The sequence below is a fragment of the Pseudorca crassidens genome, chromosome 8 (assembly GCF_039906515.1).
Source record: "Pseudorca crassidens isolate mPseCra1 chromosome 8, mPseCra1.hap1, whole genome shotgun sequence".
Lineage (NCBI taxonomy): Eukaryota > Metazoa > Chordata > Mammalia > Artiodactyla > Delphinidae > Pseudorca > Pseudorca crassidens.
In genome coordinates, this window is record NC_090303.1 from 101371740 (window position 1) to 101438175 (window position 66436).

Consider the following 66436-nt stretch of genomic DNA (forward strand, 5'->3'; position numbering starts at 1 on the left):
TGGTGGCACAGTGGTTAATAATCAGCCTGCCAATGAAGGGGACACGGGTTCAAGCCCTGGCCCAGGAAGATCCCACATGCCGCGGAGCAGCTAAGCCCGCGAGCCACAACCACTGAGCCTGCGCTCTAGAGCCCGCGAGCCACAACCACTGAGTACACGTGCCACAACTACTTAAGTCCACAAGCCTAGAGCCCGTGATCCACAACGAGAAGCCACAGCGATGAGAAGCCCGCGCACCGTGACGAAGAGCAGTCCCCGCTCGCCACAACTAGAGAAAGCCCACGCGCAGCAACGGAGACCCAACGCAGCCAAAAATAAATCAATCAATCAAAAAATAAAAGGCAGCGGCGTATTCTGCGTCCTCTGACTTACTGTTAACGAAGACTGCTACCATCTGAGTCCGAGGCGTCCGAGGCTGGCTGCACCAACAATGGTAAGGGCGCCCGGTAGGTGCGCTCCTTCCTTGTTAGGAGCCGATAAGGGGTGGACCCAAGATTAAAGGTCATCCCGGTGCACTGTGTGAATGGTGAGGATTTCCCCTTCCCTGCAGCAGACACAGGCCAAGTTCCACGGAAGCCGTCTAGGAAGCAGCCCATGGGAGGGCTCAGCTACTCATCCGTTCAACAGACAAACAGCTACTGCGGAGACCCTGGAGGGTTGCCATTGGGGAGAGCGCAGGAAGACCCTTCAAGAACGCGGTGAGAACACTGTCAAAAAAACTGTCCAAATATATCACTTTTTCATAGGTCTGGAGATTAAAGGCTTGCACCAGTCCAAGGGTGTTTAAGGAAACTGGCTGATTCTCAGCACAGCGAGATTTGTGGCACTGTCACTTGCCCTGTTGCCAGACCCCTTCTTAGCAGCTGCACGCAGGGTCAAGATGGGCTGGTGCTTTCTCAGCCCCCTGATCAGAAAACTGTCATCATCTGCAGTGTCTGGTAGTTCCCTGGAAAACCCCATCTGCAAGGCTTGTCTTTGACCTGACTGTCTTTTCCCTGGGGGTGTTCGTCAAAAACAATCAGTGGCAGTTTATTTGACACTGAGGCAAGAACAAACTAACAAAAAACCTCTTCTTTTTTTTTTAACAAGAAAGGCTGGAGAATGAGATGCCCTGGAGACCCTGAGCAGGCACAATTATTACTAAAGGATTTTAAGCAAAGGGGTAACACAGAACAATTTATGTTTTAAACAAGTTGACTTGGGGAATTCCCTGGTGGTCCAGGGGTTAAGACTTGGGCTTTCACTGCCGTGGACCCAGGTTTGACCCCTGGTCGGGGAACTAAGATCCCACAAGTGATGCGGTGTGGCAAAAAAAAAAAAAAAAAAAAGTTGACTTGGGCTGCAGTAAATGATTTGGAGGGTGTGGTGTTAGAGACTAGTATGCAGTGAAGATGGAGAAAAGTGGGCAAAATATAAGATTTTTGAAGGCAGGGCCCTTAGGATTTGTTGATGAACTGGCTGGGAGGGGACACAAGGGAAGAGGTAGAGGATGGCTCCCCAACTCCTAGCTTTAGTATCTAGTGGATGATGGTGCCATTTCCCGAAGCAGGGTCCAGGGCAGACCACGTTTTTAGGGAAAATCAAGAATTTGGGCATGATAAACTTCAGATGCCTATGAGACATCTAAGAGAAGACAAGCCTGGAGCCCAGAGGTCAGGGTGCGAGAAAGGAATTTTGGTCTTCAGGAAACACGGCAGTGAGAGCTATGTGACAGGATGAAATCAAGGAAGGGGAGAAGGAAAAATGGCCCATCGAGAGGTTAATGGAGGAGGCAACAGCCAAGGAGGCCAAGGCAGCAACAGTGAGCTGGGAGGAAGACCAGAAGGCGGAAAGAGACCTTCAGAGAGAAGTCACCAACTGCGTGCAATGCTGGAGGGTCAGGACAGAGGCCAGGAAATACCTACTGGACGTGGTGACAAGGAGGTGATGAGCAATTCAGGCGAGAGCACCGTCAGTGACACGGCGGGGAGACACGGCGCTCTAGAGGGCAGGGAGTGAACAATTTAGTTTTAGCAAAATTCCATCACATTAATCTGAATTTGTCCTGTGATTTTACACTTTGTATTATGAGCTGCAAGACAGCCTTGGATATGCGCCGAGTTTTGTATTCGCACCTACTGTGCTTCAGTGAATCCAAGGCTGCATTGTATGTCCCACTAAGAAAAATGCTAAAATGGCGGAGGCGACAAGACCTCTCCTGGCCCCAGTGACGATGGCAGCGTTTCATGAGGTGGAGATCAAGGACTTCCAATATGACGAGGTCTCGGAGATGTACTTCTACCCCTGCCCGTGTGGGGATAACTTCTGCGTCACCAAGGAACATACGGAGAATGGGGAAGATGTGGCAACGCGCCCCAGCTGCTCTCTCATTATAAAAGCGATCTATGACAAAGATCGGTTTACATGTGACGGGACAGTGCCAGCCCCTTCCCCCAACGAAGAACTAGTTAAATGCCGAAGACTCAGGACTCCAGAGCCTCAACTTTGGGGAAGGAGCCAAGCTGGGAAAATCAAACGCCACGTCACCGGCTTCTTCACGGGGACAATCCTTGTGCAGTTTGCTATTTGTTAGTGCGGATTCTTTCCGTCGGCTGCCAGGTTCACCTCCAGCTGAAGAAGCAAGTCCACCACATGACATACCTGAATTTTGTGCTTAGAACTTTGAATTGTTCTTTTTCATAGTTTTTTTTTAAGAAGGATATTTATTTATTTATTTATTTTTGGCTGCGTTGGGTCTTCGTTGCTGCGCACGGGCTTCTCATCGTGGTGGCTTCTCTTGTTGTGGAGCACGGGCTCTAGGCCCGCGGCCTTCAGTAGCTGTGGCACGTGTACTCAGTAGTTGTGGCGCACGGGCTTAGCTGCTCCGCAGCATGTGGGATCTTCCCGGACCAGGGATTGAACACGCCTGCCCTGCATTGGCTGGCGGATTCTTAACCACTGTGCCGCCAGGGAAGTTCCGGAAGTGTTCTTAATTTTCCATCCGAACTTAAAAGAAAAATTCAAATCAGAAAAAAAAGAAAAAAAAGAAAATGCTAAAATGTAATGAAAGGTCTTAGGAGTGATGAAATACACTATTAAATAACGACATTTAAGTCAAACCTGGCAGTTCTAAGAATTTCTTCAGAAGCCTCAGATAACACATCATTAGATTCGCTGACACAGTGAATGTGGCTAATGACTGTCGCTGACACCTCTAAGGCAGTTTCCTCACTGTAAATAGGGCAGCACCTGCTTCACAGAGTGGACGTGAAGCAAACCAGAAGAGGTACTGCTGACCGCCTTCCACCACCACCTCCAGGTCACGTGCTCCCCACCACTGGAGAGCACCCCTCAGCAACATCACTCTCGGAACACATCACAAGCTCAGCCCATCAGATAATCCAATCAACCATCTTGTGGATGGGTCACCGCACTGGGAAGCAGGACTGCCTGCCCTGTGCTATTCAAGGGGCAAGGTCAGACGTAAGTTCTACAGGGTGCAGAGTTCTGTTGTGTTCACGGCACTTAGAACGGTGTGTAGCACACAGCAGGTGCTCAGAAAACATCTGAACGAACAGCTGAGCCACACCATGTAAAGAGATCCACGTCACCTCCAAACAGGGCAGCTAGGCCTAGAGGACATTTCGTGAGAGTCAAACTGTAGTTGCAAGAACAGGCTGCCCCAAGATTCCATTTACACAGAAATAACTTATCGGATGTAAAATGTTGCCTGGATGAACTGAATCCAGATTTAATGTGGTTCCATCCAGTGAGTACTGACACATATTAGGCCTAAGAATAAACCCTGTTAGTAAGTAATGATACTACATTGCTAAAACTTATTTGTATTTAAAAAGTATTTGGTGGAGGTCTTTTTCATCCTGGCTCAAATTGCATCCTTGAATGATAAGACACAAACTATAAAGATTCAAAATAATGGTGCAGGGCTTCCCTGGTGGCGCGGTGGTTGGGAGTCCGCCTGCCGATGCAGGGGACGCGGGTTCGTGCCCCGGTCTGGGAGGATCCCGCGTGCCGCGGAGCGGCTGGGCCCGTGAGCCATGGCCGCTGAGCCTGCGCGACCGGAGCCTGTGCTCCGCGACGAGAGAGGCCGCGGCAGTGAGAGGCTCACGTACCGCAAAAAAAAAAAAAATAATAATAATGGTGCATTCTTTTTTAAAAAATTAATTAATTGTTGGTCATGTTGGGCCTTCGTTGCTGCACACAGGCTTTCTCTAGTTGCGGCAACCAGGGGCTACTCTTGGTTGCAGCGTGCTGGCTTCTCATTGCGGTGGCTTCTCTTGTTGCGGAGCACGGGCTCTAGGCGCACGGACTTCAGTAGTCGTGGGCACGCAGGCTCAGCAGTTGTGGCTTGCGGGCTCTAGAGCGCAGGCTCAGTATTGTGGCGCGCGGGCTTAGGTGCTCCGCGGCATGTGGGATCTTCCTGGACCAGAGCTCGAACCGGTGTCCCCTGCATTGGCAGGTGGATTCTCAAACCACCGTGCCACCAGGGAAGTCCATAATGGCATATTCTAAAAACATAATTTTTCATTAAAAAATCAGTTACAGGGCTTCCCTGGTGGCGCAGTGGTTGAGAATCTGCCTGCCGATGCAGGGGATGTGGGTTCGTGTCCCGGTCCGGGAAGATCCCACATGCCGCGGAGCGGCTGGGCCCTGTGAGCCATGGCCGCTGAGCCTGTGCGTCCGGAACCTGTGCTCCGCAACGGGAGAGGCCACAACAGTGAGAGGCCCGCGTACGGCAAAAAAAAAAAAAAAAAAAAAAAAAAAAATCAGTTACAAAGCAATATTCTATTTTATCCATAGACTCAGTAACATTTCCCTAAAGATTAGAAATGGCTGTGAAATTCTAACTGGGAAGGAACATCGTTTAAAAAATTTCACTCAACTTGAACTCTCAGAGTCGAGGTGATGGCCACCAGGCAATTGAAATCCTCGACTCTCCCTCAAAGCTGCTCTTGGCAGAACGGGAGGTAGGCAGTCTGGGTCTGAGGGAGGTTCATGAAGCCCTGACACAGAACACTTACCAGGCAATCTTCCCCATCCTTTAAACTCCTGGAGGTTTTGGGATAGTGACAGGCCAATCTATTTTCTAAGTCAGATCCTGTCTGCCGTGGACACCAAGCTAAGTAAAAGGAGAGACAGTAATGTATCTTTAGGTCCCCTTTTCTTCAAGTAGCTAAGAGACAAGCAAGAGGGTGGCCGGAAGGCTCTAAGTAAGCCTGCAGCCCTACCTGCATGAAACATTCCAACCAAGGTGGGGAGAACAGTTATTATTGGGGAACAACTCCCCTCACAGAGCCCCCCAAGGTCACTCGGCTTTAGTCAACAGGAATGCCCCCCCCCCCCAGTTCGGGCACTCTACCCCAAGTGCCCACAGCCGCCTGGTGGGCCACATGCTCCACTGGCTCCTGGAATCCAAGCTGGCGCCTCCTCGGAGGCAGGGAAGGAAGCCCTCAGGAGGACAGGTTTCCTTCTTTAGAAGCCACACTGAGGAGCACAACGATTAGGCTTTGCAGCTATTTTATTTACAAGTATACACTTAACACAACGAAATAAACACTGACATATTGAAGCCTAGTTAATAGTAGTGTAACAATATGTATCATTTGGATGATTACATTATTTTAAACAACAAACTACACTGAAAAATTAATGCAATAAAATTCTTGGTCATAATATTATTAAGAAATACAATATATAAATTGAAAATATGATTGCTCAAAATTTGAAAATGGAAGTGAACTCATTTGGACCGAGTCAGAGTTTAACATAATCTGAAAGGAAGGGTTGGGAGAGAAGCTCTGACCCAAATGAAATCTTTCAGGTTAACAGAAGAGAAATGAAGCAGAGTTTATCTTAAAGGAAAATGGGCAGGTTGCCTCCTCAGGCAGGCCAGGTTCCCAGTGCCCTCAGGTTCTGCAGTAGAATCACATCACCAAGCAGGAGGACTTTCCTTGTGAGGCGGCCCCGTCAATTTTCTCTGCCTCCAAAATTATCCTTCTAAAAACATCAACAGCAGTCTGAAACCAGAGAGAAAACCGATGACAATGTTAGCGTTAACAGCGGAGCCACGAGGAACACTGATGCTGCTGGCGGGACTGGAAAAGGCCCACGGCCTGCCCTGCACGTGGAGGTCCAGGTGTGGAGGCCAACGAGGCGGCCCCGGGCCGCAGGAGCCTGGGATTCCTCCCTCCCCTCCCCCCACGTGGTGACTGCGGACCACCAGAACTAACCTCAAATCACACTTCTGAGCCCTGCTTTCATCAGTCACAGGAAGCCCCGCCTGCTCCGCCTCCTGTGGCGCCTGTGGAGCTCCAGGATGGAGTATCCCCTGCTGGCTCACCCGCCTCGCCCGCCCCGCCGGGGCTCTGGGACTACAGCAGGGCAGGGGCTCTTTCGCCTGGCCTGGCACCCCACCCCCTGCCTGTCACACCCTTTCCCCTCCCACTTCCTAAAAACTCTCAGCTGTGGCTCATAGGCCGTGAGATGACACCTGTGCCCTCCGAGCCTGCTTCCTCTAGGCCACCTAGAGCCCCGAGTCACCCCCGGCCTCACCCCCCTCGGGGCAGCGGCTCCACCTCCGCCACCACTCGCGCCACACTGGCCTTGCACACCCCCCGGGGACCTCCTCTCCCTCCCGACTGCACCTCTCAGCCCCAGGGACCAGCCCTTCACAAGGAGGAGCCACTATCATTTAGGGCAGGAAATCCTCACTTAGGCCGAACGTCAGTCCCTGTCCTTTAAATGCGGTCATTGTGATCATCCAAAAATGCTCCTGTTTTCAAAAACCTCGCAGGGCAGCACCCAGATCTTGTCATCACCAAGCAGCCGCCCCCCCTCCAGCCCCCATCTTCCTTCTCTCGCCTCCCGGGCCAGCGCAGACGTCCCCAGGGCAGTCACCGGCCTCCTACTCCCTTCCCTGCCACCTGTCTGCCTGCTCGCTGCCTGCGCCACACAGCGGACACAGCCCATGGACACACCTCCAGGACCCTAAACCCAAAGGGGACCCCTGCTGCCCCAGCAGCCCAGCCACATTTCTCTGGTCCAGCCAGCCCCCAGGATGAAGGGGTCATGCCTCTTCCTTCCACTGGGATCGCTAAACCTCTTCCCTGCTCTCACCCTCGGCTGATGACTGGGTTCTACGTTTCACTGGGAAAACAGAAGCAGCATTCATAAGCGAACTCTCCATACTCCATCCACCAATGACCATGCCCTTGAATCTGGGCTCATCTACTCTGGTTCCCTCTTTCCTGCTGGCACAAAGGAGGCACCCCTAAGTGAGCCCAAGCCAGCCCCAGGCCCACCTCTCCTGTCTAATCAAGGCCACTGACTTCAGCAAGCACCCTCCTTTCTGCATTACCAATTCCCCTCCTTTCCCACGACTATGCAGGCAAGTTGTTATTTATTTCATCTTAAAAAAAGCGCACAGGGCTTCCCTTGTGGCGCAGTGGTTTAGAATCCACCTGCCAATGCAGGGGACACGGGTTTGAGCCCTGGTCAGGGAGATCCCACATGCCACGGAGCAACTAAGCCCACGTGCCACAACTACTGAGCCTGCGCTCTAGAGCACGCGAGCCACAACTACTGAGCATGCATGCTGCAACTACTGAAGCCCGCATGCCTAGAGCCTGTGCTCTGCAACAAGAGAAGCCACCGCAATGAGAAGCCCGCGCACTGCAACCAAGAGTAGTCCCCGCTCATCACAACTAGAGAAAGCCTGTGCACAGCAACGAAGACCCAACGCAGCCAAAAAAAAAAAGTACAGAAAAATGTGTGGAAAGATGCATGCCAAGCTCTTACAAAAAAAATAGAGCGTGCCTGGAATCTGGCTTTCTAGATAAATCTTAGCATTCTCCTTGATTACCTGTGTGATCTGACTGACAAAATGCATTCTCTTCCATCAAATTGCTGAAATACAATTTGTGAAGGCCTCCACAGAAAATAAGCCAGAACTGCAAACACATCCCATAGTTCAGTAATAGTCAAAGTGCAGTATTCTCACTGACTTGATAATTTTTACCACTGTGCACTTTGTAATCAACAAATCTGACTGAACTCCACTGAGGACAGTTTATTTTAAAATACTGGATTTTTGCTAAGTAATACAAAGCTACATTTGAAAATTTATCAATAAAAAATTTGAGCGGTTCACAAAGATTGGTCTCTGATCACGTGACTATTGACGTGGATGTCTCTTTACTACACAAATTCTCTCTCTTCCTACTACATAGACCAAGAGTAGTAAGCACTCTAGTATATATGTGGATTAGAATCAATCACACCTCTTAACATAAGGGATTAGAATTACTTGGTTTCTCCCCACCCGATGGGGAGAAACTCCCTAGGCTTAGGATCCAACTGTCTTCAGCACACTCAACAACAAGGCGAGCAGTGTCACAAGAGCCACAACCGAGGGCTGAGAAGTGTCTAGACAACTGGTCAGGACTGCTGCTTTCCAAGGATATGCATATCATCACTGTATTTACCTAACTTGGGTACAAGAATCTTTCTGCCTTTAAGGATTATTTCACGTCGAGTAAGGTATTTGTTGATCTGATGGAGGTGCTAAAGTAACTGAGACAACAGTGAGTTGGGTCATCTGATCTTCTAGCTTGTCTGGGATGTTTGAGGTCACTGTACTGCACCCTCGCCTTCTTTTAGAGTTTTGGTTAATATCAGATAAATCGACTAAATTTATCAAAACTTTAAAAGAAGTACAGCAGTTGGAATTTTTTCATTTTAACTTTAAGCCTTGAGAACAATTTCATCTTTTATATGGGTACTGAAAAGGCAGTATCCTACCTTCTAAAGGAAACTAAAAGGTTAAAAAGTAAATCTATCCAGAACCATATTAAAAATCTTAAGCTACGGTGAAGTATAACATAAACTAGACAGAGAAAAGGCCTGCATCCTCTGACCAAAAAGTAGTTTAATAACATACCCTAAGCATACCATTATAGGTCACTCTCAAAAGATAAATTAACCTGAGGCAACACGCCTTACTAAGCAATCCCTCTTAATTACATTCGAGGTAGGGTCCATAAGGTGTCTACACCTTTGAGGATGCTGGAAGGAATAACAAAGCAACGGCCAGAAACGCACAGAACAGTAACACAATGCACAGGGGCTACGTGAACCTACATGAATAGTGAGACTGGTGATGATGCCTACATAATTATAAAGTCAAACAGAATAATTGTTTTAGGATCCTCAGATTTTCACCGAAGAGAAACACAACGGAGCGAAGTTAGCAAAAGCAGAACCAAAGATAGCTTAGGGCCATTCAACGGCACTCCTCCACGTCAAAAAAAATTTTAAATTGAGATAGTTGTCACATAGCATGTATTAGTTCTAGGTGTACAACATAATGACGATGTATGTATATACTGTGAAATGATCACCACGATAAGGCTGGTCACACATAGTTACAAACTTTTCTTTCTTATGATGAGAACTTTTAAGATCTACCCTTAGCGGTTTTCAAGTATACAATATTGTTAACCATAGTCGCCATGCTATACATCACATCCTCAGGACTTCTTTATTATGTAACTGGAAGTTTGTACCTTCTGACCACCTTCCAATTTTTATTATGCAAATTTTTAAGCATACAGAAAAATGGGGACAATTGTATAATAAGCACTGAGCCCTGCTATCTGAGTTCAACAAATGCTAACATCTTTGCTATATCTGCTTGCTCTCCTTCTGTCCATCCCCCGCATCTATCCCATCTGAAACTAAGCTGCAGACATTATGAAACTTGGCCCCTACATACTATGGTTTGCATTTTCCAAGAATAAGGATATTCTCTTCATAATCCCAACACCATCATTACACCTAAGACAATTAACACCATTTCCCTAATATATCTAAAACGTAATCAAATCTCCCCAATTGACCCAAAATGTCTTTTACACGAGGGATTTAGAACCAGATTCCATTTAAGGTTCACATACAGACTTTTTAATACAGAACGGTCTCTCTCTCTCCCTCAGGAACACTCTAATCTCTGTTACACTTTGGTTATGCCCTCTCTTCCCATCCATCAGAAAAGCATGGTGGAGAGGAGAGAGGACTAAATTTGGGTTAAATTTAAAATTTAGTCCAAGTTCTTATACCATATGAAATATAGACCTTAGAAAAGTTATTTACCTCTCTGGATCTTAAAACGCCTCACTTCTAAAATGAGACAGTTCAACTGGATGATCTTAAGGACAGATCAGACACCCAATAAATGTCTGATTTAATTCAATTAAGCAGTACAGGTATCTCTTACTATCTCAGCTCTTCTTATCTGAATTCTCACTCTCTGCACTAAATGGATGCAGATATATCTCTTGCTCTCTGGAACTCGGGAATCAATTGTACAGATTTAACTTCCCTCACCTGCGGACACAGGGACAAACAGATTTGCCTATCAAGGGATACCTGGGTTGACCGAGCACCTAGTAGATATAAAACCACTGTGCCGGACATTATGGAGAAAATGAAGGCCAGTGATACGGCCTTGAATCTCAGAATGAATTAAAGGGGATAAGACAGAAGAAGCTACTATTAATTTTAGCTGGACGTATCATGCAGGGGTCCAGGAGAAAGTGGAATTTAAGTAGAGCCCTGAGGACTGGAGTCTTAGTGGTGAAAGGTGGCGGAGCTGGGGAAGAACAGCTGACTGTCCTCAACCACATCAAGCCACCCACCCTCGCTGAACTATAGTTTCCTCACAGAAATGAAAGCCAATTAATCTTATTGGAAGATCAAACAAGAGCACATGTTGAAAATACTTTAAGTATGTAGTTAATTAGAGAAAGGATATTTCAAGTCAGAGAAGAATGAGAGTAAAGGGGAGGCATCTGGAAGTACCCCTTGTATTTAATTAAGTGGGAGGAATTTGGTGCGACTGAAAAGTACAGGGATACAGTGAAAGAAGGAACCGGAAAAGTTCGAATCACACACTGCACTCAACATCATGCTTAGGGCCTTGGGGTTTGCTCTACAGACGATGGGCAACCCATTGGCAGTTTTAGTTGAGGGTGACATCATCTGATTTGTAGCTTCAGAAGGTGAATGGCAGCAAACAGAAATACACTGGTGAGAACTCATGGAAGCAGGAGACAAGCTTGGACGTTCTTGGTCTAAATTAATGCCACGGAGGAAAAGGGAAAAGGAGATACGGGAAGCCTTCTGAAATAGAAGTGACATCCTTCCTCGGATATGCCTTTTAAAGGAACATCTGCAGGGCTGAAATTGGGAAAAATGTTTGTAAAATGGTTCTTAACAGTTTCTGTGTTAAAACAACACATGCATTTAACTCAGTTCCACCCAACAGAAAAAGGGGGGAGGTAAGGGTACAAAATTATTGCCAAAGTGATGTGAGATCATTCTTGTTTCTTTTCTATGCCTGGATTTATTTCTGTACCAGTCTTTAGTATGAAACAAAAATAAGACTATATGTTCTCAAAGGAAGTATTGCCTTTACTATTAATTTCTATTTATCCTACAAATATTCTAGGTCCCATTTTAAGTAGAATACTGACTGAATTAAAACATCAATAGTATCGTCCTAAAGCAACCCAAAGATGGGTATTAGAAATGGTGGAAGGATGAAGACTGAACAGGAGTGATGAAGATGGTGGTGAGATGCTGACTGAGAGGAACATACGCCCATGAATGATGGGATGCAGGGCAAAATGAAGTTTAAAAAACACGTACCTGATTTTCTTTAGCAGAAGATTCCAAAAAAGCTGCGTTCCAAGATTCTGCTAACGCTTTCCCTTCTTCATAACTGATCACCCTAATGGAAAAAGAAAATTCTAATTAAAGTACTTTGCTCTTTATTATACAAAACATCTATAATTGATTTATGAGACAGGCTCTACTTTAATCAGTTTTTTTCCTTATGAAGCAGAAGCATGCTCAGCTCAACATTCTCATCCAGTACGTAATGCAGAGAAGCATTTCTGTTACCCCTGAGCTGGGGAACAGAGCAGACATTGCCTTATGGGGTGGCTACCCCTGCTCCAGCAAGTTCTTACAGTTCGGAGAACAGGACGCCAACACTCCAGCATCTGCAACAATTGATTATTTTGAAGCGAGCTCGGCTATAAGCACCCAAAGATGGTGCAATCCTGAAAGGGCCCTCCGTGCAGTCCTGCAGGCGTTAATTCAGCCAGTGAGCCTCTTCCTCTAGGCGTCAGGCTCCTCCCCTGTTCACTGCTCTAATCCTAAGCCCGGTACTCAAAAAACTATTTGTTGAATAAATGACTGCTACCATTGTCTTTTTAGAGTCTGCTTTATGCAAAATCGTAAAAGAATCTAAAGATAATTTTCTACAGTGTTTGCGCTTTTTAAGAGGAAACATTTTCCAAGACAGGTTGAGATTTTTACTGCAGTTTTGCTTCTGTGATGCACAGTCACTACCACATTTCTGAACACAGAAACACAGATATGCTACAGCTAAAAATATTCTTGCTATAAGAATAATTAAAAATGAAACTTCAGTGACTAAATCGTCTTAGACTTGACTTTATAAATCAGTATTTAGAAGCTACATACCTTTCCATATGTAGGTCTTTCTTATTCCCAACCAACATAATAGGTATCCTATTAATACAAGGGAAAAAAAAGCCAAAGTACCCTAGTCAGTGCCCGATTTGATTGTTCAGAAGATACTATTATGAGTATCTAACAAAAGAGATAAACTATTACTACTTACTGTACTTTCCCCACCATATCCAACAGTTTGCCATGGATAACTTTGATCACTTCAAAGCTATAAAACAAAAAGCATAAAATCAGACATCCATTTTAGTGGTGATGTTTTAAAACGTTTGTTATGTAATATTTATAGTGGGAAAAATGGAAAATGTCATAGACTCACCATTTTAATATAAAGTAAACCGAACACAAGGAATTCCTTTATTTTTTCCTACCACTTTTTCACATGTGCGTGTACTCAACACTCAGCAGCCCTTACTGAGAATATTCAAAGTGGAATAGGTGAGATATTTAAATGGGAAAGTCTACAACTGGGCTGATTTAATCTCTGAATAAACATTTGCGGAATGTTGCTTAGCGAGAGGGCCCTAGCAATCAGTCCATGCTCCACACTAATACGGTGAAAACACACAAAAAGTAAATCAATTAATGCATTTCCCATTGCAATCAGCAGAAAAGCTCAGATCATGTTCAGTCACTATCTAGCTAGGCAGCCTGAGGTAAGAAATAAGAGTTTTTTTACTCCATCAGTGTAAGAGAACACCTAATGGGATAATTTTTTTGCCCTTAACAACCTGTTTGCTCCACAAGACAACCACTAAAAACCATTAAAGTCTAGTTGTTACTACTGCCAATTCCAGCATAATCTCTTAGAAGGATTAATGCCATCTAAGCACAGCAAATAAACTCAAGCAAGCAGAAGTGGGCCTTACCTTTTGATTGATGTAACAGAATACACAAGAATATAACCATTAATATCTATGGAGTATGTCTGAGGAAAGATGGAATATTCATCCTGTGAAAGAAAAAATAATTACATTTGAGTAGCGTAACAAGCAATCTCACATATCACATACATGGTCAAAGAAATCAAAGTGAACAAAAAATGGATTAATCCGTTATTCTAGAGACATAGCCTACACACTCAAGATTTACTTAGGACTGGTTTGGGGGCAATAATATGCTTTAAGCCAATATTGAAAAATGACCCAGGCTATTCTAAGACCTTTTCTTCTCCCTCCCTCCCTTTCTCTCTTTCTTTTTGCCATGCAGAATGCAGGATCCTAATTCCCCAACCAGGGATCGAACCCATGTCCCCTGCATTGGGAGCGCAGAGTCCTAACCACTGGACCACCAGGGAAGCCCCTACTCTAAGACTTCTGAGGGACAGCTAATGTCTGCTGCAGTTCCTGGGAGAAGAAGATGGAAGGAATGAAAAGACTGGTTCCGTGACCTTGTATCAAGGGAAAAGCACCACCACCTCTCCTTTATGGGCCTGAAAGTCCAGAGTCTCTTAGGCCTCTCAGTAAATTCACAAGTGCTACTAGTTTATTCCATAAATGTGTATTTTCACCTATTTTCTGCACGTGAGTCACAGTGGCCTGAGCCCAATGTGCCAGTCATTAGTGGGTTGCTACCAGCACTTGAAAAAGAGGAAGAGAGAAGAGAAACAAAACACTAGACTCAGGCAGTATATTCAGACTTGTTAGGATCAGATGAGCTGCATACTGAGCAACTTCAGGAATCAGAAAGAAAGGTACACGTTATGAAACAGCCTGTTACTACCAGCTTTACAATGCTTTAAGAAAAACCCTGCTGCTTTAGACACAGAATTATCAAAGACTACAAGAGTGTTTAATGTCAATGCAGCACTCAAGAGTGCCACTGTATGGTACAAACATTTCCTTCTCAGTTGAAATATAATTGTTAATATACCACACATCCCAGGCACTATTATAGAAAAATCACGCAAGCCACCCTTATATCAAGTAACTGTCTCTGTTAACTCTGCAATTCCATAGCGTGATTATGATGATGACCCTGAGTCACTGCCCTATGTTAAAGTGTCTTAAAAAAAAATAAAGTTTTACTATCAACTCTGATATTATAGTCATTAATCACAATAGCATTTCAACATCACAGAGCTTACTACATATGCAAAATAAAACCTTCTTTGATTTCATTAATAGTACAACTTTCATTAAGTTGAATTCACTTTAGTGTTGATGTTGAAAAACAAGTTGTTAATGGAATGAGAGATCTTTTGACCCAGATTAAAAACAAAATTTCAAATGATTTTAGTCACCAGCTCAGGTACAGCAGACCCAAAGTACAAATTACCTTTTTCCTGAAGTGAAGATGTGGGAAAAAAGAAAAGGATAATCATATTCAAGAAGTACAGTGTAAAAAATATAAAGTATAACAGAGGAAAAAGACCCTCAGCTTTAAAGCAACCAAAAAGGACAAAATTCCTAGTAATAAGCCTAAGAAAATAAAAGTATACGATCCATCTGAAGAAAATCTTAAAATACGCCCAAGAGATAAGAGTTAAATCAGCGGAAGAGTGTGCCATGGTCTTCAGCAAGAATATGTAGAATCAGAAGGGTATCCACTAATTAATCCTCAATTAATACACAAATGTAACATAATCCTGATAAAAAGTATACTTCCAGAGAAAGAAGAGCAACTGCAGAGGCAGGTGGGTGGAAACCATAAAGCTACGGTAATTAAAATAGTGCAATACTAGCTCATGAATGGAGCAGACAGGGAAATCTACAAAGACCCAAACAGTCATGGGAAGTAGGTATATGATAATACTGGCATTTCAAACCAGTAAGGATAAAAAGTAACCCTCAACAAAATGTACCGGGAACAAATGCAGAGCCATCTGGGGGGAAATGGCTAAGTTGGATCTCTACCTCAAACCTTAGCAAAAATGTATTCCAGAGGAATAAAAGATCTGAAGATGAAAACTGAAACTAGGTACATAGTGGATGGGAGAATTTTAAAAAACCAGTATTGGTTAAAAAGAGATTAATAAATTCAACCACATGAAAATGAAGACGTTCTTCATGGCTGAAAACCTCCCAAACAAAAAACATAAACAAAAGACGGACTGAAAATAAAACAGAACCCTGCAGCTAATTTTCTTTTTTTAAGGTATATCTATTTATTTTTTTAGCTGTGTCGGGTCTTAGTTGCGGCACATGGGATCTTTCGTCGTGGTGCGCAGGCTTCTCTCTAGTTGTGGCGTGTGGGTTTTCTCTCTCTAGTTGTGGTGCGCGGGCTCTGTAGTTTGCAGCATGCGGGCTCTCTAGTTGAGGCACGTGGGCTCAGTAGTTGCGGCGTGCAGGCTTAGCTGCCTCGCAGATGTGGGATCTTAGTTCCCCGACCAGGGATTGAACCCACGTCCCCTGCATTGGAAGGTGGATTCTTTACCACTGGAACGTCAGGGAAGTTCCGTAGCTAATTTTCTAGTGCTAATTTTCTTCACACATTAAGTGATCTTTCAACTCAACAAGCAAAGACCATCCTCCCAATAGACAAGGGCGAAGTACATGAATAGACAGGATAATGTGAAGAAAGGAAATACAATACAAATGCCCTCAAACACAGGAAAATATGATCAAATTCCTTCATAAGAAGAAAAACACGACACTGAGATACTATTTTTTCACCCAGCAGATTGGCAAATATCAAAAAATGTGGTAACCCGTCGTGTTGGCGAGGGTGTAGGGAAACAGGCACGCCTATTCACTGCTGCCAAGAATGTGACCCTATGGTCCAGCAATCCCACACCCAGGACATTTTCTTACATACATACCATCCTTCTAAAGTAACACAAGATACTGGCTGTGGCACTGCTGGTGGTGGCATGACTGGAAACAACCTAACTGCTGATCAATAGTTAAATTACGATGTATCCAAACAATGGGACATTATGCAGCCATGGGGGGAAGAAAAGAGCCCGTATACACTGATACGGAATAATTTCCAAGATGGAGATATAGAGACATGCTACTTTTTGTGTAGAAAAGAAAAAAATAGTTTAAAACTATATTTGCATGTTCACGTATAAAACAGCTTGGAAGCATTTACTAGAAACTGATAATGGGTTACTGTTGGCGGAGTGAAGCTAAGATAGCTACGGTGGAAAGATTTAATTTTGACTATTTACCTTTTTGTGTTATTTTATTTCTATAACATGTACATGTATTATTATTATTTTTTAAATGAATTTAAAACTTTTTTTAAAAGGGAATCTGACATTAAAATTGACTGTCTCTGAGCCACTTGTCACTGAGTTTACTTAAATTAGGTCAAAACAAAATATTTCAAGCAAACTAAAAATAATCCACTCACTCTGTTCATTATCATCCCTAGCTGGGCAATTAAATCAGCTGTATAAAATAAACTACTAAATGAACAGTACTTGCTATCATAATCATTTTTCCTTGCTACCAGCAGTCTCAACCCCATGATATGAATCCGATTTAAAAACAGTTCTTAGAGCAGTAAATATAAGTGTTATCTCATCCAATTTCTACAGAACGAGGGCAGGACTGTGGCATAAGGAAATACCACCCCTGTTGCACCATCGTGAATTGTAAATACCAGCATAACCTTTTACGGTCTCCCAACTGTGAATATAGCCTTTTGGAACTATTAGCTGCAATGAGAACAAACTATTCAAAGTAGCTAAATCTGAACATATTTTGTGCAGAAATTCTCTAAATATTCTTAGCCAGCGGTAACAAAGCCCAAAAGAGCAAGACAGCAGAGCCAGGAATTAACCTATGCTCTTCACATACTCACACTGTACACTCATTCCCTGACAGCTCTGATCCTTTTGGGGTCATTCTTTATATTACTCTATCATTAAAACAGTTAAAGGCGTGTGATGTCCAAGTGTATGTACATTTATGCTTTAGAGCAAAACAGAATTTCTGAGGAACACACATTCTATTTTCATAAGGAGAGTCAATATAAAGAATTTTCTCTCCAGAGAAATGTTTTCGAGGACACAGCTCTCCTCCAAGTATAAGAGATTCCTGCACGACTCCCACTCACACTGTGAACCTCAACTGAGTTTCCAGGCTAGGCCCCTGCTCTAGCCTCAGTGGCATCAAAGAACTACAAGTAAGGATCACGTTCTCTTAAAGCTCATAAATCACCTCTAAAACATAACAATCCTGTGAGGGCAGGCACCACAGTTATCACCATTATACAGATGAAACGTATGAGGCACAGAAAAGTTTGTTACTTTCCTCAAGGTCAATGAGTTAGTAAGAAAACCTAGGATTCAAATCCAGGCAGTGTGACTGCAGAGCCCATGCTCCGAACAACTACGAAATACTGATTCTCCTTCTGGCCTATTATAAAATGAATTGCTATAGTTACGTCACATGAAAGTGATTTATCAATCTGCATCCTTACCCTTACTTTCCACGAGCTTAATGAAAATTCAAAACTAAGATATAAAAGCAAACCGAAATCTTTTTTTTTTTGGCTGCGTTGGGTCTTCATTGCTGCATGCGGGTTTTCTCTAGTTGCGGCGAGTGGGGGCTATTCTTCATCGCAGTGCATGGGCTCTAGGCGCGCGGGCTCAGTAGTTGTGGCACACGGGCTTAGCTGCTCTGCGACATGTGGAATCTTCCTGGACCAGGGATCGAACCCGTGTCCCCTGCATTGGCAGGAGGATTCTTTTCTTTTAATGGATTTTTAAAAATTGTTACATACATACATACATACATTTATGGCTGTGTTGGGTCTTCGTTACTGCGCGTGGGCTTTCTCTAGTTGCGGCAAGCAGGGCTACTCTTCATTGCGGTGCGCAGGCTTCTCATTGCGGTGGCTTCTCTTTGTTGAGGAGCACGGGCTCTAGGCGTGTGGGTTTCAGTAGTTGCGGCACGCAGGCTCAGTAGTTGTGGCGCACAGGCTCAGTAGTTGTGGCGCACGGGCTTAGTTGCTCTGCGGTGTGTAGGATCTTCCCGGAACAGGGCTTGAACCCGTGTCCCCTGCACTGGCAGGAGGATTCCTAACCGCTGCGCCACCAGGGAAGTCCCAAACCGAAATCTTGATAGTGTCAGACTCCCATATTTCTTCACCCAGGACACTCTCAGCTTATACCTCTTGTCCCAGCCTGTTACCAGTGTCCCCCCTTCACTCTTAGAAGTGTTTTGTTTTAGGTAATAAATCACACAATTGCCTCAACTATTATAAAAAATACCAACACTAAGAATCCAGAACAAGGTCCTACCCCAGACACTCTTCGTACACTAACTTCTAAGATAAGCTGCGTCCTCTATGTCGTCAGTCGCTAATGGAGACTTCTGTTATTTCCCTTGTTCCAAGAGGCTCCCATTCTATCAATAGGCAGGTACCCCGTAGAGTAAAAGCCTAGGATGGCTCTGCTCCAAGAAAACCACCATGAGGTCTGAAGACGAAAGCCCAGCACATCCACCGCGGATGTTGAGTGAATGACTTATGTTATAGCTCTCTGACATACACATTTCTGACTTATTTTATTTGAAGCTTCCAGAATGGAAACTCCAGGGTTCCTCCAGTGCTAAAACGACCCAATACAGCTATTTTCTTGCTTCACTAGGGGGGCTTACACTTTCCTTCTATGTTCACTTCAAAATATAAAGCAGAGGGAGTTCACTCCAAACCTGCAAGACAGGCCACATCTTTCTAGGTCTATGCCAGTTTCCCCAGGTTCCAGAAAAAAGCCTCCATTTAACACGGCAGACCAGTCTACCCTACACTCACCCTCCTGCTAGTCTGATCCTTTGTCGGTTATAAGATGCAAGGGGACATCCCAGCTTCTTTACATGCCCCACCCTCCAGTCAACAGTAAGAAATTCAGCCGAACAAAATGATTTCCAGGAAAAGCAGGACTGGGTGACATGGAAGGGGAAGGTGCACTGTCACAAGGGTTCTCTTGGCTCCCTTCAAGTTCTCTTAATTTCTTTCACCCTTTGCTTCCAGTCGATTCCTCTGGCGATCCAGTCGCCACATCACTGCCACATTAACCTGTGCATACCTCTTTTGGGGGTTACTCACCTTTGCTAGTTACTGTCTAGCAAATCAGACCGACATTCTTTAATCTTGTAATCATATAATAGATCCAATACAACCAGCTCATTTCTGCCCTATGCCTTTCCCAGGCCCTTTCCCTAGAAAAGATCAACTTCTCTTCTTAACGTAGGAAGATACATACTACAAAGGGAGGAAAAGGGCTAATGTGATTCTCTGATACAGAATCAACCTTTAGAAAATAGAGAACTACTAACCTTTAATAAAAATAAACCTTCAGAATGTTATGATGAATATATTTAAAACAATTCTACAGTAGAAAAACAAGTTAATTATTTGAAAAACTTCTGTAAGTATCTTAGAAAAGACAAAGTAGACAGCCTGTTAATATCCAAACACACATAAATCACGAGGGGTTTTCTTGGCAGTGTCGTTGTGTTTAAGCATCAGTGGCAGGGCTAGGACTGTCGGGTGCACTATATGGGATTCTGGCACACTTACCTGCCCAGCTGTATCTACAAGTTGAAGATGATATTCTTGTCCATTTACTGTGATCAATTTTGTGAAAGCTACAGTGAAAAAGGAATTAAATATTAGCTAGAAAAACATGAACTTGGGATCACTGAAAGCTCAAACAATGACAACCAATTAAGCAGAGTCCTTAGTAATCTCATAAAAAGATCCCACAAAACAAAAAAGAATATCTGAGTTTATAGACTGTTCCCTACTTCCATTATTTTACTAAGCAACGCTGACTGCCTAAAACCAATGTTGGGTAAACCTTGAACCTTTTCCAAAGAAACAAAGTAGGCAACGCTTCGAATCTTGTAAAAGTGATCTGAATGCTCTAGCTGTGGACAGTCTTTTCCTCTTGTGAAAAAGTGAAATACATTACATAAAGTCTGAGTTCTAGAATGAACCAAAAGCACACAACTTGTCATTAATTTATAGCAAGTCTGGTGCCAGAGTACGAAGAGCTGATACTAACTGAAGTGCTAAGAACTTTCAGTACCTAGAAAATTAGCAATTTTATTGAGAGAGGACAGCAACAGAACATGTTCTGTGTGAAGCCATCATCTCCACTTAGCTGAAAGATGCAAGCAATTTGTCACAACAACCTTTCCCTATCTGGGGGGAAATCAGACTCAAATAACTTGGGGAAAATTCGCAATTCTAAGGAGACAGACTTCAAACAAATGGAGAGGAAAGAACTATTAATAGTAACAGGATATTAAAAAGTAACCATCTGGAACCCTGATAACGAAATGGAACAGATTTCTTCCGTACACCCCGTCCCAGCCATCTTGACTCACAATGAGTCTTCAAATCTCCTGACTGGAGCCAGGCAACAGAATCTATCCCTTGAACAGCTGAGAGAGGACCCACTTTTGCCCACTTTGTCCCACAGACAAAAGAGAAAGCAAAAAGAGACAGATGAAAATCAGGAGAGAAAACCGTTAACAAGGAGGAGAGAGCAATCTGGGGGCCGTGGTGAGCCCAGCAAGTTCTTGGAGAGCGAGGATCACAAGAAAGCAAGCTCAGAGAGAGCCAGAGGGGCACCTGTGATGCCGGGTCAGAAAAACAACGAAAATTCAGCCAAGGAGGCTGGGGGAGTACTGGCTAGTGAGGGAAGAGACATACAAGAAATAAGATATTAATAAACGTTTTAGTATTTCGTTGCCTTTAAAAAGGATGTAAATCCTCCTACACACGGCAGTGAAATGAAATTGAAGACCTTCCATCTGCCACAGGAAAACTGCCTCTTCTTGTTACTATAGAAAAAAGCGAAGTGTAATGAGAGGTACGTCTGTCAGTTCCATAAACCAGGAACAGATTCTCCTACGCCCTCCTTGTGTAGAAAGGCAAAGCTGGCTCTCTCCTGGTATCACTTTCCTCTCTCCCTCCCTTTTTCAATCACTGGAGAAATTAATCCAATTTCCAACCTAAAACCCTGAGACTGCCCTAAGCAGACTAATAGCCACTTACTAGTTAAACCTACTAATAAGCAAGGTAATAAGAGATTTCTAAAACTGGATATTCACAAAGTAAGATTTGTATTACTAAAGTGTATTGAGAACTCCTAATTCATATCCTACTGAGAAGTCTACCCACGATGCAATGCTTGATAATGCTGCAAAACTCCTAATGAGAATTCCCCAACTTTCTGAGAGCAGCTCTATTAATTCATCAACAGGGCTACCTTGAGATGGCAGAAACTGTGACCTACTATTTTTTCCTTTAAATTATAAACCATCATTAGTTAAATTTCATCATATCAATTTAGTTTGCATGAGTTGAGATTATTACTACAGTACATAAAAAAGCTACATCTGCATAGCAGTATTTGGTCTAGAAATTTCCCCAAACTAGAAAATATTATTATGGTTTCATTGATATTATTCTCCTATACCGCTATGTTAAAAGAAGATGACATAGTCGCAGCATTTTTGCTTTTGCAGTGATAGTCCACAGAGACGTGTTACTATTGAACGTTTGATAGAAACCACCTGTTCTATATTATAAAGTTAAGTGTAAAAAGAATCCCCAGATTTACAGAGTACTGTGTTTTTTAAAACCATAAAACTACCCATTCATTTATGTTGCTAGCAATGAGTTTATGATAACTATTCCCTTTCTCATTCCTTGTTATCTCTGAACAATGTTTTTCTACTAAATCATGGGGGAAAGGGTGGAGGAAGGATTTCTGCCCTGTGTTAGACGGTCAGAAGCCTGGTAAATGGAATGTGATGTCTGTATATGTCTCATGAACTTTTAAGGGATTCACATACCCTTGACAGTCATTTCTGCTCTTGCCTAAAGATTTAATAAATACTGTTAATTCATTCTTTACTATTTAACAGTAAGTGTTAGACAGGTAAACATTAAAATCATGATTCAAGTTGATGCTCACAGCCTTCAAAGTACGGTCATATCATTATGTTTTTGAGATACTATCAAGGTAAGAAAGTTGTACTTTCACTGGGCCAATTCCTTACATATAAAGAAAATGCATTTATATTCAACACCATGACTCTCCTTCCAACTCAATTTTAAATAGCACAAAGATACAATTGTAAGAACCACTTTTATGGGCAGAGCTTACCACGAAAACTATCTTCTACTGTTCTATGACTAGAATTCCCAAATGAACCTTATCTCTTTAAGGACACAAAATTAAAAATTGCTACATACAGCAAATATTAAGGGCAAGATCACGGCTTTCTTCTGTTCTTATCGCAGTGGCGGACAACCGAACCTGTTCAGGTAGCATTCAAATGAGTCTGCCCCGCACACCGGCAGACCACCACGTGCCAGCTAACGAATCAACACCGCATGAGGGCAGGACTCCTCCCCCCGAGAGCGGCAGGGCTTACTTCAAACTCTCTTCCCAGAGTTAGCTTAGCAACCAACAGCTTTCCTCCCCTGCCACCAGCACACCAGGACACGAAGGACAGCTGAATATTTTAAGCCAGAAGCTGGCAAACTCTTCCAGAAAAGGGCCAGACAGTAACTATTTTAAGGCTTTGTGGGCCATATGGTCTCTGCGGCAACTACTCAACAGCTCTGCTACGGTAGAGCAAAGACAGCCATAGACAGTATAGTGTAAGGGAACAAGCAGGGCCGTGTTCTGATAAAACTCTAGGGTGCCGAAATCTAAAATTCACAGAACACTCACATGTCACAAACATTATTCCTTTTCAAATATTAAAAATGTAAAAACCATTCTTTGCTCATGGGCTGTACAAAAAGGCAGTGGGGTCTTTGTGACCTGCAGGCCATAGTTTGTCCACCCCCCTGTTGTAAGCTTCTTCTTAAGTCTCTCTCTTGCAAGCTTTGGGCAGGTGAAGTCTGTGAATCTAGCTGTTAAAGTCCATGAACCTGGCTGTTAAGTCGGCTTCATGTCTAACATGCCAATCAGGGTTTGATGAATCCCACGTTTAAATCTATGTGCTCCTGGTGATAAATCCTAGGTAAGTCCTGGTGCCCAGAAACTAAGAAGACTGGTTCCAGGGCCTACCTAGGGTTCTAAGATAGCACAAAACAAGACCAGCTTCCCTGGATGGAAGTGTTTCAGGTTCTCTTCCATGATCCCTAGAATCAAGACTTGTGTCATAGTCCTAGAATCCTTCAGGAAGATTCTGAAACCATGGGCTGAAACTAGACAGGGTAAAGGCTGTGACTGGTTCTGGTCTTGGGTGCTTTCTTCTGCACATGGCCTGAAATGCCAGTAGGCTTTGGAGCCAACTTCTCAGAAAATGCTGCGAGGGTTCTCTCCAATCCCCGACAGCTCTTTTCTCCACAGCCTCCTCTCAAGTCTTTAGAACTAGAAGGGGTTGGGGGACTAGCACTTCTACAAGAGTAAGGTACAGAGGATCTGGAGTGTGTTCATCCTTTCTTTTTAAGCTTGGAATCCCTAAGAAGGGCTACTGTTGAGAAGGAAAAAAAAAAAAAAATTCTGCTCTCTACTTGTTTTCTTAAAGCAGCATCTCTAATATGAGGTTCCAATGTAAAAATGGATTCCTATGGAGATGAATAACAATTTCTAGATGGTGGGACCCAGACACTGAATAAAATTCATTCAGTGTAAAGTGGGTAAAGCTTTTGGAAGCTTTTTTGGGCCCCCAGTTGGAGATCTATAGGTTTAACTGAATACCCCCTGCAATCAAAGCCTCCAGGAATACACAGTGGTTGTTTGTAGGCAAAAAGCAGGCTTCTCAGTTTATAAATCCTTGAAAACAATACTTACTGTTTTCTATGGTTGGATCGTAGGAATCAACAAATTGGCCTTCAACAAACTGAATCGTCAATGAGGATTTCCCTATAAAAGAGAGCAATAGCTGAGTACGCACTGGCATATTAAGGTAAAAAAACTTTAATTCTACTATTTTACCAAGAAATACTCTAAATGGAAATAAATTCCATATATACTACAGGAATTTAAGCAATTACACTATTATGAATTACACATGTCTGTGACATTAACAAACAGTACTGACCAGTACGCATATCATAGTTTGTCAAAAGTAAACAAACTCTTAAATAAGGTTTAAGCTAATTTCCTCTGGTGTCCCTGAAATATGGCTATTAATTTTGAATTAAAAATTAATAAAGCATGATCAGTTTCTTCGGCTCTTCACGTATGGCTGTTATAAGTGTTACCAAGTAGTTTTTAAAGAGGATAAGCTGGAAGTATGTGATAAAGGTCGGTTTTTAAAAGTTCTTCAAGGTAGAAATTCTCTCTCAATCATTCAGTATTGAAGGCCTCACAATGTCTGGCACACAGAAGACAATAAAGAAATGCTCTGACTTCACAAAATCACCAGTAATAGCTGAGCCTGTATGTTAACAAATCAAGAATCAGAGCCCCAAGTTCTCACCCTCCTGTTGTCAGTAAATTTCTAGGGGAGGACTTTAGAAGAGGATACCCTGTGAAGAAACACTGCAAGAACACAGCCCACATTACGGCCATCCCGCCCCTCAGACACCAAAATCCGAGGATACTCAAGTCCCTTACATAAAACGGTGTAGTATTAATGAACTTATTTACAAAACAGAAACAGACTCACAGACACAGAAAACAAATTTATGGTTACCAAAGGGGGAAGGTGGGGGGAGGGATAAATTAGGAGCTTGGGATCAGCAGATATATACTGCTAAACAGATAAACAACAAGGTCCCACTGTATAGCACAGAGAACTACAATCAATATCCTGTAATAAACCATAATGGGAAAGAATATGAAAAATAATATATATGCATAACTGAATCACTCTGCTGTACACTTGAAACTAACACAAGGTTGTAAATCAACTATACCACACACAAAAAAAAGGCGTAGTATTTGCATACAACCGAGCACATTTTCCCACATACTCCTGAATCTCTAGATCACTTATAATACCCAACAGTACAATGTAAATGCCATGTAAACAGCTGCCCGCGTGCAATAAATTCAAGTTCTGCATTTTGGAGCTTTCTGCGCCCCGCCCACCATATTTTCCATCCGAGGTTGGTTGACCCCCGTTTGTGGGGCGAATACGAAGGGCAGACTGATTTTACCAGCAGGAAATAGGAAGTGGTCCCTCCCTAATTTCACCCCAAACCCTTCCTTCTCTCACGCGTCCTCAGATCATTATTAAGCACACACTCTACATGCTCGCCATATCTCACGGAACTTCCATCTCAAAGGAGGCGCAGGGAGAACCAAGGAGAGAGGTTTGGTAAAACCAGTTTTACGCTCCTGGGGTTTGGGTTGGGCCTGTCCTCCTCCAGACCACGGAGAGGTGCGGTCCACAGGGCGCACAGTGTTTTCACACCAAGGGCAGTCCCCATACACTCAAATTAACTAATACGCGAGCTTATAAGTAGGGGCTGCGGGGAGACAACGAGAAAAGCCCCAAGTTGGCAGGACTGCCCGCTCCTCGTGAGCAGCTAAGCACCGTTCAGAGCGTCTCCAGAATGACGAACAACTGAAATCCTTCTCTACAAAGCAGCCTACAAGAGCTTTTGAAAATTAAATGTTACTTCCCTGCTTAAAATCCTCACCGCCATCAGAATAACCCCCAGCTCCTAACCCTGCCCACAATCCCGGGCTCTCCCCGCGGGTGCCCTGCTCTGCCCCCTTCCCTACCTCATCTGCTGCCCTCCCTCCTCCTCCCGGGCCCTCCCAGGCTCCAGTCACATCCTTCTATCCCTGCCAAGTTCCTGCCCGCCTTTGTGCCTTTGTCCCGGCCACCCCCCATCTCTGAATGTACAGGCTCCCTTTTATCGTTATTCTGGCCTCCGCTCAAACGTCCCTTCTCCGAGACCGCCCAACCGAAGGTGGCGCCAGCTCCCTCACAGTCACTCTCTCACAGCCGCCTTGTTTTATTTCTTTTTAGTGCTTAAAGTTATCTGAAATTCTCTTTCACTAATTAGTCTACCAAGACCAGCGCAGCGCCCAACACACTGTAGACATGTGGGCTCAGACCTCCGGAGGGCACACTCAGATACTACAGAAGGTGTCAATTTATACACATGACTAGGAAACACAGTTCTAGTCTGTGCTGGTGTCCAAGCACGGGCCTGCCTGTGACATAGGGATACAGTGGTAGTCCAGGAACGCCACACACTTCAAACGGATTGTGCTCAAAAGGAACCATGTTATATAAGCTAGCCTATAAAGGAGCATTTAGCTCAAAATACAGCAAAGCTATTTTATGTAATGAAAGCAGCAAGGGAAAAAACCCTCTTTTGTAAGTTAGCAAAACTGAAAAATTTTAGAAAGAAAATAAACTTCTTTAGAGCCTTTGAAGAATTAAAAACAAAAGGAATTTAAAATGATTTTTAAAACTTTTAAAAAGCAGAACTGGATTAAAAATAGTGAAAAGAAAGAGGGTGTGATATACATACTAAGTTCCCCCAAAGAGGAGGGAAACCAGTAGGAAACACTGGATTAGACGGTAACAAACCATTATGTACTGGCACCAGCTAAGTCTCAACAGCCTTACTTGCAGGGGTGAGGGGAGGGGGAGAATAGCCTCAGGACTGATCAGGTGAAATTTCAGAAGCCACAACCAAAAGCAAGTTACACACAGTAAACAAGACAGCATGAGATAAAGTGCAAAGATGGAGTTATAGATAACGACTGGACCACACTTAAAAATACAATTATTGGCACATATCCCAAGAAGAGCTCCTCATTTGTACCTTTATAAAGGGCATAAATTATTTGACAGGCTAAATGGACATTTAACTTGAAAACACAAGTAATTATTCTGGCAAAAGCAGACAATGTAGTTCAACCCAAATCACAATGCAGGTTGACAGCAAACTATCACCTTCACAAGTAACTGGGACACAGATTTAAAACTGCAGTTCCTCAGGGGGCAAGCTGGACTTCCCAATCAGATTGGTCCTCGGAAAAAGGGATTATTCATCAGCAGAAGCAGGACTGAAGAAGAGCTAGGTCTCCCTTGGGTCTCCCATCCTTGGACTCCCCCCTAAGGGAGATCATTACTTACTTAAATTAAGAAGGGACAGGGAGGCTACATTTGCAGACTTGACACAGTGGTTCTCTACGGTTTCCATTAAAAAGTAGAATTATATAGAAGACAACTAGTGCTGAAATCTTTACAAGTCAGCACTAAATGATAATTACTCTTAGTAAATAAAGCCCACTGCTCATAATGTTCTCAGTCCTGGTTCTAGTAATTTCTGGCTTTCAGAGACGTCCTTACCATCCTCATCCTCCAAAGCAGCAATTCGGCTCTTTGATCAAGTTTCGCAAGCAGTTTGCTTGCAGCAGCTACAAAAGACTTTGTTGATCTACAGCAAATTATGTTCTTTACTTGAGCACCTTTAAAATTTTCCCCTCATAATAAGTTCATACATTTATTTGGCTTTTGTCCTTATCAAATTCAGATTCTGAAACACTAGTTATTTCCTGAAGATGTTTCAACAATGATCATGCTCTCGAAAGGTGCATTAATTTGTACAGTCTGAAGAGAATCCCAACTCCAGATCTACTCTGGAGAAATGTTATACGAAAGCAATATAGGAGTGATCTGAAATAAGTGGAAAAGCAGCACGTGCCCAGATGTGTGTTTATCAACACAGACATAAATCACTCGTTTTATGATATAACAGTACTATAAGAGGTTGGAAAATATATCTCAGTATCCCACAATTAACTTCCAAGTATTTTCCCTCCAAACTAAGAACCGCCTTAGTTTTAAAAGTCATAAAAATTATTTTTAAAAAGTTTCTTCTGAACTTTTACCAGCTGAAAACAGCATTACCATATATATATTTTTTGCAATGGTAATTTAGCACAGTAAGTTTTTTCACCCAGTATTTCCACAACAGAAGATATACCTTCAAGGTCGTTAACTGAATCTCTCACACTTCACAATTGTTATAAAATAGGCACTATTTATATAAACGTTCTAATACTTTTCAGATTAATTTTGAAAAACTTTTCATGTTTATTCTCCATAAAGAAAAAAAATTACTTATATATCACTCCCCACCCCTAAACCACCATCCTCTGGAACAGCAGACAGTCACTTGTTCACGGGGATAAAATGGGGAGGAGTAGGTTTCAATCTGCTAGGCTATCAAATCGTTGGGCAGAAGGGTCCATCAGGACCAACGTCATGCACCTAGCATACAACCCATCCCAAGAACTGCTTTCATTTTTACCTTGAGTCCTTAAGCTTGCCTTACAGGACTTCGATGTCCATGCAGACGAACTGACTAACAGTTCAGCTTCCAAGCTTATGGGGTCTTGCCACCAATAATAACCACCTCCACACACTTCAGCAACCACCTCCTGAGCACGACATTAAACACCCAGACGACTCCACCTCCAACCCTGCACCTCCCACGAACCAATCAATAAGCAGGTGGTGTGTCTTCCCAGTGCCCTCACCTTCTGAGTCCCATCACCTAATCCAGACCATCTCTGGAAGCAATGTTTTCAAACCAGGGGTTGTAAACCCACCAGATCATGAAATCAACATACTGAGCTAGGACCAGCACGTTTTTAAAGAAATAGGAACACCCGAGTGGACTGCAAATAATAAAGTCGTTCTGGAGCTTTCAGCTGTATAAACATTTATGACTGGGTCACAACGTACAATGTATTTCTTACTACAGACCGAAGCCCAAAAAGTTAGATATACCCTGCTCTACGAGTCTCCTGAATCTCCAATCTCTACCACGGTTCACTTCCTTCCCTATCAGTTTAAGTCCCAAGATAAATCACTGTGCACCATGCACTACTCTTTCATCAGAACCTGTCAATTTCCTTTCTCTGGGCTGATAATTCTATGATCTTAATCTAATCTTTGGCCTTTTGTGAGCCTGTTGAGCTTAGCTGCAGAAAAGCTCCCAACCCTGTGGCTTGGCAACCATTCTCAAGCTGTGCCCCCCGCCTCGCTCTGTCCTCTGTCTTTAGGAATCCTTTCTGAGTGTCCCTTTCCCAACAAAGCAGCCAAGTGTGGTTCCAGCAGCATCCCAGGGCAACTTACTGCAACTGCAAATTCCTAAGCCCCACCCAAACCTCCCAGGCAGGAGTATTAACAAACCCCCACTCATGTGCTGCACCCTAAAGTTTAATTACCACTCCCCCCCCAGGTGCCAAGTTCAAATGTGACCATTCTAAATCACCTACCTCCTCCTGTATGCAGGGTGTTCCCAAATCTTCCAGTTCCTCCCAGCAGCTCAGATCATAAGCATTTAAAGAACACACAACATGGGCCAGGAACTGGGACACAGCCATGACTACAAGCTGGGGCTGAACCTTAGAGGTAACTGCTGTGACACCGCTGTCTTCCACTCACCTTTGCCTTGGCTCTGTGCACGTCAGACAGCGTGAAGGGAGCCCCTGGGCTGTGCAACGCAGCCCGCCTGCCTGGCCCTCTTCAAATTATTACCACGGCGCAGAGGAAGCGGGCAGCACACCCTTCTTTCCACAGAAGCGATTCCTGGACCTGGGCTCTACAACCCATCCCAGCTCCTGGTCTCCTCCAAACCTTCCTCCTGAAACAGTTCTAAACACATTCTTCGTTTCTCTACTGGTTTAACTCCAATCCATATGGTTTGTTCACATGCCTCTGACATACTTATTAAATATGTTTAAAAATCCAGGGGAGCACACCCTGACTTACGTTCCCCTTCTGCTCTCAGTGCTATAGAAAGACTTGGCTGGGTGCTGCAGCCGTTGGGTGCTATATCCCTGACCACAGAGCTAAGCGCATCCTCCAGAAAATGATCTCAGTCACTTAAAGCTCCACCCCACTAACCCAGATCAAACGCAGCCATGGGGATGCACGTGACCTGTGTGTCCTGTAGTAATCTGACTACAGTACCTGACAAAAAGTGTGTAGCCTCTGGTTTGAGGAGCCTTGAAGTAAAAAGTCAGGAAAACAGAGGCTAAAGCTACGGAGGCAATTAAGCAAGAGCAGCAGCTCTTTCACTTAACAAAAGAAATCAAAGAACAGTGAAGCATGCAACGTATAACAACAATTCCAAGAAACTATTGGCCAGAGGCACGATGTGACTTTGGGATGTCTGCCTCCATAAGGACCAGATGCTGACACAGCCACCAAGCTGCAGGTGGTCTATTCTCCCCTCCAGCTCCCCAGAGCTAAATGGTTACACTACTCGCACTGAAACCTGGACTTGTAGCTTCATCAGTTACAGACAGAAGAGCTGCACTATTCACTCTGTAAAATAAGGAGGTGCACTCCCCAAGCTGTCCAAACACCTTTTTTCCTCCCAGTTCTGCCTCACAACGGCGGTTTTTTTTTTTTTTTTTTTTCCAGTATGCGGGCCTCTCACTGCCATGGCCTCTCCCGTTGCCGAGCACAGGCTCCAGACGCGCAGGCTCAGCGGCCATGGCTCACGGTCCCAGCCGCTCCACGGCACGTGGGATCTTCCCGGACCGGGGCACGAACCCGTGTCCCCTGCATCGGCAGGCGGACTCCCAACCACTGCGCCACCAGGGAAGCCCTGTATTTTTAATAGTGTCAAGCTTGGTAACATTTCATTCCATTCTGAATCCCGAGTTTTCAAGTCCCTGAGTATGGATTAATTCATTAATTTCTCAAATAGCTATTAAGCAGCTATTATGTTCCAGGCACGGTTCTAGGCGTCGGGATATATCAGCGAACAAACAGACAGAAATTGCTTGGTACATAAATTCTAATAGTGAGAAGTACAGTAAAATAAAAAAGCACAAGAAATGCAATAAATTGGAGAAAATATGTATCTATTCCTTGTAAACAAAAGAATATAACAAATAATTACCATGGTTTTTTAAACTAGTGAATGTAAGCAATGGTGAGGAGCAGCTGTTAATGCCGCGAAAGGAGAAATAACCAGATATCATGGGTCTCCTGAGACAAACACAGACCACTACCCTGGAAGCAATTTTAAGGAGGCTGGGGAAGGAAAAAGAGAAAGAAACCACCTAAATCTGACCAAACTGCTAGATTTAACTACCAATTTACAGGAAATAACGGGGGACAAATGAACGTCTTGAATACTATAGGATGCAATAGCAAAACCCAGATTCTAGGTAACACTTCAGGTAACCCCTATATATCAGAATTTCTAGGGTGGGGCCCATGCTTCACTCAGTATTTTTCAAACTCCTCCAGTGATTCCAGCGTGTCTGGAAGTTTGAAAACCAGTGTTCTAAAGCAGGGCTTCCCTAATGTTAAAGAATAAGCAGTTCTCCTAGGGACTACGTTAAAGTGTAGATTGCTGATCTATTTGATCTGGGGTGGGGTGTGGGATTTTCCATTTCTACCAAGCTCCCTGGTAATACTGATCTCCAGACCAAGTTCTAAAGTTTAGAACGCTGGTTCGCAAACTTACCTGCACTCCAGAAACACAGAGGGAATTCCAAAAACTACTGGCTGGACCTCACCCTCAAGTAATTCTGATTTAATTACTACAAGGGGCAGCCAGGGCACGGGGATTGTTAAAAAGATCCCTGAGTGATTCCAATGTGCCACAAGTTTGAGAACCCCTGGACCAAGATCAAGGGTGCCAGGAAAAACGAGATGGAAGAAACTGTTCTTGAGTTAACTGACTAGTCAACCACTAGTCTTCCATTTATGTGAATGAATAAACCTTATTCTTGAAGCCAGCACGAGACAAATTATTTCGCAGTCAAGAGCATACTAATTGATTGCAATATTATTGCAACAGAACTGAAAATTTTAGCATCTTATAAATATCACTCAAATCACTCCTCTTCTATTTGATAAATTTGTATTTTAGAGTGATAGGAGTCTTCTCTGCTTTAAGAAACATTACTTATCACTTGACTCTACACCCACTCTTAACTGACACAATCTGGAAGTAAAATTTCTCAAGGGGGACTTCCCTGGTGGTGCAGTGGTTAAGAGTCCCCCTGCCAATGCCGGGGACACGGGTTTGAGCCCTGGTCCGGGAAGATCCCACATGCTGCGGAGCAACTAAGCCCATGCGCCACAACTACTGAGACTGCGCTCTAGAGGCTGCGAGCCACAACTACTGAGCCCACATGCCACAACTACTGAAGCCTGCTCACCTAGAGCCCGTGCTCTGCAACAAGAGATGCCACTGCAATGAGAAGCCCGCGCACCACAATGAAGAGTAGACCCCGCCAGCTGCAACTAGAGAAAGCCCGCGCGCAGCAACGAAGACCCAACACAGCCATAAATAAATAAATAAAAATATATTAAACAATTATATATATAAAAAAAATTTCTCAAGGAACAAACATCAGTGATGCCTTCTAATAATTGACTTGAATGATCCTTGGAAGAGGCCAGAGCCAGAAACTGAAAGAAAGCTGCTGACCAAGCACTGAGGTCATATTTTTTTATGTGTCTGGGATGGGGGTGGCAAATGGGACAGGACGCAGTCCTACCAGGAACCAAGCAAGCTCCCCACAAGAGGACTGTGGACTGGGGCCAGATGATGGCCAATGAAAAAACCCAATAGAAAAGAGTGAGTAAAGATGGGAAGAGGGCAGAGGAAGTAAGAGGAAAACAACTCAAACACCAATCTGTAATCCCAAATTCCCAGCCACACAAAAACTCTATTACTAAGAAAAAGCAGCCATCAGAATAACTGGAATAGGCGAAATTAATCTTATAAAGGTCTGTGAAGACTGTAACTGAACATGCCCAGAGTTTCCAGAGATTATCCAAGGAATTGCTTCTATTTTAAAAAACAGATTAAACATGATCAAGTGAATATGAAAAAACTTTTTTTTCACAAATACTCTGTTTAAAAAAAATCTAGGTAACACCTTTTGAAATAAGTTCCTACTATTTCACATAAAATACATTTCAAGTAAATAATGGAATAACTGTGGTTATCGCCACAGGGCAAAAAGTATTCACCACGTAATAATCAACTTTTCCCATTTCCAGGATTCCATTTATTCTAAGAAACATCATCTGTTAATGGCAGCTTTGCGGGGCAGGGGTTGATGAGAGCACACTAGTAAATTAAAACCACAATACACCCTGGCATTGAGGAAATATAATTAATAGAAACAGGACTGTGGGTTAAGGTTCAGCATTTGAATTCAGGTTACGGTGTGAACCCCAGCTGTGTCTCTGGGGAAGTTAATGCCTTTGTGCCTTGGAACCCTCATGCATGTGATGACCAAACACACTACACCTTAAGTCCACACACATCAACTGATCCTATTCCATAATAGGATTCTATGAGCACCTGAATTCTGAAAAAGATGTCAGTATGATACACCTGACTGCCACCTACAAGGATCCTGTAATCTCAACAGAAAGGAAGGCACCTATGTGAAAAGTCAAGTACACCCCTCCCCCCAACAGGATTAGAAAGTGGTGGTGATGTTTTTTAAAAAAGAACAGCCAGGGAGTTTCCCAGCGGTCCAGTGGTTAAGACTCCATGATTCCACTGCAGGGGGCATGGGTTTGACCCCCGGCTGGGGAACTAAGATCCTGCATACCACGCGGTGCGGCCAGAAACACACACACAAAAAAGGAAGAACCACCACTGGAGAATTTCTACTGAGGCGAGGGACATGAGAGGATGAAACACTAGGGAGATCAGGATGAAATTCTGAAAAATGGACTAGAAATGAAAAATGGGCATTTTAACCTGCTTCAAAATAGGTATTTAATACAAACCAGAAAAGGAAAAAAATGGAAAAATTGATCTGTAAGGGAAACAAGAACCTCAGAAAATTTTAAAAAGAAACAAGTATGTACTTGATTTCAAGACTTACTAGGAGACTACAGTTATCAAGACGTGTGGTATCGGCATAAAAACAGACACATAGATTAACGGAACAAAATACAGGTTCCAGAAATAAATCCACACATATAAATGATCAGCTGATTGTGGATAAAGGTGCAAAGGCAATTCAAGGGAGAAGAAACAGTCTTTTTCAACAAGTGGTGCTGACACAACTGGATATCAATATTAAAGAGAAAGAACCTGACCATATCCCATATACAAGTATAGGATAAAAAATGGATCACAGACCAACTGCAAAACCTAAACTATGAAACTTCTGGAAGAAAACACAGGAGAAAATCTCTGTGACCTTGAGTTAAGAAAGATTTCAAAAGCACAATCCATAAAGAAAAAAAAGGATATACTGGACTTCATTGAAATTATAACTGGTCAGTAAAAGATTCTTGTTAAGGGGATGAAAAGACAAACCACAGACCTGGAGAAAACGTGCAAAGCACGTTATCCGACAAAGGGCATGAATCAGGATATATAACAAACTTTCAAACTTTAACAATAAGAAAACCACCCAATTAAGCATACGAGCAATAGATGTGAACACTTTAACAAAGAAAATATTCAAACGGCAAGTAAGGACTTCCCTGCTGGTGCACTGGTTAAGAATCCGCCTGCCAATGCAGGTGACACGGGTTCGAGCCCTGGTCCAGGAAGATCCCACATGCCGCGGAGCAACTAAGCCCCTGTGCCACAACTACTGAGCCCGTGCACCACAACTACTGAGGCCTGTCCACCTAGAGCCAGAGCTCTGCAACAAGAGAAGCCATCACGAGAAGCCCGCGCACCGCAACGAAGAGTAGCCCCAGCTCCGCTGCAACTAGAGAAAGCCTGTGTGCAGCAACAAAGACCCAACGCAGCCAAAAATAAATTTATTAAAAAAATAAAACTGCTGCTAATCAAATTATATATAAAAAAGGCAAGTAAGCCCGTGAAATGATGCTTATCATTATTCATTAGGAAAATGCAAATATAATTACAGTGAGATATAACACATCTAATTAATAATGTCTACAATAAAAAAACACTGACAATACCAGTACTGGAGAGGATGTAGAGCAACTGTTCTCTTTGGTGGGGATGCAAAATGGTACAGTCACTTTGGAAAAAGTTTTTTAAAAATAAAACACACATTTATCAGATGACCCAGTAGTCCCATTCTTAGGTATTTTTCCAATAGAAATGAAAACTATGGTCACACAAAACTTGTATGCATATATCTGTAACAGCTTTATTCATAATTGTCCCAAAGTGGAAACAAACCAAATGTCCTTCAACCTGTTACTGGATAAACAAATTATATTAAATCCATACAAAGGAACACTACTCAGCAATAAAAAGGAATGAACTACTGATAGACACAACAACACGGATAAATCTCAAATGTGATTCCATTTATATTACATTCTGGAAAAGACAAAACTATAGGGACAGAAAACAGAAGGGGGTAAGGGCTGACTACAGGGGCACAAGGGCATTGTGGGGGGTTGATGGAACTGTTCTGTGTCTTGTGGTTGTGGTTACATAACTATAGAGTGCTTGCTAAAACCGGGCCATACACAAAAAGGGATAAATTTTACTGTATGTAAATTGTACTTCAAGTTTAAAAAAGAATCTTAACCTTTACCTCAGACACAAAAATTACCTGGAAATGGATCACAGACCGAAACTTCAGAGCTAAAACAATTATACTTCTAGAAGTAAACATGAGAACATTTTTATGATCTTCAGATAGGCAAAGATTCCTTACATGATAAAAAATGAGTAAACCATAATCAAAAGAACTGATAAACTGGGCTTTAACAAAATTACAAATTTCTGTTCTTTGAAACATAAGAAAATGAAAAGGAAGCCATGAACTAGGAGAAAATATTATATATATATGAAAAAGAACTATTATTCAGAATACATAACTCAATAAAAAGAACCCAATAACAAAGGCAAAACACTTGGACACTTCACAAAAGAAGATATACGAATGGTCAAGAGGTATATGAAAAGACGCTCAGTGTCATTAGTCATCGGGAAAAGTCAAATTTCCATGGCCCACCACATCAGTACTGCTAAAGAGTTAGAAAACTGACAATATCAGATGTCAGTGAGGATGGGCCTCATTTGTTGCTGGCGAGAGTGTAAAACGGTACAAATGCTTTGGCAAACTGGTAGTTGCTCAGAAAACTAAAAACTTAATACATGTGACCCAGCAACTCCATTCCAAGGTGCTTACCAAAGAGAAATGACAGTGTCAACAAACATACAACAGATGCTCATCAAAGCTTTATTCTTAGCATGAAGCACTGGAAACAAGTGACTGGAGAAACAAATTATGGTATAAGCATACAACAGAATACTACTCAGCAATAAAAAGAAACTGCTTATATATGTGACAACATGGATGGATCTCAAAACATTATACTAAATGAAAGAAGTCACACAATAAGAGAATTTATTGTGTGATTCTATTTATGCGAAATTTTATAACAAGAAAAACTAATCGATAGTAATGGAAAGCAGGTCAGTGTTTGCTGGGGAGTGGGGTGGGGCATGAGGGAACTTCTGGGGATGATGAAAATGTTTTTTATTTTGATTGGAGTAATGGTTTTACATAGGTGAATAAATCTGTCAAAACCCATCTAACTTTACACTTAAAATGGGAACTTCATTAGACATAAATTATACCTCAATAAAACTTGATTTTTCTTTGTTTTATTGAAGTATAGTTGATGTACAATATTACCTAAGTTATAGATGTATAATATAGTGATTCACAATTTTTAAAAGTTATACTCCATTTATAGTTACTATAAAATATTGGCTATATTCCCTGTGTTGTACAATATATCCTTGTAGCTTATTTTATACATAATAGTTTGTACATCTTAATCCCCTACCTCTAGGTTGCCCCTCCACCCTCCTGTCTCCCCACTGGTAACCACTAGTTTGTTCTCTGTAACTGTGAATCTGCTTCTTTTTTGTTATATTCACTACTTTGTTGTATTTTTTAATTTTTAAAATATTTATCATTTTTAAATTTTGGCTGCGTCAGATTTTCATTGCAGCACGCAGGACCTTTGATGCGACAGCCGGGATCTTTTCGCTGAGGCACGTGGGCTTCTCTCCAGCTGTGGTGCACAGGCTCCAGGGGGCGTGGGCTCTGTAGTTTGTGGCACATGGGCTCTCTAGTTGAGGAGCACGGGCGTAGTTGCCCACAACATGTGGGATCTTAGTTCCCCAACCAGGGATCGAACCGTGTCCCCTACATTGGAGGGCTGATTTTTTACCACTGGACCACCCCGGAAGTCCCTGTTGCATTTTTTATTTTCCACATGTAAGTGATAGCATACAGTATTTGTCTTGGAGGGTATTATGCTAAGTGAAATAAGTCAGACAGAGAAAAACAAAACTTGATTTTAAAACAAGTATTAAAAAGGGAAGACATATATATATTTTTTTACGAAGCATAATAGGATAGTGATTAGCTAGCTATGTGACAGTAGGCAGTTTTCCTGGTCTGTTTCCTCATTTGTAGAATAGATATAATAACAGCACATACTTTATAGGTAGTTGTGAAGATTAAATGAAAATATCGATACATGCAGAATATCTGCTATGTAATAATAATGACATTTATTGAGGACTTATTACATAACCACATTCTAGACACTTTCATTTAATCCTAGTCTCACATTCTAATAATTATATCTAATATATTAACTTGAAATCTAAGAAAATGATATACAGTAACAACTACTGAAGCTAAATCCTCAAACTCACGTGAAAAAATATCAAGAAATATAAGAATACACACACATACCCCTAATGCAGAAAATTACTGTTTCAGTAATCACTGCGTAACAAACACCTCAAAACTTAGTGGCTGAAATCAACAACTATTTCATTTCTTCCTGATACTACAATCAAGGCTGGGCTCGGCTGGCTCCTCTGCTGGTCTTTTTTTTTTTTAACATCTTTATTGGAATATAATTGCCTTACAATGGTGTGTTAGTTTCTGCTTTATAACAAAGTGAATCAGTTATATACATACATATGTTCCCATATCTCTTCCCTCTTACGTCTCCCTCCCTCCCACCCTCCCTATCCCACCCCTCTAGGTGGTCACAAAGCACCAAGGTGATCTCGCTGTGCTATGCGGCTGCTTCCCACTAGCTATCTATTTTACGTTTGGTAGTGTATATATGTCCATGCCACTCTCTCGCTTTGTCACAGCTTACCTTTCCCCTTCCCCATATCCTCAAGTCCATTCTCTAGTAGGTCTGTGTCTTTATTCCTGTCTTACCCCTAGGTTCTTCATGACATTTTTTTCTTAAATTCCATATATATGTGTTAGCATATGGTATTCGTCTTTCTCTTTCTGACTTACTTCACTCTGTATGACAGACTCTAGGTCCATCCACCTCATTACAAATAGCTCAATTTCGTTTCCTTTTATGGCTGAGTAATATTCCATTGTATATATGTGCCACATCTTCTTTACCCATTCATCCGATGATGGACACTTAGGTTGTTTCCATCTCTGGGCTATTGTAAATAGAGCTGCAATGAACATTTTGGTACATGACTCTTTTTTTTTTTTTTTTTTTTTTGTGGTACGCGGGCCTCTCACTGTCGTGGCCTCCCCCGTTGCAGAGCACAGGCTCCGGACGCGCAGGCCCAGCGGCTATGGCTCATGGGCCCAGCCGCTCCGCGGCATGTGGGATCTTCCCAGACCGGGGCACGAACTCGTGTCCCCTGCATCGGCAGGCGGACTCTCAACCACTGCGCCACCAGGGAAGCCCCACATGACTCTTTTTGAATTATGGTTTTCTCAGGGTATATGCCCAGTAGTGGGATTGCTGGGTCATATGGTAGTTCTATTTGTAGTTTTTTAAGGAACCTCCATACTGTTCTCTATAGTGGCTGTACCAATTCACATTCCCACCAGCAGTGCAAGAGTGTTCCCTTTTCTCCACACCCTCTCTAGCATTTATTGTTTCTAGATTTTTTGATGATGGCCATTCTGACTGGTGTGAGATGATATCTCATTGTAGTTTTGATTTGCATTTCTTTAATGATTAATGATGTTGAGCATTCTTTCATGTTTGTTGGCAGTCCGTATATCTTCTTTGGAGAAATGTCTATTTAGGTCTTCTGCCCATTTTTAGATTGGGTTGTTTGTGCTGGTCTTAAAGTCACCCCTTGGCTGCCTCCGCTGGTGGGAGGCTGGGGGCCAGACTCAGCTGGGACGGCTGGACCTTCTCCCTTCCCACATGTCTTCTAAGGTCTCTCCCCCATGTTCCTTGAAGCTCCAGAGAACACAGAAGCTGCCGACTTCTTAAGGCTTGAGCCTGGCACTGGCCCATCATCATCTCTGCAGTGTCTTGCTGGTCAGGAGTGCCATAGGGCCAGGACATGAATAAGTACCAGGAAGGTGCTTCTCTGGGAGCCACTGATGGAAGGACATCAATAAAAGGGACCAGGTGGGCTTCCCTGGTGGCGCAGTGGTTGAGAGTCCGCCTGCTGATGCAGGGGACACGGGTTCGTGCCCCGGTCTGGGAAGATCCCACGTGCCGCGGAGCGGCTGAGCCCGTGAGCCATGGCCGCTGAGCCTGTGCGTCCGGAGCCTGTGCTCCGCAACAGGAGAGGCCACAGCAGTGAGAGGCCCGCATAACGCAAAAAAAAAAAAAAAAAAGTACCAGGTTTGCAAACAGCAGAGAAAGACTACAGAATCACCTGGGGTCGTAAACGGATGGCAACCTGAATATCATCATTAAAAGGCCGAGAATAACAACGAACCATATGAAGGTTTCTTTAACAATGTGTTCCTTACACAATACACGATACCAATTACATGCTGACTAAAAAAATGTGTAGTCCTGTCCCCGGTGGCGCAGTGGTTAAGAATCTGCCTACCAATGCAGGGCACATGGGTTTGAGCCCTGGCCCGGGAAGATCCCACATGCCACGGAGCAACTAAGCCCGTGCGCCACAACTACTGAGCCCGCACGCCTAGAGCCCGTGCCCCGCAATGAGAAGCCACCACCACGAGAAGTCCGCGCACCGCAACGAAGAGTAGCCCCCACTCGCCGCAACTAGAGAAAGCCCGTGTGCAGCAACGAAGACCCAATGCAGCCAAAAAAAAAAAAAGTGTAGCTCTGTCAATAGCAGCTTTTTTTTTTTGTTGCTTTTTTGAGGGGGCAGGGTGAGATGTATATATATCAGGGTCACCAAGGAATCTTTTGGAAAAAAAACACAAAACACCTCACCATTCTAATTTTAAAAAGGGTGCCTAAGGAGTTCCTGTGTGCTCTGCAGAAGTGCTCCCTGTGATTCTAATGTGCATCCCCATCCCCACATATCCACCACATACAGAGTCGGATGAGGGCATGTGATACAGATAATCCAAATTTTAATTGTTCACCAGAACCTACAAGTGAGACACTGTTTTAAGAGTTTACAACCCAATTCCTGGAAATCTCCACCTCTTCCCCAAAATAGTTGGAATAATTCTCCCACTGATTAGCCTATGAAATTACCCAACCTATAAAAACTAACCACCCCATATTTCGGGGCCTCTCAACTTCTAAGACGGCCCACACTCTGTCTATGGAGTGTGTATCTCCCTAAGTAAACCTTCTTTCACTTAAAAAAGTTTACAAAACATTTTCACATGAATTATCTCGCTTGTTCCTATGAATTAAGCACGGTTGACATCATCTTATTTTCTCTCACACTCCCTTACCAATTTTCAAAAAACAGATGCTAGGAGAGAAAAAGTTAAGGTGCAAGTATTATTTTGACAAAGAGAATAACCACATAAAACTGGTTCATAGAATTACTACTCATTCAAATATTTTTAATATATAAATTTATTTATTTTTGGCTGCGTTGGGTCTTCGTTGCTGCATGCAGGCTTTCTCTAGTTGCAGTGACCGGGGCTACTCTTCACTGCGGTGTGCGGGCTTCTCATTGTGGTGGCTTCTCTTGTTGTGGAGCACAGGCTCCAGGCTCATGGGCCTAAGTAGTTGTGGCACACGGGCTTAGCTGCTCCGCGGCATGTGGGATCTTCCCGGACCAGGGATCGAACCCGTGTCCCCTGCATTGGCAGGCGGATTCTTAACCACTACGCCACCAGGGAAGCCCTCAAATACTTATTAGGCGCTTACTATTGCCAAGCACTAGGCTGCCAGATACATTCCACTGAGGAAAATAAGAGCAATAAGTTTGTACCATAACACGAAGATCTGAGTTACATAAATTAAGAAGTTTGTTAACTGTCTGGGTTATTAAGCTAAAAGGAAAAAATGAAAGTGCTGACAAGAAAGGCCATGGACCTGCTTCCCTAAAGATTTTAAAAAACAGGATATTCATCTCTCTGGGATGATTTATAGGTAAAGCCAAGTTGGAAGGTAAGGGAATAGAACTGATAAACTGCAGTCAATTATATGTTTGGCAACAATGAAGAGTGAATTTTGCTAGATTTGTGGCCGAAATTGGGGAGAAGGCAGGGGGTCGGGTGGGTAAGAGCTAAAGAAAAGCAAACAAGAGATAAATTCCTAAATTATAAAACAATCTTTAATGAGAACATGGAGTTTAAGACTGACCAAAACTAGTAATAAAAAAAAGTTAGGAAAATGAATTGAGACATAAAGCATATTTATCAATCAGCATGAATGGTTATTAATAAATATTATTTCTTCAAAAGCTCTTTAAAACTGCACTGACCCCACATACTAACACCAATCCATCCCTCACCATACCTGTGCTACCTCATGGAGTTTAAAGATATCCCACACCAGTAAATGCTTTAAAAACACCAGCCAATCATTATTAATAGTAGTAACTGTATACTGTGGCTACCTCACTAGACTGAAGCTCCCTGGGGCACAGATCAGGACTGCCCTGTCCTTGGTGGTTAAGTACACAGTGCCTGGCACATAGTAGGGACTTAGGTTACTCAAACATGTAATGAACACCTATTTGAATAACATGGGATACACTTAACTCACACACTGCCCTCTTCAATCAGTCATTTCAGCAATTCAGTCCTTTGAGGGTCTGAAATCCTCTGGATAGCTGATAAAAGTCCTGGACTCTTTCCCTAGAAAATATGCACCCAGTCTCAGGCAAAGCTCATGAAGTCCAAGTTAAGAACCACTACTCGAAGTGGGCACCAGAACTGAAGACAGCGCTCTGCCTGGGGTTCAGAGTTCGGCCGAGCTAGTTTACGATGAGAACCTGTCAACTGAACTGCTCAGAAAATTAATCCAGGTCTCTCCACCTGCATCTCCTGCATACAGGAGATTCTTCTGAAATGTAAATGTAAGACTTCACATCTGTGGCCCTCCTTTCCTCCAGCAGCCGCCTCAGTGATGTTCTGTTCTGAACTTTTGCATGGCTCTCCTCTGTGGTCAGGCACTCCTGCCCCCTGGTGTACTCAAGACCATATTCACATCTAGTTTCTTCCCAGAAGGTGGGTTGGAAATCCCACTTCTACCCCCACCACGGAGCACCATATTTTAGTGTGGTGTGTCCAGTCCGCCAAGGTCATTTGGAACCCTCCTCCATCTTGATGTCAGCCACCATGGCTGAATTCTGCCAACTAGGTTTTTCATTCAGTCACTCATATAAATCATGAACAAGACTGAAGAGAAATTATATTTTTAAATACTCTCTTTAAAATAAATTCCGAAAGTGCTTTAGATTTGAAAACCAGCAAAATACTGGCCAGATGCGTTTATATCCAAGACATACAAGTCTAAGAAAAGCATTTTCATGTCTTAAAACTATATTAACTGTAAAAGTCACAGTTAATTTCTCTCCATGTCCACAAATTATTTACCGTGCCTTCATGTAGCTAACATTCAACTTTGAGTCCTGCAAAAAGCAGGACCATAACATAGCACGTTAAAGTGCCTATTTCTGTTTCAAAAGTCCCTGAGGCGTCTTTCTGCAAGTAAGAAAGCGCAACAAAAAGAGAAATGGGGGAGGGGGAGCAGGGGGGTAAGAGGGAACTCAATTATACCACGGTTAGGACGCCAACCAACCAAGGACCTGTACGAGTTAGTTTTATTAGGATCCTTAAATCACCCTGCTTTCACTTGCCCACAGAGTGCAATACAAGGTTTCCGGCACTTCTGTTCTAAATTAATACCAATTTAGACTTCAAATTCCAATGCCTCATGTGGCGCTCTCTTTTATCAGATGCCCAATATATATTTAAGATTATTAAAACACTAAAATAGTATCCCCGGACCTTTGTGTTTGAGATATTAAATTAAATTTCTAAATCAATCAACCATTCATGTCAAAGGTACCCAAGAGTTTACATTCTCACGGTTATCAGTTTAAGACAGACTGTGAGTACTCTACTGTTAAGACTTAATTTGGTCCTTCAAAATAAATGAGAATAAAGGTTCTCTCAAGTGTGAGCACTAGAGATTTCATAATGCTTTTAACTTGCACAATCAAGTCCATGTTCAGTTATGATTTATTCAAATAAACAAGTACAATCCACTCATGGACAGTATTAAAGTTATTAAGTCTCTCTTCCAGACCCTAAGCTAAGGAAACTGTTGTACGTTTTTGACTCCATAATCACAGGTAGGATGGCTATTTCTCATTTTGTGATAAAGTTGCTGATAATTGTACTTGAAAACCATGTTAATTAGCATACAGATCCTGCTGTGCTGCCACCTTGAAATTTTTGTTACTCTTTGGGAGCTTCACTAGTACCAGGTCAAAAACCAAGACCTCACCCCAAACTACACAACAATGAGAGGCCAAGTCAACCGGCATTTAGACATTCTAACTCTCCCCAGGCTTCAGTGATTCACCGCTTATTATACAGGAGGAAAGTTTCCCTACAGTCCCTGTACAGCCAGCTCCTGACCACCTTTTCCAACCCCACTTCTTCTTCCCACCTGGCAACGCTTGGCTGCCCCAATCCCTTCCGCTGTCAACATGTCAAGTTCTTTCCCGCCTCACCATCCTGGCCTCGTCCAGTGCTGCAGGGCCTCTCCTGGAGTCTCCTCTAAGACCGCGGTCACCGCACCCCCTTGAAAAGGAGTGAGCAGCAGTCCAGCAAGATCCCGCACACCATGCTTCGATGGCTCTCCAAGTACAGTCTGCACAACTCTGGGGGTCCCTTGAGACTTTTTCAGGGGGCTCACAAGTCAAAACTATTTCCATAATACCATATATTATTTGCCTTTTCCACTATGTTCATATATGCACAAATGGTGCTAAACCAGTGGTGGGTAAAACTGCTAGACTGGTGCCCCTTAGCACAAATCAGACAGTGGTCACAAACTGTAGCGGACAGTCATTGTATTCTTCACCATCGTGCACCCACAGCAAAAAAGGAAAAAAAAAGCCACGCCATTTTTACTTAACAAAGTCCTTGAGGAAGTGGTAAAAATTATTTATTTTATTAAATCTTGACCTTTAAATACATGTCTTTTTAATGTTCTGCAGACAAAATGGGATGTATGCATAAAGCATGGCTGCTACACACTGAAGTGTGACGCTGTCTGGGAGAAAAGCACTTGTGCAACGGTTTGGGAAGTGGTCTGAAACAGACACTTTTATCATGGAACACCATTTTTACTTGCAAGAATGACCAACAAACTATCATTGTTTCAGATGTGGGTATCTGGCAGACATTTTCTTGGAAATGAAAGAAATGAGACTGTCATTTTAAGTAAAACTGGTAGCATTTTGCCAACAATCAAATTTGAACTCTCAAGAGGAATTAGAATTCTGCATCACTCAGAGTGAACTTAACAGCTTCCCAATATTTAGATTTTTCTGAGATTGATGGTGATATTAAAAATGTCATTTAAAGAAATACCGGTATATTGAAATGCGTCAAAATGTGGAAGGATCTGCATTAACAGTGAACCAATATTTTCCGAATTACCAACGTACGATGTTCCCAAATCAGGTATGGGTAGCAGACCCATTCAAAGTGCAAACAAACCAACAGAGTTCAGTGTAACAGAGTAAAACAAACTTCATCCACGTGAGTTTAGATGCTACAACTAACTTCTAACAAACTACCACTTATGGAGTCTTGGTTCGATGGTGTCAAAGAATACCCACAATTACCTGAAAAAGTAGTATTAAAATGCTCCTTCCTTTCCCAGGTATGTATCTGTGCAGGCACATATACTTTAATTATTAAAGTAACATATTGCAATAGAATGAATTCAGAAGCACATATGAGAATTCAGCTGTTTTTTAAACCAGGTATTGAAGATACTTGCAAAACTGTAGACCACCATCAAAATCCCAGTTGCTTTTTTTTTTTTTTGGCAGAAATTTATAAGCCAGTCCTAAAATTCGTATGAAAATACAAGGGACTCAGAATAGTCAAACAATCTTAAAAAAGAATTAAGTTAGAGGGCTCACGCTTCCGTGTTTCGTCCTTCTCTGTTCAAAGGAACAGAGTCCAGGAATAAACCCGTACATTTATGGTCACGTGGTTTTTAACAAGGATGTCAAGACAATTCAGTGAGGAAAGAATAGTCTTTTAACAGAAGGTGCTGGGACAACTTGATATCTACATACAAAAGAATTAAGTTGTACTCCTATCTCCCAACACATACAAAATTTAACTGTGAATAGATCATAGACCCAAATATAAGAAATAAAAGTATAAAACATTTAGAAGAAAACATAGTGGTAAATCTACATAGCCTTGGATTGGGCAATGGTTTCTTAAATATGACACCAAAAGTACAAGTGACAAAAGAAAAAAAATAAATTGGACTTTGCCAAAATTTAAAATTTTTGCTTCAAAGGCCACCATCAAGGAAGTGAAAAGACAACCCAAAGAATGGAGGAAATTATTTGCAAATAGTATATGATACTTCATACCCATAAGGATGGCTGGTACAAGAAAGACAGATGAGCTAATTAATTATTAGAGAAATGCAAATCAAAACTACAATGAGGTACCACTTCACACAGGTCAGAATGGCCATTATTAAAAAGTCAACAAATAACAAATGTTGGAGAGAGTGGAGAAAAGGGAACCTTCCTACACTGTTGGTGGGAATGTAAGTTGGTGCAGCCACTATTGAGAACAGTATGGAGATTCCTTAAAAAACTAAAAATAGAACTACTGCATGACCCTGCATGCAGTATGTTCACAGCAGCACTATTTACAATAGCTGAGACATGGAAACAACCTAAACGTCCATCGACAGATGAATGGATAAAGAAGATGTGATACATATATACAATGGAATATTACTCAGCCATAAAAAAGAATGAAATAATGTCATTTGCAGCAACATGGATGGACCTAGAGATTATCAAACTAAGTGAATTTAAGCCAGACAGAAAGACAAATACTCTATATCACTTAAATGTGGAATCTAAAATATGACACAAATGAACTTATTTACAAAGCAGAAACAGACTCACGGACATACAAAACAAACTTATGGTCACCAAAGGGGAAAGGAGGTAGGGGGAGGGATAAATTAGGAGTTTGGGATTAGCAGATACAAACTATTATACATAAAATAAACAACAAGGTCCCACTGCATAGCACAGGGAACTATATTCAATACACTATAATAAACCATAATTGAAAAGAATATGAATATATATATTACAGAATCCCTTTCCCGTACACCAGAAACTAACACAACGCTGTAAGTCAACTGTATTATATGTCAATAAAAAAATAAATAAATAAAAAATAATAAAAATTCAACAAAAAGACAGATAACAAGTGTTGGCGAGGATGTGGAGAAATTGAAACCAATTTCAACGGTTGGCTGGAATGTAAAATGGTTGGAAAACAGTTTGACAGTTCTTCAAAATATTAAACATAAAATTACCATACAACCCAGCAATTACACTCCTAGGAGTATACCTAAAAGAAGCGAAACATGTCTACACAAAAATCACACACACAAAATGTGAAATACGAATGCTCAGAACAGCAGTACTTCTAATAGCTCAAGTGTAGAAACAGCCTGCATGTCCATCAATTGACAAATGTGTGAACAGAATATGGTATATTCAAATAATGCAATATTATTTGGCAACCAAAAGGAATGAATTACTGATACATGCTACAACATGGATGAACCTTGAAAATACTTATGTTAAACGACAAATGCCAGGCACAAAAGACCACGTATACGTGATTCTATTTATATGAAATGTCCAGAATAAGTAAATTCATAGAAACAGAAAGTAGATCAGTGGATGATAGGGGCTGAGGTGAGGAGAGGATGGGAAGTGACTGACTGCTAATGAGTAGAGTTTCTTTTCGGGGAGATGAAGGTAAGTAGGGATCGATATAACCCACATGGACATCAAAGTAACATCTGATATAACAAAGAAGAAGCAAACTCACAGATATACAAAACTAACGGTTAGCAGTGGGGAGAGGCAATACAGGGGTGGGGGATTAAGACGTACAAACTTTTATGTACAAAATAAGCTACAAGGATATATTGTACAACACGGGCAATACAGCCAGTGTTTTATAGTAACTATAAATGGAGTATAACCTTTAAAAATTGTGAATTACTTTGTTGTATACCTGTAACTTATATAAACATTGTACGTCAACTATACTTAAAAAAAAGTCTAAAAAATTACATTAAGCACGGGAAGTCATAACCGCAAATTCAAGCTCTGATTATTCTCTTGTACAAAACAATGTATGACATTGAAAAAAAAGTTAATTTCAAGCTTCAACACAAGGTGGTCACTATAGGACTATCCCCTCCCACAGGTACACAACTTTTTACCTTAAAAATTTTCAGGGGCTTCCCTGGTGGCGCAGTGGTTGGGAGTCCGCCTGCTGATGCAGGGGACGCGGGTTCGTGCCCCTGTCCGGGAAGATCCCACATGCCGCGGAGCGGCTGGGCCCGTGAGCCATGGCCGCTGAGCCTGCGCGTCCGGAGCCTGTGCTCCGCAGCGGGAGAGGCCACGGCAGTGAGAGGCCCGCGTACCGCAAAAAAAAAAAAAAAAAATTCAATGCAATGTGTTAGAAAAGGATAGGATAATTAAAAAATATACCGTAAATCAGAATACAATTGGACTATATTCTACCGGAAACAAATTTAATGACATCTTTCCCTCTGAAGTATCCAAATCAAAGGATGCATGTTCTTTACTACCTAAAAGATTTTGACAAGGTAGGTAATAATTTGAGTTACTTTTACTGAATTGCCTTTTACCAAACCACAGAATTGTTTCATTTTCTCTCTTAAGATCTTTCACATTCCTGTGATTCCCTCCTGCTTGTTAACCCCTAAGGCTTACGTATGACAGTCTTTTGATGATGGTCTAATGGTAAACTCCATTATCAAAGCTCTCTGTAGAACATTCCAGTGAAAAAGGTGCCAGATTTTATTTGAAGATAATTAAATGACACTATAACTTTAATTCGATTAAGTTTAGTTACCTCCTATCACGGGACTACTCGTTTGTGTTAGAAACAATAGATGTAAGGGAGCTGGTACATTTGGCCACCACTAAAACAATTACTACAAAGCACTCCCTGAAAGCCAGCCTGCGTTACAGGTGACGTGTCCTAAAAAGCTTAACATTGTAAATAACAGGAAAAGTACTTCAGGGGGGAAAAAAAGAGTTGTATAAATTACCTGAGAATTAATTATATTTTCCTCACTGGTAGGTTTATCAATGTTTTTAGAAAATACAAAATTTGAACGCCAAGTAGTAAAACAATCATTGCACTTGCTAGTTTTATCTGAAGGCAAACTTTTAAAATAAACTTACAAGTATTTTACTAGTCAAACTGGCATAAGATATTTAACCGAAAGAACATTCTAGGAAAGGTGTGGTTTCTAGCTTAGCCTTTTCCCACCCCCAGTAAATATGACACAACAGCTTAGTATCACAAAGTAACACAACCTAGAAAAGAAACACAGATACTCAAATTTCTCTAGCATAGCGCCATTCGCAAGCAAGCGTGTCAGTAAACTCAAGTCTGAATAGTGAATAATTCTCTGAAGAGTAGCTACTACATGGAATCAGGGAATTATCTCCTTTTTTGATGCTGGCAAAACAAAAGCGCCCACAACTACAAAATGTCCTGGTTCATAACAAAGGTAAACAATTGTAAAATCAAATGCAAAGACTGGGAATAATTTAACCTCTGCAAAATACATTTCACTTTAATCACCACATATGAAAATAAATACGGAGAAAATGACGTAGGATATAGCAATATGACATACTGAAGGCACAGAAAACAGGGACTGAACTTACTAGCCTTACACTGGAGGCTAATTTAGCACAGTATTTTATTAACGGCAGTTTAAAATAAATGTCAAGTGAAGGCAAAGGGGTGATGTGTCACATCTGGGTCTTTAGGAGCATGATGACTAGAAGGCAGATAAGACAGAATGGGTTTCGACTGGAAATAAGGAACTTCTTTAGCAAAACAGTGATAAAATGCTAGACTTGCTTACTGAAGACTGGAATCACCAGCTCCAGAATTTCAAGGGGTCAATAAGTCGGGATCTTTGGGGGCATTCTCCCAGTTTAGATCAGGTAGCCCAGGTACAGGTCACCTGTAACTTGATTATTCAGAGACTGCTACGTTTAATTAGTGGGCACTCTATCTGATTAGACAGAACTCACTCAAGAGCCTAGATATGTTATAGTCCCACACTTCAAAATGCAGAGAAGCAAAGGGCTCCGTGGTTCAGACTGCCAATAAAGGTGGGATGCCGGGAAGGTGGGATGCCGGGTTCCATACAGGCATTCGGGACGGTCAGGGACTTCAAAAGCCTCCAGCTGAGGCACGGTTCCTTCATGGCTGCAGCTGTTAACGCTGTCACCTGTTCTTCCCCCACACGATTTGGCATTGCACCCTACAGGAGTCACCCCTATCTCTACACAAGCGTCTCTCAGCCTCTGATCTTGACTCCCCCCTGCACCCCCCAGCCCTTTGACGGAGAGAGATGATAAAAGGATGAGTAAGCACGCTGTAGCTAGTCTTGGGCAAAGAGCACAGACCTTGGCACTGGCCGTGGAAAATGGGGGTGAAGAAGCAGAACAGAAAGCGAGCGAGCTCGGGGAGTCCGTCCAATGAGCAGCCGGCAGTTACAAGCCTTCCTCCTTCTGCAAACACCAGAGACTCCAAACCTGCTTTCACGCCCCCGCCTCACTGTGGTCAAGCGCACATTCTCCTGAGGCTCATTTACTTCTTAAAAACAACACGAAAAGATAAAGGTAATTTCTCCAGGCTGCCCGTTGTCAAAGACCATAAAGCCTCACCCTGAAGCATGGCTAAGTCCAACGGTTCTCTTTTCTCACTTGTCTTCTAGCACCCATTCCATCTCCACTCCACCCCAGACCACCTCCGTTCGGCAAAAAAGCGACTGCCACCAACAGTTGCAAATATATGTCAACCTTTTTCGGGGGTGGGGGGGAAACTTTTGAATTACTTCAACAGCCTGGTTACAAGTACCTGACCTTATTTTTTTCCCAAAGAAAAATAGGACACCGAGAGATCAAAAATTCCTTTCTGTGCCCTCCTACTTCGACCACTGGCAGCATCTAAGGGGCTTCCGAAGGGGACTTCCGAGTTTCTTCCGTAGGAAACTTGCCCTTACTAGCCAAACGTCCTTTAGGTCCCTGGTTTTCTTTAAAATGCTGAACTTCACAGACAGAAAAACCGCAAGGTGCTATTTCCTTTGTTAAAATCCCACGGACTTTAATTGGGGGTGGAAAGGCTAGCAACAATCACGACAGCTCGCCGCGGGGAGGTGCAAAGGGACAGGTGCGGCTCCTGCCTTTGCGGGCCCCGCGGCAGTCGGCCGAGCGGCAGACCCCGCACCGCCTCCCCGGCCCCAGACCAACCTGAGCTCCCCGTCCGCCCGCGGCCTCCCAGACACTTCCCGCCGCGCCCGGGCCGCCCGCCGCCGCCGCCCCGCGGGCCCGGCCGCGCCGCCGCCTCCGCTCAAGATGGAGGTGGCGGCGGCGGCGGCAGCAGTGCCGGCGGGCGGCTGGTTACGAAACGCGCGGCCGCCACATGGCCGCGCCGGCCCCAAACTTGGCCGGGCCCGCCGCACCCCAGCGCCCAGGCGAGGCCGGGCTCGGGCGCGAAGAGGCCGCACGGCGCCCGCCACTCACCCACAGACCGGTAGCCCAGGATCGCGATCTTCCGGGACTTGGACTGCGGCATCTTAGCGGCCTCCTCAGCCCCGGGCCAACCACATCAACCGTGGCGGCGGCGGCTCCTGTGCTGCGATCGGTGGCGGCCGCGCCGGGGCACAGCGGCATCCAGGGGCGGGGCAGGCGGGCGCGGCTGCCTCGGCTCCTCGCTCGCGCGCCCAACCGCCCGGAACCGCCGCGCGGCCCCGCCCCCAAACACGCCCACGTGACCGCGCGCCGCCGCAGGGCCCCCAGACAGAGGCTCACGTCAGCGCCGCACTCCCGCTGCGGCGGCCGCCCTCGCCCCCGAAACGCACGAGGTTGCGTCGGGCGGTGTTTTACTTTAAACGGAAAAAAAGAGGACGCCAAGATGCCCCTGGAAAAATCACGACTGAAACTCGCTGCGTCATGACCCTCCCACCGGCTTCCGCCGCTTTTTAATTACACCAGTTCTCTCCGAGCGCTGATTGGGCAGTTCTAACCCGCCCGCACGATGACGCGACGGAAACTCCTTCTCCCATTGGGGGCGGTGGAGAGGAGGAGCCAGAGGCGGGGCTGCTTGCCCGGGAGCTAAAAATAAATTCGGACTGGGACCGCGCGGTTGGGCACCAGTGAGGTTTGAAGGCTTCGAACTTCGTAAGGGTCGGTGGCGGACGGGAGGGGCGGAGAGAAGCTAGCTCCCCAGTGATTGGTTAGGTCGGGGTGAGGAGGCGGGTCAAGGTGTGAGAGATGCGGTGATTGGTGGAACGCTGAGAGGTTCGTGGACTCCCGCCCTCTGAGCCCTTAAAAGGCGCGAGGCGCGTGGCGGTTGCTCGCTGGGCTGTTGGTTGGTTAGTACTTTACTCGTGTTTTTTTTTTTTTAAACTCTTTGCTATATTAGCGTTAGTAAGTCTGGGTTTGATGATGCAGGTGATGACTGAGTAGCATCCATGGGTGAAGGACCGTGGGAAGAATGGAATATGCGTTAATTCAAAATGTTATGCATTTCATTGAAAAAGTGCGCACCCCCCAGTTCTGGTCTCAACCCTGGGATTTGCGGATCCCGCACACCTCACGGGAAATAAATAGCGCAAGTTGACACATCTTTAACTGTCAACACCTGCGTGGCTAATTAAGTAGGCAAACGTAACACCAGCCGTTGTTTGTTGAGAACTCTCCAGAACCGTCCTTCCGAGGTGGGGCGCGGGGGGGGAGGGGATTTAAGACCCATGCGCCTGCGCTCTGGTGTGGGTTGACCTCTTCGGTAAAGGGACGCTGTTGTATTTACCACAAAAGGCGCACTAACAACCCCTTTTTCCAGTGGTGCTGATGAAGGGCCCTGGGTGTGGCACCAATTTTGGGGTACAAGAAGGGACGCCAGCCCGGGAGGCCTGGTTCCTGCAAAAAGAAGGTGAAAGCCGGGCCCAAGAAATGAGGATGCGATCAGAGCTTTCCGTCATGGTAGGTATTCTTGTCCATGGCGGTTGCCAAAGAAGCAGATACCCACTAATCCTACCGATGTCCCCTGTTGTGCTCGGGCTGAGTGGCAGCGTTGACCAGCGTGGCTGAGTGGGACCACCGCTCTCTGGTCATGGCCTCTCCCAGTGAGCACAGAGGAGGAGCCCCCAGGAAGCTGAGCGGCAGGGTAGGATTCCTGGTATGAAGATTTAGAGGTGACAGCCTCATACAGACGCCTTGTTGAGTTAGAACACTGGCGTTACGGCAGAATCCTTACACCATCCCGCTGAAGTACTCAACAGGAGAGGGGGTGTGCACATATTCATGTCCTGGGGCGTCTACAGATTGAAGCACCAGGCCACCAGCTGGAATTGAGAAATGCCTTTAAAGTTGTATTTTATCTAAATGGATTTTTGCATTTCTACTCTGTAATTAGTTGAAATATTTTTTAAAATTCTGGTTAAATGTGGAATTTTTATCCTGTGAATTTGGATGCACCTACTGCAGTATTTTGAACTGATGGTACTAGACTGTCTAGTGTGTTGTGAAATCAGCTTAGTGGATTTTTTTTGTTTTTTTAAATAGAAGAACAGAATAAAAAAGTAGCTTGCATAGTAAGGGTGAGTATTGTTTCATGACACTTCTGTTGTATGTGTATGTATATTTATAGTTATGCTATATATGTGTATCGTATACTGAGTTCCATTGTAAAATGTATTTCTTACTGTGCATTTTGCATCAAAAAGTTTGAAAACACTGTCCTAGCCTGGGAGTTGTAGGAGTCCAGACTGGGAAATGCACTTGTAAAGGACAAATTCATTCAAGAAATGTTTCAGTTGTGTTAAAGCCCTTTAAGGCCAGACCCAGGAGTTCTGAAAATTCCTTTATTCCAGAATGGGGAGAATTTCTTTGGTTTAAGAAATGACTCAGATTACCTAAAATATTTGGGATTGATGTATGAATTCACATAGAAATAACTGACTGCAGCCAGACCATATAGAAAATGGACTTGCTTCTGAATTCAAAGTACAGTTGACCTTGAACAACACCGGTTTGAACTGCAGGATCCACTTACACCCGGATGTTTTCAATAGCAAATACTATAGTACAACACAGTCCAAGGTTGATTGGATCTGTGGATGCCGGGTGGCAGATACAGAGGAACCACAGATCCGGAGGGCCATTCTCGGATTTTCCACTCAGCAGAGGATCCGTGCCCCTAACCACTGTGATGTTTAAGGATCAATTGTAGTTCTTCTGATTGAGAACACTTGTTAACCTTTTGAGCAGCAGGGAGTTCTGCCACCAATCAATTTCTCCTGTGCAGGTTCTGCTCTGTCTTATCGGCTCTGCATACTGCCTTCTCTTTGTGTGTCCTTCTGTTGCCCTGGGAACCAAGAATCTGGTCTCTTCCATTTAAATTCCAGAGAGAAGACATGGTGAGGTCAGCTAATTAACATTATCTCTTGAGTGAGGAGCTCATGCTAAACCTATAGGTTGGCCAGGTTAGGCTCCCTTGGCCCAAACCTCCTGTGTAGCTGGTTGTGGCAGTTCATGGCAGTTACTTGAAGCTTCAGCTGTTCGTTATTTGGGATTATATTGTGGGATGTCATTTCTAAGGCCAGTGACATCTGACTTGTAGTCAGAACTAATTCCCGGAGATAATGTACAAAACGTCTTTTTTTCTACATTGGGTTAGACTAAGAAAGAGAGGAGTGAAAATCACTACTATGCTTATTTTTCCTAGAAAGACATCTGTGAAATTATTTTACCTTTTTGCACGTGAAAGGGTGACCCTAAATGAAAGTAGGCATGAAGGCGTTTTGCTGTTGTCTTGCGTTTTGAGTATTTGATGAAGGAAGACTAGAAAAAGAACTAGGCTCACCTTAACCTTGGTACAAGCCAAATCAGAGTGGTCTGTTATGCCTCACATAGGGTATTGTTAAAAATCAAACAGTCCAGATTTGAGCAGCATGCCAAGGTCATTTCATCGTGTGGTCTTGTGAATGAGAGAGCGGTTTCCTCGGCAGGGCCTTGGTAGGCCTGGCCTCAGTGTCCTAGCATGAGGCCATCATGCAGAAGCCATGCCCCCGACTTACCCGGGGCTGAAAGAAGATCCTCTTTTTTTTCAAAGCCAGGGGATCAGCCTGGCCCAAACCCTGAGGTGTGGGGTTTCATGAGGTGCTCCCAGAAGCGGGAAGTGGAGTGAGCCGGGGTGGCCCTCAGTCCATGGCGTGGGCTGAGTGTGAGAAAGGAAGTCAGCTCAGCAGGAGCGCTGAGGACAGGTCAGGCCTCTGCAGTAGCTGTAGATTATTCGCCATGTGAGGGGATGAATTGTTACCGACCAGGGTTCTTGGACTCTTTAATGAGTAGAAATTGATAGGAGGTCAGATGAGAAATTCAGACAAGGCTTTACTGGGACTTGTGCTGTAGCACAAGGGAGCTAGAACAAGTAACAGGTGCCTTTCCTCGCTCCCTGAGGGCGGGTGAGTTGGTCCCTTAAATGGGGAGAGGATGGGAGCCGATTGGTGGGTCCGGCTGGAGGTGGCTTAGGTAGTCTGCCCTCCCCCTTGGGGATGCTGTGTGCAGGGATCATGCTTTTGCTCCTGGTACCTCAGATGTGGCAGTTGGGTTTTGGCTTTTTTGTATCTTATTGTTCATAATTGGCCCCAACAATACATGCATGCAGCTATTTTTAGTCCCTTTTAGTTTCTTTGTATTCTGTTGCTCCAGGACTGGGGAGAGGAGATGTTTGTCCAGGTGCAAGCACTGCCGTGAAAGGTCCCAGGTCCCAGCCTATGTCAGAATGTGTCCCCCACAAAGATATGTTGAAGTCCTAACGCTCTCAGAATGTAATCCTATTTGGAAATAGAGCTGTTGATGATATAATTAGTTAAGGTGAGGTCATACTAGAGTAGGGTGGCCCCTAGTCCAATATGACTGGTTTCCTCATAAGAGAAGAGGAGATGCAGACACACACACAGAGGGAGGTAGAGACTGGAGTGTTGCTACCACAAGCCGAGGAGCACCTGGCGCTCCCAGGAGCCAGAAAAGGCAAGGAAGCGCCCTCCCCCAGAGACTTCAGAGGGAGCATGGCCCTGCTTCCCTCTGAAGGGAGGGTTTTAGACTTCCGGCCACCAGAACTATGAGAAAATAAATTTACTTTTTTTTTTCCCCATAGGTTGTGGGATCGTAGTTCCCCAATGAGGGATTGAACCCAGGCCCTTGGCAGTGAGAGCACAGAGTCCCAGCCACTGGACCGCCACGGAATTCCCTTTATGTTTTTTTAAGCCTCAGTTTGTAGTATTTTGTTAGCAGCAGCTCTAGAAAACGAACCCGTCAACTGTCCTCAAATTATCAGTAAAGTTTCATTTAAAGTTTGAATCTAGTTTCTGCTGGGCGGTGGGTGAAATTGGCCTTCTTCCCAGCATCCCAAGCCAGCTTGTGCCTAGGGGGAGCGTTCACTAGCAGAGTGCTAGCTGCCCGGCAGAGCAGGTCCTGAGGGTCCCTGTGTGGCCATCAGGCATGATGGCTGGAGGGGAGCAGCTGCTCCTAAGAGCCCGTGCAGCAGCAGCAGCATCTGGGGATGCTCGGGAGAAGCGGGGGGGCCAGGTCCTTGCAATAAAACCAGGCGATGGCTTGGCCACCGAGGCTTCGATTACACATGCTCTTCAAATGTGCCTTAGATGTGGAATTTAGTCACAGTGCTCATAAGCCACCGAAAGTTATAATTACCGTCTGAGAGACATATTCACCATTGGTTCCTCCTTCTATGTGAAGAGTTCTCAGTGTTGGGTTTTATCCAGCGTGTTGGGATCCAGGGTGTCTACCATTGGTGTGCAGGGGAAAAAAAAAAGAACTTCTTGTGTTTTTTTTAACATTTTTATTTTAAGAATAAAATAATTGAGCTTTGCTTATATGTAATACTGTGTATGGATTGACATGGCACCGTCATGGCAGACGGTGGCATGTGGTGCCTGGGATGAGAGGTGTCCTGTTGGGGCTTCCACAGCAGGGAGGGGCCGGCAGTGTTGTCCTCACTGTTTAGTGTTCAGAATATTATAATGTATTGCTTTTCACATGTCTGGTTCTGAGGAATTTCAGAATGTATTATATAAGTTCTGCTAAACTGAATCTCACAAAACGGTCATGGGTCTTAAAAGATTTCCTTCAAAGAAACCATGGGGCTTCCCTGGTGGTGCAGTGGTTGAGAGTCCGCCTGCCGATGCAGGGGACGCGGGTTCGTGCCCCGGTCCGGGAAGATCCCACATGCCGCGGAGCGGCTGGGCCCGTGAGCCACGGCCGCTGAGCCTGTGCGTCCAGAGCCTGTGCTCCGCAGTGGGAGAGGCCACAACAGTGAGAGGCCCGCGTACCTAAAAAAAAAAAAAAAAGAAACCATGAATTAATGATGAGAATAAAAATGCAATATAAGCACACACTAAGAAATATAGCAGGGCTGCCACCTCTTCCTTGTATGAGCTTTTTGCCAGCTACATTAAAGGTAAACATGATAATCTAATCATATCTTACAAGAAGATGACCAAAAAGTTTTACAAAAAGGTAAAAATTAAGAGCATTAAAAATATGGATTCACATCCACTATCATTAATGATGACTAAGTGTAATTACACCTTGATATTAGCTGATAATGTAGTGAATATCCCTTAACAAATAATGAGACGTTTAAAAACTAAGCATCCAAAACACTAAGGCAGATTTTACAAATTTTTCTGCGGCTTTTTTCTTTGGAAAATTTCAAGCATATATGAAAGTAGATTAGTACAGTGAACCCCAGACCCATCACTTGCTTCATTCAATATTTACCGAGTCATGGACCATCCTGTTTCATGCTACCCATTACCTACCCACACATGGATTGTTTTGAAGTAAATCCTAGACGTCATACCATTTCATTCATAAGTGTATAAGTATTTTCTCTGAAAGATGACTCTTTAAAAAAAAAATGTAACATGACATTTTTACTCTGAAAACAAAGAAAGCCAATTAAGGAATCGTTAATACCATCAAATAGCCAGACTATTCAAATGTCTCTTAATGTGTCATAATTTTCTTTGCAGTGTGTTCAAATCAGAATCTAATTAAAGTCCATATGGTGCAATTGGTTGCTATATCTCTCAAGTCTTTTTTTAAAAACAAACTTTTATTTTTTAGAACAGTTTTAGATGTACAGAAAAATTGGGAAGATAGTGTAGAGAATTCCCACATGCCTTGCACCCAGTTCCCCCGTTATTAACATCTCACACTAGTGTGGTACTGTTAGAATTAATTAACCAATATTGATTCATTATTATTAGCTAAAGCTCATACAGTATTCAGATTTCCTCAGTTTTTCCCTAACACCTTTTTCGGGTCCAGGGTCCCATCCAGGACACCCTGTTACATTTAGTTGTCATGGCTCCCTAGGCTCCCCTTGGATGTGACCATTTCTCAGACTCTTCTTGTTTTTGATGACCTTGAAAGTTTGAGGAATGCTGACCAGGTGTTTTATAGGTTGTTCCTCAATTGGGATTTGTCTGATGTTTTTCTCAGGTTTTGGGAGGAAGACCACAGAGGTAAAGTGCCATTTTCATCACATCAAAGGTGCATCGTATCCCTGTGACCGACCACTGTGGTTGTTGTCCTTGATCACCTGTCTGAGGTGGTGACTGTCAGCTTCCCCACAGGTAAGTTACTCTTCTTTCTCCCTTTCCATGCTGTCCTCTTTGGAAGGAGGTCACTGTGTGCAGCCCTCACAGACGGGGCTTTATGCTTACCCTGGTTTCCTCCTGCCTGAAGAATTTCCTTTAGCATCTCGTATAGTCTCTGGCAACAAATTCAACATTTATTTATCTGAAAATTGTCTTTATTTCATTTCTTTAACTTTTTATTTTGAGATAACTATTAACAGATAGTTTAAAAATAGTACAGAGAGGTCCTGTGTACCATTCTCCTGATGGTAACATCTTACATAAATGGGGCACAATCTCAAAACCAGGAAATTGGTACAATCCACAGAACTCATTCAGAATTCACCAATTTTACATGCACTCATTTGTGTGTGTGTGTTCTAGTCAGTTTTATTACATGTGTGGATTTGTGTAACCCAAACCACAATCATAATACAGAGCTGTCCTATCACCACAAATATCTCCCTCATGTTATTTTATTCCTCTACATTTTTGAAAGACTTTTTATTTTGCTGGATATAGAATTTTAAGTAGACAGCGTGTGTGTGTGTGTGTGTGTGTGTGTGTGTGTGTGTGTGTGTGTTTAGTATTAAAGATGTTCCCTTTTCTTCTGGCCTCCATTTTTTTTCTGTTGAGAAGTCAGCTATCATCTTGTTAATTCCTTTATGTAATATGTTCCCCACTACCCTTCTGCTTTTCAGATTTTGTCTTTATTTTTGGTGTTTAGAGTTTGACTGTGATGTGTCTGTGTGTAGTTTTCTTTGCTTTAATGCTGTTTGAGGTTTACTGAGCTTCTTAGATTTGTGAGTTACTGTTTTTGATCCAATTTGGAAAACTTCCCTGCCAACATTTCTTCAGGTGTTTTTTTCCTGCCCTCATACTCTCTCCTCTCTTATTCTGGGACTCCAATTTCACACATATTAGACAGTTTGATAGCTTTCTACCAGTCACTAAGCCTCTGTTTTTCTGATTTCTAGTTTAATAATTTAAAAAATTTTGGGCAACATATTCTTCAGTTCTAGGATTTCCATTTGGTTCCCTTTTATAGTTTCCACCTCTCTCCTGAAGTTCTCCCATCTCTCCCCAGCATACCCCTGTTTTCTGTAAGTTCTTTTTTTTTTTTTTTTTTTTGCAGTACGCGGGCCTCTCACTGTCGTGGCCTCGCCCGTTGCAGAGCACAGGCTCCGGACGCGCAGGCTCAGCAGCCATGGCTCATGGGCCTAGCTGCTCCACGGCATGTGGGATCTTCCCAGACCAGGGCACAAACCCGTGTCCCCTGCATCAGCAGGCAGACTCTCAACCACTGCGCCACCAGGGAAGCCCTGTAAGTTCTTTAACACGCTTATCATAGTTATTTTAAAATCTTTGTCTGCTAATTGTAATGTCTGGATCATTCATAGGTCTACTTTTATTGAATGACTTTTCTCTTGATTATAGGTCATTATTTGTTTCTTTTCACATCTAGTAATTTATATTTTATGGTGGCCATTTTAGATGAAATGTTATAAAAATTCTGGATTGTGTATCTTCTTTTGAAACCTGTTGAGTTTTGAGTTAATATTTGTATGTGGTGAAAAGTATGGCTCAAAGTTTCTTTTATTTTTTGCACATGAATATCCAGTTGTTCCAGCATCGTTCATTGAAAAGACTCTTCTTTCTCCACTGAATTGCTTTTGCATCTTTGTCAAAATTCAGTTGTCCATATATGTGTGGGTCTATTTCTGGACGCTCTTCTGTTCTGTTGATATATTTGTCTGTCATTACATCAACATTATATTGTTTTGATTATCATAGCTTTATAATAAATCTTGACATAAGGTAGTTTTATTCCTCTAATCTTGTTCTTTTTCAGAGTTGTGACTAATCTAAGACCTTTACATTTTCATATGCATTTTACAATCAGTTTGTCAGTTTCTACAAAAAAGCCTGCTGGAATTTTGATTGGCATTGTTTTGAATCTATAATCAATTTTGGGAGGACTTACATTTTAATGATACTGAGTCTTCTGACCCATGAACAAGGTATATCACTCCCTTTATTTAGGTCTTCATTAATTTCTCAGCAGTATTTAGTACTTTTCAGTGTATAGGCTGTATATATCTTTTATCAGATTTACTCTTAAGTATTTCATATTTTGATGCTGTTATAAATGGGATTTAAATTTTTTGATCTTTTGATTGCTTGTTGCTTGTATATAGAAATACAATTGATTTTTGACTATTGATTTCTTATTCTAAAACATTGCTAAACTCACTAGTTTTCGTAGATTTTTTGTAGAAGTCCATTCGCTTCTCTACGTAGATAATCATATAGTTTTTGTTGCTTCTCATTTTGGATGCTTTATATAATTTTCTGTCTTACTGCACTATGATTCTGAATAGAAGTGCTGAGAGCAGATACCCTTGTCTTGTCCTCTCCTTGATCTTAGGAAGTAAGCAGTATAAATTTCATCATTAAGTGTGGTGTTGCTTGAGGACAAGTTACAATTGGTTCAGACTCCCCTACCTTAGCAAGAGATGTTTATATCTTAAATCATTATGAAAAAAGAAGCATTGACTGGTATGCCAGTTTTATTCCAGAAATGGCCCATCAGCAAGGCAAGGACTTCAGTTTCGAGTACCCCTAGGTTTGAACTCCTGCTCTGTCTCCTAAAATCTGCACAGCCCTGGGCAAGCCACGTGACCTCCACGTGCCTCCTGGCCCCAGTGACGGGGCTGGGTGAGCCGACACTCAGGAAGGCTTAGCCTGTCATCTTGTCCCTTTACTTTGCGTTCCTTCTTTTCTCTTTTGAGATCAGATTAAATGCTTGATTCTGTCCTCAGTGTGACATACAGTATGTGATATGGCACTGAATATAAAGTTTCTTCTTAGCCTTGTTTTCAAATTATTCTATGATACCTACTTTTCTCTGAATTCTTTCATAATATCAGTTCATTTCTTGTTACTTAGTCTTTAATGTGGTTTTTGTTAAAGATTTCATTTCCAAGGAAAGGCCAACTTTCCTTTGATTTTGATAGAAGAAAGATTAGCTACATAAGTCTTTTGAAATTAAAGCAAGTCAACCAAAACACAAACATGCAAGGAGTATCAAATGCTTCCCTGAACTAAAAAGGTTCCCATCCCAGAGCTTCTAAAGTTGGGAGGGCTCTTTTGCTCGATCTTTAAGGAGGTAGCCCAGAAGAAAAGAAAACCAGCTACGGTAGTTAAGAGGAGAGAGGAACAGCCAGCTGGAGACAAACCAATGAAAAGCCTTAGAGGCAGCACTTGGCTGAAGGAAGAAAGAGATCTGACCTCAGTGTGCTATACAGAGGTCTTCCCTGAACTGGGCAGTGCCAGGCTTGGTTCAGAAGTCTCCTTTGTTAGTCGGATGTCAGCATGACCAAGGTCAAGGTCGAAGAGGAAACTTACAAAATGGGTTGGATGTTAAAAAGCAAAAAAACAACAAAACAGGTGATGTACCCAGATAAACTATAAGAAAGAAGCCAGCTTGAATTTATTGTGTGTAAGAAAATTTGGCTGTGAATTTTCCATAAGAATTATAATTTTTAAGATTAACGCAAGCATAAAATTAGCCAGCCGTGAAGAGTTCAAGAAAATTTGTCATTTAGTGTGTGCCGTACACTAAACAGTAAAAATATTCAAACAGGAGAATTTTGGGAATAAGCATTGTGGCCTGGTTGAACAGTAGATACCTTATAAAACCTCACTTAACAGTACATAAATTCTGAACTGAAATATCCCATCCTGATTTGGAGTATAGCTTTATCTCTGTGTTTGCTGAAATGTAGAAACTCATTAGTAACTTGAGCTAATATTAGATCAAAGTCATTACGTTAGTACATTGAGTCTGTATGGATAGTTTTATTTTCAACTCTAGTGAGCAGAACAGGCAGGGTGCTCGCTGGTTAATTATACAGCTGCTTTCTGGGGAGATCTTGGAAGGCTTTTCATGCCCATAGGGTGCTACGGGGGGGTTTCTTCCTGCACAGGTGGGCGTGGTCTGTGTGACGTGACTCTGCAGTTCTGGCCCAGCGCTGGCTGCATCAGGATGGGCACCTGACCCAGGGCTGGCCTGCTCAAAGCCTGGCTTGGAAGGGTGATCTCATCTGTGCGATTGGCTCAGCTTTCCCAGCCCCTCGGAGCTTGAGTGTAAGGTGCGTCAAGTCAGAAGCAGGGTAGAAGCTGAAAGACACACAGGGAAACAGGAGCTATAAGCCGCCGAAGACACACGGCAGAGAGGGGTGCAACAAGTAGAAACAGGGGACAACTGCTGCTCTTGGGGGCAGCGGAACCCAAGTGGGAGAGCAGTACTGCCCTCCAGAGCCCACGGTGCCTCACCTTTACGTGTAACCTGTCACTAAGGCAGTCAACCTATAGCTTTTCTCAGGAGCCAGGACGCAAGGCAAGGCCTTTGCTTGTTAACTGTCTGGTTCTCAGGAGCAGCTCTTGTGTCATTGCGTGAACTTGGTACAGAGTTGGCCATTGTCAGTATTTAGTCAGAATACTTACAGAGGGAGAGGTGGATGGGCCGGCCAGTGATGCAGTCAAGAAAAGTATCAGGGGGTAGAGCACTTAAATTCTATACAATTGGAGGGGGCGTATCTTAGGAATGACGGTAATTTGGTGCTTTTCAAATTTCAGATTGTGTAAGTAGATTTCTGTTAAACAAGAATTATTGATTATGACAGTTGTCAACATTTTGTAACTTTAGTTTTGCAGTTTTTATTCCACTCATGGCCCCCCTTCCCCATTGAAGTAATTGCTGCAAATTGGGTAAACGCGGAGGCAGCCAGGATTACTCACCATCACTGGATAGATCCATACAACCAAAGGCTTATTAGCTCAGAGTCAGGCTTTTTCTTAAGTAACCCTGTCTTAGCCCATTTGGGCTGCTGTAACAAAGTGTCACAGGCCGGGTGGCTTATAAACGACAGAGATTTATTTCTCCTGGAGGCTGGAAGTCTGAGATCAGGGTGCCAGCAGGGTTGGGTGAGGGCCCTCTTCTGGGTAGCAGATTTCCTATTGTATACTCACATGGTGGAAGAAATAATAATTTAAAAAAATTCTCTTGAAATTCCATTATCCAGAGGTAACTGCTGTTGGTACTTTGGTATAACGTATTTCTAGACTTTTTTTCTAATCACATATCTATACATTTGTAACCTACAAAAATGAAATGCTGTCCATGCCATTTTACACCATTTTTCTTTGGCAAATACGCATCCATCTACAGCGTAATTCTGACTGTCTATGTAGTATTCCACTGTATGACTCTATCATGATCTATGACAATAGCAGTTTATGGAGCTTTTACTTGATTCCAACTGCTTTGTATGCATTATCTCGGTTAATTCTCACACCAACTTTATGAGGATGGGTTTGATGCAGTATCTCCACTTAAAACGCAGAAAACTGAGCTTTAGGGCTGCCGACCTGCTCCAGATGGCACATCCGTCAAGCGGAGCCTAGAATGCCAGCACCCACACGTATTTTTATTTCAGCACCTACGCTTCTAACAGCTGTGCTTTTGTGCTTCCTATTGTGCATTTTGGTGGCTTCCAGAAAGCCACATGCCAATCATTATTTTGGTAAAAATATAATTTTTTATTAAGCTGAATGAACATTTAAATTTCATAGAACAAGTTTTTAAAGTGAAAGCAATAAGATTTTATACCTTTCCCACTGATATTTAATAAACTCAAATTACAATTTATGCTAATTCTCTTTTAATTTTTAAGATTTTAATTAATTTATTTATGGCTGCATCGGGTCTTCGTTGCTACGCGCGGGTTTTCTCTAGTTGCAGTGAGCGGGGGCTACTCTTCCTTGTGGTGCGTGGGCTTCTCATTGCAGTGGCTTCTCTGGTGGCGGAGCACGGGCTCTAGGCGCGCAGGCTTCAGTAGTTGTGGCACGTGGGCTCAGTAGTTGTGGCTCGCGGGCTCTAGAGCGCAGGCTCAGTAGTTGTGACGCACGGGCTTAGTTGCTTTGCAGCATGTGGGATCTTCCCAGACCAGGGCTTGAACCCGTGTCCCCTGCATTGGCAGGTGGATTCTTAACCACTGCGCCACCACGGAAGCCCAACTAATTCTATTGTTGATGAACTTGCTGTGTTAACTCCCTCCACACAGCTCCTGTTCGCAGACCTTCCCAGATTCAGGGCACCACGTGGTCCTGAGGCAGCTCTACTTCACTGAGGGCCCTTGTGGAGTTCCTCCCTGCTGGCAGTGTCTCCTCCTCCCCAGGCATAGCTGAGAGGGGAAGCGCTGCCTAGAAGACAAGAAGGACATGGGCTGCTCCTCTCCGGGGCCCTGTTCTAGGACCTCTGCCCCACCCCACCCCCTGCATCTTCCCCCCATGCCAAAAAGTCAGAGATTAAAGACCATCCCTACATACACTGCGCAAGACCCACTCTGTCCCCCCCTTTCCCCAGTAGGAAAGCAGTCATTTCCCACTTGCAGAAGAGCATAGTACCTTTCCACGCAAAGGTTATTTACAGCAACTGCCATCTGAGTGTAACTTGAACCCAGCGCAATACTTGTACAGAGTGAGTTTCATAAGCTGGTAAAGGGCTGACTTCCAGTACTGTTAAATTGTGATGCTAAATGAGGTTGGCATATACTTTCCAATTTGATTCAGATTATCTCTGAGAAATGGTCAATTTAATCCAGATTTCCTAGGATGATGCTCTGATGGCACTCATTTAGGTTTCTGAATGTGTTCTGTCAGCTGGTAGAAACCTAGGGAATGTACTTAAAAGGGGGTGAAATTGATTCTAGTCTCCTGTGGTATCAGTATACACTTAAAAATTGGAGGTCTTCAAATAAGAGCATGGGTAACCCGAGGAGGATGCAGAAGCTTTCCAAGAGACGCACAAGAACAGATAATTTAAAGAGAATCAACTTCTGGATTTTCAACTTAAATGTATACTATTTCCTAGATGGAGCTGTCTGGGACTATACCTGAGTTCATCGTAGCTTTTTCCTCACTTTACAAAAGAAGCTAGCCCCTTCACCAGCCCTAAATCTTACCAGGTTGCATTATTTCAGGTGTACAAAACACTGGGGTGCCAAGTAAAGGGAAAAACTCCTTGAGTGATTAATGGAAACATGGCAAACCCCTAGTGTTTCCTGTATTCTTCCTCCTTATGCACATTTATGTTAAGGTTGAAGCCTGGTGTTAGAACTGACGGTTTTGTTTTTTTTTTTGCCGTACGTGGGCCTCTCACTGTTGTGGCCTCTCCCGTTGCGGAGCACAGGCTCTGGACGCGCAGGCTCAGCGGCCATGGCTCACGGGCCCAGCCGCTCCGTGGCATGTGGGATCTTCCCGGACCGGGGCACGAACCCGCGTCCCCTGCATTGGCAGGCGGACTCTCAACCACTGCGCCACCAGGGAAGCCCAGAACTGAGGTGTTTTGACCTGAGTTGAGATATTCAAAAAGGGATGGAGAGAATGACAACTTTCCTTTATTTCCCTCTTCCATCCCTGGGCTGTTGTCAATATATATCCATCTTGGGGGAGAGTTTCATGAGAGCAAAGCAAAGAGAGCATAGATAAGAAACAATATGTGTAAAAACCAGCTTTGAAAAAAACTTATCAGGACATAAGTTTTTTTAAAAATAAATTTATTTATTTGGCTGCATTGGGTCTTCGTTGCTGCTCACGGGCTTTCTCTAGTTGTGGCGAGCAGGGGCTACTGTTCGTTGTGATGCATGGGCTTCTCATTGCAGTGGCTTCTCTTGTTGTGGAGCATGGGCTCTAGGGGTGAGGTCTTCAGTAGTTGTGGCACGAGGGCTCAGTAGCTGTGGCTCGTGGGTGATAGAGCACAGGCTCAGTAGTTGTGGTGCACG

At 43.2% G+C, this 66436-nt stretch overlaps 3 protein-coding genes and 1 long non-coding RNA gene across 5 annotated transcripts in view; 2 read left to right on the plus strand and 2 right to left on the minus strand.

The window, feature by feature from the left end:
* CRYGN (crystallin gamma N) overlaps positions 1 to 501 on the minus strand; it is a 20632-nt gene extending 20131 nt beyond the window's left edge. The window contains exon 1 of the mRNA XM_067747489.1: positions 373 to 501. The gene's annotated coding sequence lies outside the window, so the exon portion shown is untranslated. The remainder of the gene's footprint in view (positions 1 to 372) is intronic.
* A 1672-nt stretch (positions 502 to 2173) lies between these two features.
* LOC137229482 (diphthamide biosynthesis protein 3-like) lies at positions 2174 to 2572 on the plus strand. The gene has a single exon (XM_067747490.1). The coding sequence runs from the start codon at positions 2174 to 2176 to the stop codon at positions 2570 to 2572; it is 399 nt and encodes a 132-aa protein (XP_067603591.1).
* A 2928-nt stretch (positions 2573 to 5500) lies between these two features.
* On the minus strand, positions 5501 to 51720 carry RHEB (Ras homolog, mTORC1 binding). Its single transcript, XM_067747487.1, has 8 exons — positions 51445 to 51720; positions 24278 to 24349; positions 20032 to 20099; positions 13425 to 13507; positions 12710 to 12766; positions 12550 to 12597; positions 11707 to 11788; positions 5501 to 6017 (listed from the first exon to the last, which is right to left on the minus strand). The coding sequence occupies exons 1-8, from the start codon at positions 51494 to 51496 to the stop codon at positions 5925 to 5927; spliced, it is 555 nt and encodes a 184-aa protein (XP_067603588.1). The 5' UTR covers positions 51497 to 51720; the 3' UTR covers positions 5501 to 5924.
* A 168-nt stretch (positions 51721 to 51888) lies between these two features.
* On the plus strand, positions 51889 to 60672 carry LOC137229483 (uncharacterized). Of its 2 annotated transcripts, none has more exons than XR_010945695.1 (4): positions 51889 to 52295; positions 52766 to 52905; positions 58453 to 58586; positions 59725 to 60672. It is a non-coding gene; the product is annotated as an uncharacterized lncRNA (long non-coding RNA). The 2 variants fall into 2 exon arrangements; XR_010945696.1 differs by having other exon boundaries at positions 51889 to 52101.
* Positions 60673 to 66436: the final 5764 nt, after the last annotated feature.

What these genes read in the sequence shown, in the direction of transcription:
- RHEB (XM_067747487.1), bottom strand. Translation starts at nt 51,496, where the DNA reads ATGCCGCAGTCCAAGTCCCGGAAGATCGCGATCCTGGGCTACCGGTCT. An exon ending in TTGTAGATACAGCTGGGCAG is followed by an intron (nt 13,508 to 20,031) that starts GTAAGTGTGCCA and finishes TTTCTTTCACAG; the next exon opens with GATGAATATTCCATCTTTCC. An exon ending in AAAGACCTACATATGGAAAG is followed by an intron (nt 11,789 to 12,549) that starts GTATGTAGCTTC and finishes TTTTTCCATTAG; the next exon opens with GGTGATCAGTTATGAAGAAG.
- LOC137229482 (XM_067747490.1), top strand. Translation starts at nt 2,174, where the DNA reads ATGGCGGAGGCGACAAGACCTCTCCTGGCCCCAGTGACGATGGCAGCG.